The 58,507-nt window shown below is 44.9% G+C and overlaps 1 protein-coding gene across 1 annotated transcript; it reads left to right on the top strand.

Annotated features, from left to right (window-relative positions):
• The first annotated feature begins 8,692 nt into the window (after positions 1–8,692).
• Positions 8,693–44,140, top strand: LYPLA2 (lysophospholipase 2). Its single transcript, XM_073572929.1, has 9 exons — positions 8,693–8,916; positions 9,039–9,070; positions 12,121–12,186; positions 12,269–12,316; positions 12,399–12,469; positions 15,061–15,134; positions 18,618–18,719; positions 39,689–39,862; positions 43,482–44,140. The coding sequence occupies exons 1-9, from the start codon at positions 8,839–8,841 to the stop codon at positions 43,530–43,532; spliced, it is 696 nt and encodes a 231-aa protein (XP_073429030.1). The 5' UTR covers positions 8,693–8,838; the 3' UTR covers positions 43,533–44,140.
• Positions 44,141–58,507: the final 14,367 nt, after the last annotated feature.

The raw sequence follows: 58,507 nt of genomic DNA, 5'->3' as shown, positions 1-58,507 counted from the left end.
AACTCCGCCCCCCATGACTATGTGGTTTCTCTAGCCTAAGGCTGCTGTTAAAGTCCTTCTCTCACTACTGTCTTCATCTTGTGGCCATAACCCGATACTACGTCATCCTGCCTTAATTCCCAGCTGTTAACCATACACATATAATAAAGCATAGTGCACATCATACTTTATGACAAATAAAACAAAGATAACAAAGGCGCAAAGCGCTAATCACCGGAACTTGCAGCAGCAAATATGGACAAAACCACCTAATTTGTCCTAAAACCAAAATTCAATTAACATAGAAAAACAATTTGCGCTAGCATAATACCCGGAAAAGAAATCTGAGAACCAATATATGTGTGTAAAAATATTGTTTACATAAATGCACACACACCTATGCCTGCAAGGAAATGTTTCCAACCTCCAAATATACAGAAGAAGCAACGATAGTTAATCACTGTGCATACACATCGATGCCTTCATTCCAGCAGAGCAATATGAGAAATATATATATGTTGCCGTTTATATGAATGCACGCACAACCATCCCTGCAGGGAGATGTTACCACCCTCCAAATAGTCAGAAAAAAGTAACGATACAGTTAATCACTGTGCAAACACAGCGGTACCTTCGTTCCAGTACAGCGTGGAGCAGTGAAGGATTGCTATCCCCAAAGGTCCTAGTGGAGGAGCATCGGTGCGGGCCGTAGACCAGATAAGGATATAAATTTGCAGATACTCAGAATGCAGAGTGATACCTTGGGTATTGGACGCTGTCCCGGCCGGTGACACATCCCACTTACCACGTGCCAGCCGTTAATGGGGGGTGGTGAGGGCGACACGTGTAAGCTGAAGCCAGCAAGGTGCAGCGGAACCCCGCAGGACCATGCGTGACGTAACGGTCACGTGTGTAAACACGTGACTGGCTAAGGAGCGCTGAATAGACCACAGTGCTGTCTTACGCGTTTTGGAATCGTCGGATTCCTTCCTCAGAGATGGTCCATAGAGATTAAAGGAGCACTTATATACCCACGGTCTTTTATATCTATATTTAGACATTAAAGGCAAAAAGTTCAATCTCACTATTTAAGCCGTTGGGAATCAGTGTGTTCATTTGAAATATCAGTCTACTTTCTTCCCTTGACATCTGTTGGATAAAGTTTCCTTTCCTCCAGCTTTTTTTAACCACTTTAATGCCGGTTACTTTAATATCCTTAATAGAGCCTCCATGATATGTGAGAAAATGGTGAGAGAGGGGGTGACCAGTAAATTTATTCCCAATGTTACGCAGATTACGCCTATTCGTACATTAATTGGACATATAGTACGCCCAATATATAATTTTCCACATGGACAAGTAATACTGTATATGACCCCTGTGGTGTCGCATGTCATAAAATCTCTAATTTGTACCTCCACAGACTTGTTGATAATAACCGATTGTTTTTAAGATCCAATTTTTTACAGGATCCACATCTTCTGCATGGAAAAAACCTACGGGTAATTTTTGTAAATGGGGTGTATCATTCCTAAAAGGCTTAGAAATAGGAGCGGCTATGATATTACCCAAATTTTTCGCCTTCCTAAAATAAACCTAGGGTGTGGTGGTAAGGATTCACCTATAACTTTATCATTCTTCAAAATATTCCAATGTCTATTGACAATTTTTTTGAGAATTATACTGTTGGCGTTGTATTGTGTAATTACGGGGATTTCTTCCATAATGGAATGATCACTTCTTTTCTTCCGTTGTTCCAATAATTGGTCCTTTGGTATACTCTCCACTATTTCCTTTGTTTTCTGCAAAGAATCTGAATCATAGCCTTTATTGGAGAACATATTCATCATGGTCTCAGCCTCTCTGTTAAAATCCTCCTTTTTAGAACAATTTCGGTGAGCTCTAATAAGCTGGCTTTTTGGGACATTGAGCAGCCAGCTAGGTAGATGACAGCTGTCCAGTGAAATGAAATAGTTCGAATCGGTAGGCTTATGATATAGTTGCGTTTCAATAACATTATTTTCTATAAAAAAAATTTTTAGATCTAAAAAGTTGATTTCCTTGGAACTGGTGGTCATGGAAAAATTTAAAAAATAAGAATTTTTATTTAATGTATTAAAAAACTGTTCTAATAAAAGAGGACCACCAGACCAAATAAAAATGTCGTCTATAAAACTATGCCATAGCACCAGGTTCGCACGTAGTGTACCCTCAGGATAAATGGTTTCCTGTTCCCATCTCCCAACGTACAGGTTAGCATAACTAGGAGCGAACCTGGTGCCCATGGCTGTGCCCCATTGCTGGGAGTAGTAGTTCACTCCGTATCGGAAAAAGTTATGGGTTAAAATAAAATTTATACACTCCAGAATGTACTCGATTTGATCACTGGGTAGTGTATCGTCCATCACCAAAAAGTGTTTCACTGCTTCACAGCCTTTTTTATGCTGGATGACGGTATACAATGAGGTGATGTCTAGTGTACCCATAATATAATGGTCACGCCATTCTATATCCCTTAGAATTCTTAAAATATGGGTGCTGTCCTTAAGATAAGCCGGGAGCTTGGGGACCAATCTCTGTAGGTGACAGTCCACAAATTTAGATAGATTCGATGTTAGGCCTCCTATCGCAGATATGATCGGTCTCCCGGGTGGATTATTTAGATCTTCATGCACCTTTGGTAAATAATAAAAATAGGGCACTCTAGGATATAGTGTATTAATAAAATCCATTTCTTGTTTATTCAGAAAGCCCTTTTCAAAACCTCTCTTTGTCAAGTCCTCTGGAATTCTTTACCCCAACACATCAGACTATCAACCACACTCAGATTCTTCAGACAGAACCTGAAAACCCATTTCTTCAGGAAAGCTTACAGCCTGCAATGATCCCCGCTGCCTCCTCACCACTACCGGAGCAACCCCCCCCAACCTACTGTCTCCTTCCCCACGATCCTGTAGAATGTAAGCCCGCAAGGGCAGGGTCCTCTCTCCCCTCTATATCAGTCTGTGATTGTTAGTTTGTTTACTGTAAGTGATATCTGTAATTTGTATGTAACCCCTTCTCATGTACAGGACCATGGAATCAATGGTGCTATATAAATAATAATCATAATATAGTTGAAGTACAGGAAAGAGGGACACGTTGCATGGCATGCAGCTATGCCACACTCCTAACCTCTCCCAGTCCCTTTTTGTGTGACCACACAGACATTGTGCCTCTGGTGCAAACCCTTAAGGTGCCCATGGCACATTAGACTGATGCCAGCTGATACTGGCGGGAATGGACGACACTCTTAAGTGTATAGAGGTCTCCTGACTCTCCCCTAATGTTCGATTTCGGACTGCCAATCCCTTTGTTCTCCCTGAAATAAACTGCCTGCAAAAGAGTCTTTAGAAACCAAAAAAAGAAAAAAAACCTTTTATTAACCCCTTTCTGTCATGTGACGTACTATCCCATCCATGTGCCCTGGGACTTAATTCCCAGGGACGGGATAGTACGTCACAGCGATCAGCGGCGCCCACGTGGTGAGCGCCGCTGATCGCGGCCGGGTGTCAGCTGATTATCACAGCTGACACCCAGCACAATGTGTCAGGGGCGGTAATGGACCGCCCCCGACACGTTAACCCCTTGCACACCGCGATCAAACACGATCGCGGTGTACCGGGGGTTAAAGGGAAGCATTGGCAGGGAGGGGGCTCCCTCCGTGCTTCCCTGAGCCCCCCACAGCAGCGCAATGTGCAGCGCTGCTGCAGGGGGCTCCATCCCTGCAGGTCCCCGAATCCAAGATGGCGGCGGGGACCTTCGGAGGCCTGCAGGGAGCTGTCTTCCTCATGCCTGCAAAGCGCAGGCAAGGAGGAAGCCTTGTGCAGTGCCTGTGACAGATCGCTGATCTGTCACTGTAATCTGTGATGTGACAGATCAGCGATGTCACATGACAGGTATGGTCCCCCCTGGGACAATGTAATAAAGTTAAAAAAAATAAAAAGTGTAAAAATAATTTTAAAAAAATCGCTAAATAAATTTTAAAAAAAAATATTCCCTAATAAATTCATTTTTTGGAAATAAAAAAAAAACAATAAAAGTACACATATTTGGTATTGTCGCGTCCGTAACGACCCGCCCTATAAAACGGTCCCATTAGTTAACCCCTTTAGCGAACCCCTTAAAAAAAAAAATTAAAAAACAAAGCAAAAAATGATGATTTATTATCATACCGCCGAACAAAAAGTGCAATAACGCGCGATCAAAAAGACGCATATAAATATCCATGGTACCGCTGAAAACGTCATCTTGTCCCGCAAAAAAACGAGCTGCCATACAGCATCATCAGAAAAAAATAAAGTTATAGCTCGCAGAATAAAATGATGCAAAAATAATTATTTTTTATATAAAATTGTTTTCATTGCATAAAAGCGCCAAAACATAAAAAAAGACCTAAATGAGGTAACCATACTGACCTGAAGAATAAAAGCGCTTATCAATTTTACCGCAGGCGGAACGGTGTAAACGCAGCCCCCAAAAGAAATTCATGAAATGCTGGTTTTTGTTCATTCTGCGTCCAAAAAATCAGAATAAAAAGCGATCAAAAGATGTCACGTGCCCGAAAATGATATTAATAAAAACGCCAACTCGTCCCGCAAAAAATAAGACCTCACATGACTCTGTGCGTCAAAATATGGAAAAATTATAGCTCTCAATATGTGGTGATGCAAAAACTATTTTTACAATAAAAAGTGTCTTTTAGCGTGTGACAGCTGCCAAAAATAAAAACCCGCTATAAATAGTAAATCAAACCCCCCGTTATCATCCCCTTAGTTAGGGAAAAATAATAAAATTAAAAGAAAATGTATTTATTTCCATTTTCCCATTAGGGCTAGGGCTGAAATTAGGGTTAGGGGTGTGTTGGGGTTAGGGTTGGAGTTATAATTGGGGGGTTTCCACTGTTTGGGCACATCAGGTGCTCTCCAAATGCAAGATGGCGTCTGATCTCAATTCCAGCCAATTCTGCATTGAAAAAGTCAAATGGTGCTCCTTCCCTTCTAAGCTCTGCCATGCGCCCAAACAGTGTTTTACCCCCACATATAGGGTATCAGCCTACTCAGGACAAATTGCAAAACAACTTTTGCGGTCCAATTTCTCCTGTTACCCGTAGGAAAATAAAAAATTGGGGGCAAAAATATCATTTTTGTGGAAAAAAATTATTTTATTTTCATGCCCGGGCGTTATAAACTTCTGTGAAGCACTTGGGGGTTGAAAGTGCTCACCACACATCTACATAAGTTCCTTAGGGGGTCTAGTTTTCAAAATGGGGTCACTTGTGGGGGTTTCCTCTGTTTAGGTACATCAAGGGCTCTCCAAAAGCAACATGACACCCGCAGACCATTCCATCAAAGTCTGCATTCCAAAACGTCACTACTTCCCTTCCGAGGCCTGACGTGTGCCCATATAGTAGTTTTCTCCCACATATGGGGTATGAGCGTACTCAGGACAAATTAGACAACTTTTGGGGTACAATTTCTCCTGGTACCCTTGGGAAAATAAAAAAATTGTTGACTAAAAGATCATGTTTGTTGAAAAAATACGATTTTTTTATTTTCACGCCTGGGCGTTATAAACTTCTGTGAAGCACTGGGGGGTTCAAAGTCCTCACCACACATCTAGATAAGTTCCTTGGGGGGTCTAGTTTCCAAAATGGTGTCATTTGTGGGGGGTTTTCACTGTTTTGGTACATCAGGGGCTTTCCAAACGCGACATGGTGTCCGATCTCAATTCCAGCCAAAAACGTCAAATGGCGCTGCTTCCCTTCCGAGCTCTGCCATGCGCCCAAATAGTGGTTTACCCCCACATGTGGGGTATCAGCGTACTCAGGACAAATTGCACAATAACTTTTAGGGTCCTGTTACCCTTGGAAAAATAAGAATTGAGGGTGAAAAGATCATTTTTGTGGAAAAAATATGATTTTTTAATTGTACCGCTTTACGTTATAAACTTCTGTGAAGCCCTTGTGGGTTCAAGGTTCTCACCACATATCTAGATAAGTTCCTTGGGGGGTCTAGTTTCCAAAATGGTGTCACTTGTGGGAGGTTTCCACTGTTTAGGTACATCAGGGGCTCACCAAACGTGACATGGCGTCCGATCTGATTTCCAGCCAATTTTGCATTGAAAAAGTCAAACGGCGCTCCTTCCCTTCTGAGCTCTACCATGCGCCGAAACAGTGGTTCCCCCCTACATATCAGGTATCAGCGTACCCAGGACAAACTGCACAATAGCTTTTAGAGTCCAATTTCTCCTGTTACCCTTGGTAAAATAAAAAAAATTGAACCTGAAGTATTTTTTTTGTGAAAAAAAGTTAAATGTTCATTTTTTTTTTTTTTAAATATTCAAAAAATTCCTGTGAAGCACCTGAAGGGTTAATAAACTTCTTGAATGTGGTTTTGAGCACCTTAAGGGGTGCAGTTTTTAGAATGGTGTCACTTTTGGGTATTTTCTATCATATAGGCCCCCTCAAAGTGGCTTCAAATGTGATGTGGTCCGTAAAAATAAAATGGTGTTGTAAAAATGAGAAATCGCTGGTCAATTTTTCACCTTTATAACTTCCTAACAAAAAAAAATTTTGGTTCCAAAATTGTGCTGATGTAAACATGTGGGAAATGTTACTTATTAAGTTTTTTGTGTGCCGTATCTCTGTGATTTAAGGGCATAAAAATTCAAAGTTGGAAAATTGCGAAATTTTCAAAATTTTCGCCAAATTTCAGTTTTTTTCACAAATAAACGCAAGCTATTTGAATGAAATTTTACCACTAACATGAAGTACAATATGTCACGAGACAACAGTGTCAGAATCACCGGGATCCATGGAAGCGTTTCAGAGTTATTACCTCATAAAGGGACAGTGGTCAGAATTGTAAAAATTGGCCCGGTCATGAACGTGCAAACCACCCTTGGGAGTTAAGGGGTTAATATATATATATATATATATATATATTTATATATATATAAAACACATATTAATAGAACCACTCTAAAGAAATTATTAAAAATAGAGAGATGTGTCTCATAGCAAGGATGACCAGGGCCAAAAAAGGACTATCAATCCCTCATGAGCCCTATCTAGGCAAGGAGGTTGGCACCCTAAAATTGTGACATGGGGCCCTCGCTCACCGATGGATATCAGGACACCCTAGTACATGCTTACCCTAGAGATAATTAAAATATAGTACAGGTAGTAGACACAATTCCAGAAATAACATATCTAATAACCACTATGTGGTCAGATCATAAAGAAGATTATAAACTATTTAAACAACAAATCACAGGAATAGTATTGACCACTATATCATGGGGAAAAAATATCCATCAATACACAAACCACCTATATGTTATATCTCAGCAACATTAGTTATTAAGCGCCATAATTAGCTAGATATAGAGCCTTGAAACTTGGCATGCGTCATTCTCCCTCATTGTGGCCATAAGGGGTCAGATGCAATATTGCTGACACACTCCCGCCTCATTGTGGTCTCCTATTCAGACTCGTCCCGATGTATCCCAAAAAACGGAGTTAAACGCATCGGGACATTGGATTGTGTACAAGTTTGAATACTCTATATCGATCAAAGTATGGCGCTTAATACCTAACGTTCTGGGATTTAGCATATACAGTAGGTGGTTCATGTATTGATGGATATTTTTTTTGCCATGTCGCAGTTTTAGGGTGGCAGCCTTTATGGCTAGGTAGGTACAGTATAGGGATCATTACGGATTGATCGTGCTTTTTGTTCCCCTACTATAAGATACACCTCTGTATTTTTACAAATTTCTTTGAGAGTGGTTCTATTGAAATGGGTTTTATATAAAGTTATATTTTAGATTTTTTTCTTTTTTAGCTTCTATAGATTTGTACCCCGCACGATAAATATACATTGTTTCTGGTAACACCGGAGCACTCAGCCGAGCGGAGAGAGATAGCAGGAAGCCAAAATATTGGCCGGGCCATGGTGTGGATGACCGCTATCATTGTGCGTGGTCTGGGATCATTTTGGGATGTGCACATTCTCTGTGATCTAGATGCCTTTGGTTGGGAGGCATAGCCTATATGACGTAGCGCAGGGCCTAAGAGCTGATACTTGGCCCTCTGTAGAGTCTTCCTGCTACTTTACAAACCTGTGATAAATGTCCCATATTACCAATATGATTTGAGCAGAAGGCCATGTGCACACAATGAGTAAATGGAGGCAGAAATTTCTGCACCTCTTTTGGAGGAAAAATGCCCAATTTCGCCTGATTTCAGTGGTGAAAAACACTGGTAAAAATGCAGAGAGCTGACATGCAGCCAGTTATTCTCTGCGCCAAATCTCCAAGTAAATAAGCCGCGTGTGAATGACGCTTCAGGTTTCTCATTCACTAAAATCTGCAAGAAAAAAGACGCACCAAATCTACAACGTGTGCACAAGCCCCAAAAATCCTCTTATGGCACTGTATGGTGGATTTGGAGAGACCACCCAAAACACGCCTCTTCAGATTTATGATTGACCTTCTCAGGTTGAGTCTACACTCTTAGCTAGCACAGCTACTCTACAGTAGCAGAATGGAGTTCACAGTCCGAACAAAAATGATAAAAAAAACTAAAACCTAATGTTTGAGAGGAGGAAGAAACCCTCAGCCTTTGGGGCTTTTCCGCCACACGTAAGATGGCCGCCTCATGGCATGTGATGGATTGCTGCGTGAGGCCGTGACGTTCGGGGAGAGGCGCGATCACGTGACATGCGCCGGGGTTAGATCCGCTCAGCGGCAGCGGCTCATTGTTTCTTCTCGGGAGGTCAGAGGTCACCGGGGCGGTGTGTGACATCACTCCGGTGCATGTGCGGAAACAACATGTCAGTGCCGCTACTCACCGACGCTGTGACCGTACCCGGAGGGGAGCGCGAGACCGCAGCGGTGAGCACGTTACTGTGCGGGCATTATGGGATAGGAGCATGGGCTGGAGCGGTGATTAGTGCTGTGTAGCGGCGTCATGTCTCCGGGGCGGTGACTGATCGGTGTGTCTCTGCTGTCCACAGGTGATCTTCCTCCATGGCCTAGGGGATTCTGGGTAAGTGATCCTCCGGCTGAGCTGGCCATGGTGCAGGCGGAGGGTGTCATGTGAGGTCGCGGAGGTCTTCTGAGGGACTGATAAGTGGGGGCAGCCCACCACCCACAGGACTAGGGATCCCCACAGCTTCAGCAGAGGTCACGCGTTACTCCTTCTCCATGCGACTGACTGACATTGCCAAGTGCAGTAGAGGAGAAACCTGATGGAACACTGTCCCCTCATGAAGCGTCATGGACCCAGGGGTCTGGCCCAGCATTGCCCCCATGGACGCCACTTTTGTGACCCATCGCTATTTGCTGTGACATTGCTCTGGTCAGCCCTTATAGATATGATGGTGAAAGAGGGCTCCTGCTAAGGCTGTAGTCACACGTCTCTTGTGTGGGTCATGACTTCTGAACCAGCCGGGGGCCTCCTCACCTGAAATGATAAATGGATATGAGGATAATTTTGGCTAATGGGACAGTCGGTCTGGAAATCACAGTCCGTGCAGCCTTGGGCTTCTTCTTGTCAATCATTGACTCCTAAAAATCCCGAGTTAGAGTCCATTGCGTGGTGCCTCGTTCCCCTGGAGCATCACCAGTGTTTGGTATGAGCAGGGTTGTATCTATAGTGGGTGCAGGGGTGGCAGCATAGGGGGACTGGGGCCCAAAAGTTCTCCTTTGGCTCATGAGAAGACCGATACTATGAACGGTCCATGATACTTGGAGATGTTGCATTTGAAGCCTTGATCTTCACGTTATTCCACTTAGCGAGTACAAGCAGTTTTATTTTTTGAGGGCCCGTATACTACTTTACTCAGCGAAGCAGCACTTGCATAATCACACCATGGATGGTGCCCTCCATGGCTGTGAGAGGTTTCCTTACTGCAAGCAGTGAAGACCCTTGACCACCTGAATGACTTCAGACAAGCCCTGCTGCCTCCTGATCCTAGATTTGGGAGGACCTTCTCTTTCCATTGTTATGCAGATGAGTTGTTATTATTATACATTTATATAGCGCCATTTATTCCATGGTGCTTTACATGTGAAAAGGGGAAATATAGACAAGTACAATAAACGTGTAAGACAAGGGACATACAAGTACATAAGGAGACGGGACCCTGCCCGCGAGAGCTCACAGTCTACAGGGATGGGTGAGGATACAGTAGGAGAGGGTAGAGCAGGTCATGCGGTTGTTCAGTAGACTGAGGATCATTGCAGGCTGTAGGCTTGTCAGAACAGGTGGGCCTTCAGGTTCTTCTTGAAGGTTTCCGTTGATGGTGAGAGTCTGATGTGTTGCGGCAGAGAGTTCCTGAGTATGGGGGAGGCACGGGGGGAGTATAGAAGGAGATCTTGAGAGGATCGAAGGTTGTGTGCGGGTAGGTACCAGGAGACCATGTCACAGATGTATGGAGGAGATAGGTTGTGGATGGCTTTGTATGTCATGGTTAGAGTTTTGAACTGGAGCCTCTGGGCAATAGGAAGCCAGTGAAGGGCCTGGCATAGGGGGAGACAGGTGAATTAGTCGGGCAGCAGAGTGTAGGATGGACTGGAGTGGTTCCAGAGTGCTGGAGGGGAGGCCAGAGAGTAGGAGGTTGCAGGAGATAAGGGCATGCACTAGTGTTTTTGTGGTTTCATGGTTGAATGCGCGGATCCGGGAAATATTTTTGAGGTGGCAGGAGGCGGCAACGGCTTGGATATGTGGTTTGAAAGAGAGCGAAGAGTCGAGGATCACCCCAAGGCACCGAGTGTGCGGGACTGGGGAAAGTGAGCAGCCATTGATGGATAGGTCTGGTGGAGGGGTAGAGTGAGATGGGGGAAAGATGATGAATTCTGTTTTTTTTCCATGTTCAGTTTCAGAAAGCAAGCAGAAAAGAAGGCTGAGATAGCCGACAGACATTGGCGTAGAAGTGGTACTGCAAGCCGTGGGATTCTATGAGCTGTCCCAGGCCGAAGGTGTAGATAGAGAAGAGTAGTGGTCCTAGGACTGAGCCTTGAGGAACACCGACAGACAGGGGGCGAGGTGAGGAGGTGGTGTGTGAGAGGGAGACACTAAATGTTCGGTCTGTTAGGTATGATGAGATCCAGGATAGGGCCAAGTCTGTGATGCCAAGAGATGAGGGAATGGTCCACGGTGTCGAAGGCAGAAGACAGGTCCAGGAGAAGGAGGACAGAGTAGTGTCGCTTGCTCTTGGCCGTTAGTAGGTCGTTAGTGACTTTAAGGCCCCGTTACATTTAGCGATGCACCAGCGATCCTGACCACGATACGACCCGGTCAGGATCACTGGTGCATTGCAAAATGGTCGCTAGTGAGCTGCCAAACAGGCAGATCTCACTAGTGATGCAGCAGCGGTTGATACTTACCGTCAGACTCAGCGATGATGTCTTCTTCCGCCCGCGTCCATGGCTCGCTCGTCGGTGCCAGCAGGAAGCCGACGAAGAGAAATGGACCAGGCCGATCTCGCGCGATCAGCGATAACCAGCGGGGGAGCCGGTCGGAGGTGAGTATCACATGTAGCGATATCGCTGCTGCGTCACAAAATCGGTGACGCTTTAGCGATATTGCTAGCGATATCGCTATGTGTAATGGGCCCTTTAGTTAGGGCAGTTTCAGTTGAGTAATGCTGTTGGAAGCCAGATTGTAACTGGTCAAAGAGGGAACAATAGGAGAGGTGAAAGGACAGATCAAGATATACATGCTGTTCCAGTAGTTTTGAGGAGTAAGGGAGAAGAGATATCGGGCGATAGTTACACAGAGGATGGGTCGAGGGAGGGCTTTCAATTAGATACCCTTTGAAGTCCAAGGGAAACATTTGCGCACATTTTTAAACTGCCCCAATGCAGTTGAATAAACCTAGTTCTTAAGGACTCACTTTGCAGGAATGAATGAGTACCTACATAGGACGTACCTGTTCCTGCCTCTTCATAGTATTAGTGCAGCAGAAAGGTGTCCCAGCGGGCTCTATCGTCTAGCTCCATTCTGTATTTCGGAGGAAAGTGTCGCTTTGCTGTCCATGAGAGGTTTATATTATATGTAGGTTACAGTCATAGGTTTGTTCTCTTCTTCTACAGACATGGCTGGGCCGAGGCCCTGTCTGCAATTAAGCTGCCTCATGTGAAATACATATGTCCTCACGCGTAAGTATTAATTTACTTGGAATTAATGGTGGTGTGTAGGTTTCATGTACGACCTGATGACAATAACCTTTACTACATGCAGGCCGCGCATTCCTGTAACGCTGAACATGAAGATGGTGATGCCGGCATGGTGAGTCCGGGTCCAGCTTGGGTTTGTTTCTAGTTGGCTGATCACTGAAGCTTCTTCTTACAGAACCTTCTTTTCTTCCCAGGTTTGACCTAATGGGTCTGAGTCCAGATGCCCCGGAGGACGAGGCAGGCATTAAGAAGGCTTCAGACAGCAGTAAGATGGCCTCTAGTTGCTCGTTGACCAACTGCTTACCCTCCCGACCTATCACACAGGTGTATGCTTGGCTTGGACGAGCATTCGCTTCTCAATGGGGAGAGGCCAATAAGGCGAAATATAAGAAGCTATATAAACTGGTCAGACACGATTAGCATGGATCTGGCAAAGCTGTTAAAGAAGAATTTAAGTCTATAAATGCAAAAATAATTTTTTCACTTCATAAAAAATATTTTAGTTGTTTATACGTATTATTTTTAAAGTATAAAACACTAAATATAATATAACTTTATTATTTATATAACCCTAACGCCTTGGTAAAAGTGAAGAGCGCCTGTAGTGTTGGTGTTAGCTTTGTAAAGGTTAGTTCAGCAGTGAAATAATCCCTGACTTAAAAAACTGCATTTATTTCCGAATAATATACTGTGGCACCGAGGATCCAGGGGAGGGGGCTCCAGGGGTCTATGCTGACTCCAGGAGCAGTGTCTGTGATTCCGAACAAGCAGACCCTGCTTCAGTGGTCAGAGCAGCCTGCGTTTGATTTGCAGGGGTACCGAAAAGTGATTATGCCACCATTTATATTTTTATGATAATCCTTTCCTAGAAAAAATTAATTTTATGATCAGACTACCCCTTTAGGGTATGAGTATGGGCGCACGTTGCGGATTCGTGTGTGGAATCTGCTTATTTTGGCAGAATCTGCAGGTAAAAATCCGCGCGTTTTACCTGCAGATTTTGTGCGGGTCTCGCCTGCATTTTTACACCTGCGGATTCCTATAATGGAATGGGTGTAAAAACTGCGGAATCCGCACAAAGAATTGACATGCTGTGGAAAATGAACTGCTGCGTTTCCACGCGGATTTTTCCGCATCATGTGCACAGCGGTTTTTTATTCCATAGATGTACATTGTACTGTATCACTAGGAAATCTGCAGCAGCAAATCTGCAACGTGTGCACATACCCTAAAGAGCTCTGTTAAAGCAAATACAAACTTTGACCCCCCCCAAGTAGGATAAAAAGTGGTACACCGAACTGTCTGCCAATATTCTGTAGGGCATTTTGGCTGTTAGGTGCATTCAATTTGGGATTTGCAACAACCATTAGGCCAGAGCTACAGTGTATCTTACTATTTAGTCATCATGCAAAGTAGTCAGTAAAATCACAGCAAAATGTGACCCGAGACAAAAAAAATAGTTATGGATCTGTTGAGAATATCACTGTATTTTGAAGACTCAAAATACCTGTATTTTTGGGCCTTAGAGTGGAACCCCCATTTCTTCCTGTATGTCCAGTCCAGATGTTACTCGTACTATTCATGCAATCACAATTTTGGAGCTGCTTTTCTTAAAGATAATGTTGGATTTATCAACCCCCTCCCACTCTTCATGTATGGGTATGCAGGCCTTTGAAATGTAAATCCATTGAGATCTTTATTTAAATTGACCTACACATAATTAGGAATGCACAGGCCAAGTTACAAGAGCAAAATCTTTTAGCAAATTACACACACCAAAAATCTTTGTAATTTATCTGTTGTTGCTTTTAAGAGAAATTGGCAGCTCAAATTATGCGCAAATGAGCTGTAAGTGCTCTGGGTGTGACAGAGCACTTCCGGAGCCATTGCATCTTCGAGTTGTTTCCCAGGACCAGCCTCTTTAGTATAGTTGATGGCTCGCTTTCCGATTAACTTGCTTGGTGTCTGACATCACAGAGGGAGCAATCGGTCAAGTCAAAGAGGCTGGTGCGGGGCAAGGATAAACGATTCGGAGATAGTGGCTCACTTTAAAGAGGAGCTTTCACCAAATGTTTAATGTTGAATTGGTCACACAATGTAATAGTGGCTGCAGAGCGGAATAAAATGGGGTTTTGCTTGGGTAACCCATTGGAATACTCTTGTAGTGCCGTTTAGTGTGGCTGATTGTGTTACACTGACACGCATCCTCATAGTCTTGCACTAGCTAAGGCCTAATAGGGCTTACCTACATGGCAGACCTGGGGGTCTGTGTTAGCCCTGCTTGCCATGGACACTCCATGATTGTATGGTGGGTTGAGTGGCAATAGGTTTATAGATGGAGCTCACTCTTTCTGTAAAAACCACTTACTTTTTATGGGCAACTCACTTGTTAGCACTGTTGCTTTGCAGCGGGTACAAATCTCACCAAGGACAACGTATGTTCTCCCCGTGTTTTTGCGGTTTTTCTCCAGGTACTCAAGTTTGCTCCCACTCTCAGACATACTGATAGGGGATTTAGATTGTGAGCCCCAATGAGGACAGTGCTGATAATGTCTGTAAAGCGCCGTGGAAATAATGGCACTATATGAGTGAGTAAAATAAATAAATTAGGTGCCGCTTTACCTATTGACAGTGGCATAACGCCATCCTTGGCTGTTGCAGCCCAGATATGCTGTAAACCATGTGGGCACAGTTCTTGAGCCCTCGGCATACAAGTGGGACATGGTGCTGGAATAGTCTGCGTTCCTCCATCAGAGTACAGGGAAAGAAGTTAAGTTAGTCAGCATCTGTGAAGTGTGCATATGTAGGATCTGCCCAATTCTTGGTTTTCTACTTTACTTTTCTTGTCCTTTTCAGTTAAAAGCATCATTGAACATGAGATGAAGAATGGCATTCCGGCTAATAGGATTGTTCTTGGTGGATTTTCACAGGTACCTACCTAGCATGCAAAAATTAAATATTTATGCACCCTATATTACACTTCAGTTTCACCTATTGGATGCATATTCGTGCTCCGTCTGGCCCCTTAGTGGTGTTTGGCTGTGGCACATCACCATTTTATAAAGCGGAAAATATATTTGCTTGGAGATGGTTGGTTTTCACCCCTATAGTGGTTGTCCGGTCTTAAGCTACAAGTCTGCAGTCACTCTATGTGACTGTAGACTTATGAATCCTCTACATCATGTGCACTGTGAGGATTTTCTGGCATGGTGAATAGTGGTCAGCTGAAGCCAAATATGCGCTATGTTACTCCCGGCCACATTCCAACTAGACTGTTTCCAGCCTCGTACAATACACTGCTTTGAGCGAGGTTGGGGCCTTGTAGTCTGAATGTGGCTGGGAGTCGCGCACATCACATGTTTGTGGTCACATAACCGTTGTTCTCGGCGCCGGAGGATCCTCACAGTGTGCGCAAACTTAGGATTCATAAGTCTGCAGTCACATAGTGACACAAAGAGGGACTGCAGACTTATAGCTTAAGAATGGACAACCCCTTTAAAGTACTGAGCAGATGAACAATTGCTTGGCTAATAACCCTGCTGTGCCTAATTTGGCTAATATTTGGGTCATGGAGGCATCAAACTGCCTGTGTCCATATGTCAATTTTAACCCCTTAACGACCAATACGCCTAATAACGGCTGCAGTTAAGGGTACTTAAACCACAGCGCCGTTAACGGCGCTGAGGAATAAGAGTATAGCTCCCCCCAGAGTCAGAATTTCTCCGGGGTCGCGATTGCCGTTATTAACGGTGTAACGGCAACCGCAAAAAAAGTTTGATTTTTTTCCATTTAATTTTTCTCTCCTCTGTGATCGCACATCAGAGAAGAGAGAAATGGGGTCCCCCGATCCACCCCCGGTACCTCCGTTGTCCCTACAGTCCCACGTGTAGCCCCCCGGGACGCTGGCGTCTTCTTCCGGGAGAAAATGGTGGGTGCATGCGCAGTGCACCTGCCCGAGATCTGCCAGCTGGCACCCGGCAACAATAGGAAATTTTTCCTATTGGTCCATTTTGAGCACTGTGATAGGGTCTATCACAGTGCTCAAAATAAAAAAAAAAATAGTAAATCAAATCCCTCATTTTATCACACCGTTAGTTAGGTAAAAATAATACTTTTTTTTTTATTTTCCCGTTGGGGTTGGGCCTAAAGTGGGTTGGATAATTGAAAAAATTGAAGTCCGGCTCAACAGGACTGGATTTTCCTTTTCTTTTTAATTTTCAAAAGAAAGTATAGTGCATGGAAAACAATTGTCATGGTCGACATGACCCAGTCGATGCGTTTCGACTGCACTAAGCCGGCTTACTCATGACCTGTGTTGCCGCCATTTTAACTACATGGGTCCTTCATCCTGATAGTGCATTTGTTTGGAGGCCTGGGCAGGTAAGCATCTCTGCCTTTTGCTAGTATTTTTTCCTAAAGTGGGTTGGGAAGTTAGGGTTTGGGGTGTGTTGGGGTTGGATTTAGAATTTGGGGGTTTCCACTGTTTAGGTGCATAGAGGGCGTCTCCAAACTCGACATGGCTCCCGCCATTGATTCCAGCCAATTTTGTGTTCAAAAAGTCAAATGTTGCTCCCTTCCTTCTGAGCCCTGCCATGCACCCGAACAGTGTTTTTTCCCCACATATGGGGTGTCTGCGTACTCAGGAGAAATTGCACAACAAATTGTGTGGTCCATTTTATACGGATACCCAAATCAGTATAAAATTGGTTCCAAAGTAATTTTTTTGTGAAAAAAGTAAAATGTTCATCTTCTCCTTCCACATTGCTTTAGTTCTCATGAAGCAACTGAAGGCTTAATAAACTTGAATGTGGTTTTGCGCACCTTTAGGGGTGCAGTTTTTAGAATGGTGTCACTTTTGGGTATTTTCTGTTGTATTGACCCCCCCCAACTCACTTCAAATGTGATATATATATATAAAAAAAAAAAAAAAAGTTTTGTAGATTTTGTTGGAAAAATAAGAAATCACTGGTCAACTTTTAACCCTTACAACATCCTAACAAAAAAAATTGTTTCCAAAATTGTGCTGATGTAAAGTAGACATGTGGGAAATGTTATTTATTAACTATTTTGTGTGACACCACTCTCTGATTTAAGTGTGGAAAAATTAAAAGTAGCAAAATTTTCCAAATTTTTGCCAAATTTCTGTTTTCTTCATAAATAAATGCAAGTTATATCGAAGAAATGTTACCACTAACATGAAGTACAATATGTCACGAAAAAACATTCTCAGAATCAGCAGGATCCGTTGAAGTGTTCCAGAAATATAACCTCTTTCAGGGACAATGGTCAGAATTGTAAAAATTGGCTTGATCATAAAGGGGTTAAATAAGTTGCAAAACACAAATACTAAAGTTACACTTTCTTTCATCTTGAACATAACAGATATAGCGGAAAACACACTAAGTGCTACTCGAGCAATACTGGTACTCGGAGTGATGATGATTATCACTGCAGAATGTCTGCCATTCTTCACCGACTGAAGTAGATTGTTTCCAGCTAGATTCCCAATAAATTTACATTGTTTGTAGTCTATACATTGGAGTAGGGGTCTGTCAGTATAGGTTTGGGTAAGAATTCTTCTAGCAGGATGTGAAATTCTAAATATAACAACAAAATCCGCTATTAACACATGGGGTTAATCTGCTGGTTACTAACATTCTGAAGCCATGTGGCCGCCACACTGAGAGCCCAGTTACTGGAAGGGAGTTTTCATTCCTCCCCGCAGCCTCAAGCTTTCACTCAGAGGCGCGTACGGCGTGGTTTCAGTCACTGCTATGTACAGGGTGAGCGGTGGTTGTGACTGACAGTCGGCTTAGCGCTGATGCACTGTAGAGCCGGCTGCCAGTGTTCGGCTACATCCACTGCTCGCTATGTACTGAGCAGCGAGTGAAGCCACACCTTCCCGGCAGCCACAGGGCTTTCAGTCATAAAGTACTGCTGCCGCATGGCTTCAGATGCTATCAACCTTCTAATTAACCCCACATGTGCAGGCTAATAGCGTTTTTTCACCTGACAGGTTCCCTTTAATTTGGTCAGCTCATACCCGTCGTTTCATTTTCTAGGCCAGGTCTATAATTATGGAATCCCAATGGTGGGTGACTCTCATTCCCAGTTCCAGCAGACGTCACATGACTGCTCCATCTGTGGTCTGCATACGCGTAGCCGTGTGACCACTACTTTCTCTTCTGCTTCTCTCATTCATGATAAATTCTTATTCCTCTTTTTGGTTTTATTTGTGAATATCAACTTTAAAACTTGTCTGTACTTCCGTGGTATCTAGAAGTGTCTGGCAGCCAAGCTAGTTAAGGGAGGTTTGCATAACGTGCTGACACTAATCTCTTGTCTGGTTTATATTTTGATCGTTGGCACATATAGTAATGAAGATTTCCACATCTGTGCTTTTTCCTTTCCAGGGAGGTGCCCTGTCCTTGTATACTGCCCTGACCTGTCAACACAAACTAGCTGGAATTGTGGGACTTAGCTGCTGGCTGCCGCTGCACAAGACTTTCCCTCAGGTAAAATTTGTGTAAACCTAAAGTGAAATCTAATATTCCTTGAAAGAGGTCATGTTTCCCCATCTTTGGTGCATTATACAATACCAGGAGCAACCTCCAGCATAACCATAGACTGCACACTAATACACACACCACATTTTTTTGGTTGCATAATCTGGGGAGATCTTTCAGAATATTACAATAATCACTTTTTTTTTAACCCTCAGAGTGGTAACCAGTACTGTGGTGGTACATGGTAAACTGTTTTCACTATATATGAAATATATTTACGTCATATGCCGTGTCTTTTTCTTTGATGTGGACTTGCTTATGGAGCTCACATCTTTCCCCACACATGACGACTGATTTAATAAGCCATCATATGCCTCTAACAGCTGCGGGTGGATCAGAGCTCCGTTATCCTGTTAAAACCAGGGGAAGAGTCTTGAGGAGATCATTTGCATATTCCCAGTGCCTTCTGGGATAAGTGAAGAGTCTCCGCGAGCTCTACGATCACTGGGTTTTGGCCGTTGCAGCTGAAAAGAGGAAATCGGAAAAATTTTGGCTCATCTTTTTAAGAAATCTCAAGATGGAAGAGGCCAGGAGCCATTTGGTGAGCTGCATTTCTTGCTACATGTTCACAGACTTACCAGTGGAAAAGCCAAATTTCACATGCCACAAATGCAAGCTTGTGTCCCTGTTGGAGGAAAAGTTGCAAAATCTCGAAGAGAGGTTGGCTACGTTGAAGATCATTAAGGAAGGTGAAGAGTTCTTGGACAGAGCAGAATTATCTCTTCATGTTACAGAAAGAGAAGAAATTCGAAGTGCACCTGAAGAAACAGAGGTATGGAGACATGTGACCCAGAGAAGCAGGAGGATCAGGAGGCAGTCAGCACCCATACTGCTCAGAAACCAGTACCAGGCTCTCACGCAGGAAAACGATGAAGAAATACATCAGGATAAGACTTTGCCAACAAACCGCAACCTTGTACGCCTTCAGAGTCCTCCTGGATGGAGAAAGAAAAATGTTGTGAAGAAGAAACGGAGAGTGGTGGTCATGGGGGATTCCCTGTTGAGAGGAACAGAGACCGCTATCTGCAGACCGGATATAACTTCAAGAGAAATGTGCTGTCTTCCAGGTGCAAAAATTAAAGATGTGTCTGACAGGATATCAGGACTCTTCAGACCTACAGATGACTACCCATTCCTGCTACTACATGTGGGGACAAATGACACCGCAAGAAACGACCTGGAAACCATCTGCAGAGACTTTGAAGACTTAGGCAAAAAAGTGAAAGAACTGGGAGCGCAGGTGGTCTTCTCTTCCATCCTCCCAGTGGATGGCCATGGAACAAGGAGGTGGAATAAGATTCTGCAGGTGAACAACTGGCTACGTCGATGGTGCCGTCAGCAACGATTTGGATTTCTGGATCACGGAGTGAACTACTTATACGATGGACTACTTGCTAGAGATGGGGTGCACCTTACGAAGACTGGAAAGCATGTATTTGGAAGTCGCCTTGCTACACTTGTAAGGAGAGCTTTAAACTAGAACAACATGGGAAGGGAAGCAAAAGACCAGAAAAAGCCATACACCTGACAAATGCTATTGAGAACTCTGCTAATAGAAGTGGAAAGGAAGAACAAAGACGAAAGAATCTAATTAATAAAAATATTGGAGAAAGAGAAACCAATCACAAACTAAAATGTTTCTATACTAATGCACAAAGCATGGGCAACAAACAAGGAGAATTGGAACTACTAACACAGGAAAAGAAATATGATGTCATTGGAATCACTGAAACTTGGTGGGACGATACACATGATTGGAATACAAGACTAGAAGGATACAACTTATTTGCAAGAAACAGACTTGATAAACGAGGAGGAGGTGTTGCATTGTATGTTAGAAACGCGTATATCTGCACAGAGATTGAAGCTTCAGAGACTGGGAGTTCTGTGGAAACTGTTTGGGTAAGAATACAAGGACAGAACAATGGAAAGGACACCATTGTAGGCATTTACTACAGGCCGCCTGTGCAAGCTGAAGATATGGATGAACTCTTTATGCATCAAATGGCCAAGTTCTCCAAAAAATATGACTTAGTTGTCATGGGAGATTTCAACTATCCAGACATTTGTTGGGAATCTCTCTCAGGCAAAACTAACAGGTCAAGGAAATTCTTATCCTCTCTTGCTGACAACTTTATCTTCCAAAAGGTAGGGGAGAAAACAAGGGGAACTGCTACCTTGGATCTAATCCTTATAAACAGGGAGGAAATGGTTGAGGAGGTAAAAGTGGCTGGAACCCTAGGAGGTAGCGACCATGCTATTTTAGAATTTTGGATAACTAGAGGCGGAAGACCTGTGAAGACTCAGACGTCAAGGTTAGATTTCAGAAAGGCAGATTTTAAGGGATTCAGAAAGATAATTGGAGGGATCCAATGGCTGGATATCCTTAAAGACAAAAATGTCCAGGAAGGATGGGAAATCTTGAAAAATGAAATTCTCAAAGCACAGTTGTTAACAATTCCGAAAAGAGGGAAGAATAGGAAGCATTTAAGGAAACCAGGATGGGTGAACACAGAACTTAAGCACATGCTAAAAAGGAAGAAAAAAATGTTTATAAAATGGAAAGAGGGAGGCATATCTAAAGAAGAATATAATGCTGTCTGCAGAATCTGCAGGGCACAAATCAGATTAGGTAAAGCTGAAAATGAATTGAGGCTTGCAAGAGATGTCAAAAGCAATAATAAAGGATTTTGGGGATATGTCAAAAGTAAAAGAAAAGTCAAAGATGCTATAGGATTTTTACAGGATGAAAATGATGAAATGGTAAGACAGGATGTTGAGAAGGCTGAACTTTTAAATTCCTATTTTGCATCTGTTTTCTCTCAGAAAGGAAATGTAACACCAACTGTTATTCACTGTCCTATTAAGGGAATAGAAGAATCCAGGATATCTATAAACAGAAAGATAGTGAGGAAACACTTAGCTAACCTAAATGAATTCAAGTCTCCAGGTCCAGATGAATTACACCCCAGAGTACTGAAGGAGATAGCAGAAGAAATTTCTGAACCACTCTCCATAATCTTTGAAAATTCTTGGAGAACAGGAGAAGTGTCAGAAGACTGGAGAAGAGCAAATGTTGTTCCTATCTTCAAAAAGGGGAAGAAGGTGGACCCAGGCAACTATAGGCCGGTGAGTCTGACTTCTATACCAGGAAAGATCTTTGAACAAATTATTAAACAACATGTAAGTCAATACCTGGATAAGAATGAAGTGATCAAACAGAGTCAGCATGGGTTTGTAACTAATAAGTCATGTCAGACTAACTTAATTTCCTTCTATGACGGTATCACTGATTGGGTGGATCAAGGAAATGCTGTAGATATAGTATATCTTGACTTCAGCAAAGCATTTGACAAAGTCTCTCATACAATCCTTATTGAAAAAATGACTATGTATGGAATGGACAAGGCAACTGTTAGGTGGATTCATAACTGGCTTAGTGACCGGACCCAAAGAGTGGTCGTAAATGGCTGCACATCCAGTTGGAAGAATGTCTCAAATGGGGTACCACAGGGCTCTGTCCTGGGCCCTGTATTGTTCAACATCTTTATCAACGATTTAGATGAAGGAATTGAGGGTAAACTGATTAAATTTGCTGATGACACAAAGCTAGGAGGGATAGCTAATACTAGAGAAGAGAGAGAGAGGATTCAAAAAGATTTAAATAAACTGGAGAAGTGGGCAGTAACTAACAGAATGGTTTTTAACAGGGAGAAATGCAAAGTACTACATCTGGGCAATAAAAATGAAAAAAGCATATATAGAATGGGAGGAATAGGGCTAAGCGACAGCACATGTGAAAAAGACTTGGGTATACTAATAGATCACAGACTGAATATGAGTCAACAGTGTGATGCAGCAGCAAAAAAGGCAAATGCAGTTCTAGGATGTATTAACAGAAGCATACAGTCTAGATCACGTGAAGTCATTATTTCCCTCTACTCCTCTTTGGTCAGACCTCATCTGGAATATTGTGTCCAGTTTTGGGCACCACATTTGAAAAAAGACATCAACAAACTGGAGCAAGTTCAGAAAAGAGCGACCAGAATGGTGACCGGTCTGCAAACCCTGTCTTATGAGGAAAGGTTGCAGGATTTGGGAATGTTTAGTTTGCAAAAGAGAAGACTGAGAGGAGACTTAATTGCTGTCTACAAATATCTAAAGGGCTGTCACATTGTAGAAGGATCAACTTTATTCTCATTTGCACAAGGAAAGACTAGAAGCAATGGGATGAAACTGAATGGGAGGAGACACAGATTAGATATTAGAAAAAACTTTTTGACAGAGTGATCAATGAGTGGAACAGGCTGCCACGAGAAGTGGTGAGTTCTCCTTCAATGGAAGTCTTCAAACAGAGGCTGGACAGACATCTGACTGGGATGATTTAGCAAATCCTGCTTTGAGCAGGGGGTTGGACCAGATGGCCCAGGAGGTCCCTTCCAACTCTACGATTCTATGATTCTAAATCACACTGTCAGACCGTGATGTGACTGCTGATGATCCACGTGCATTGCGATTCTACTGTGAACACTGGTCTGTGGCCGGCGTTCCTAGATTGTGATTTCTGCTATACATGGCAGTGCTGATGCATTGCTATGTATAGCACTAGTGATCACAGACGATCGCAGCATCAAGTCCCCTAAGGGGACTATTTAATACAGTAAAAAAGTTTTTAAAAATATGAAAAAAGAAAACAAAAGTTAAAATCGCCCCCCTTTTGCACCATTGAAAATAAAATCATTAAAAAATACAAATTTGATATAGCTGCTTTCAGAAATGTGCAATCTATCAAAATATAAAATGAATTAATCCAAATGGTAAACTGTGTAACAAAAAAAAATTAAAAACTCCAGAATACTTTTTTTTTGGCTGCTGAAACATTGCAGTAAGAGGCGATCAAATCATTGTATATATCCCAAAATAGTGTCAGTACACATCACACGTCCCATATTAAGAACAGCATGGGGCTGCACATTGCTGTAACATCCCAGACGATGGGGTTGGGGGAGCAGTGCAGTGAAAAGCGGCTACTGTCACAACAACCCCAGGATAATGTCTCCTTGTATGCAGTCTGACGTGTGGGGGCATGGCCTACTTTCTGCTAGTAACCCTGCAGTGAATGACCTTATCAGGTGGCTGGCTTTTACTAGAAGCCAGAGGGCTGTCTACACCCCTCCCTGTCCCTCACCTTGGACTGCAGACAGTGAGACATCAGGGGGCTGGTGTTACAGCAGCTGCTCCTCACTACTCACCCCTCGGTCTGGGACATTACAGCAGTGTGCAGCTCCATGCTGTTAGGATACCGTTACACCTAGCGATGCACCAGCGATATGACGCAGTCAGGATCGCTGGTGCATCGCTAGGTGGTCGCTAGTGAGCTGCCACACAGGCAGATCTCACCAGCGACATCGCTCGGGACAGGGGTCGCTACTTACCTGTCAGACGCGGCGATCCTGCGTCCTCCCGCCCGGCTCCACGCGTCGGCGCCGCAGGAAGTGACCAACGAGGAATGGTCCAGGAGCTTCTCGCGCGATCAGCGATAACCAGCAGGGGAGCCGGTCGGAGGTAAGTATCACATGCAGCGATATCGCTAGCAATATCACTGCAACGTCACAAAATCGGTGACTTTACAGCGATATTGCTAGCGATATCGCAGTGTGTAACGGGGGCTTTACTGTCAACCAGTCACCTGATGATAGCAGTTTCTTTGTAGAGAACAGGGGGTGTGGCCTGTTAACTCACAAGGGGAGCCAAACACTGGTGTGTAAGGTAATGTCCCAGACATTGGGGGGGAAGCAGTGAGGAGCAGCTGAAGTCACATGGAATTACAAGTGTTCTAAAGATAATAGAAGTGCACTAGGCATGTCATCTTTATAGTTTGAGGGCAGGGACAGTACAAACACTTTGTATCTCTCCGAAGTACCTTTTTCAATTTAGTCCCATAGAGGGACTAGTTAAAAATGTAAAAAAAAAACTATAAATTGTAAAAAATATACCAATAAATGTGTATATTAATGTAAAAACAGAAAAAGTGCATATTTGGTATTGTTGCATCTAGAGCGATCTGATCTGTAAAGCTGTCACACTAGTTAAGATCGCAGTAAGGCTCGGCGCATATTTATTCTCCGCTCTTCGCTGAACGCTTACATTGGGGTTTCCTTGTAAATTTCTGAAATGCGTGAATCAGACAGAACCCCGATGGAAGATTCTCTATAATATTGCAGATACTGCGGACCTTGTCTGGCCTATGATCCAGCGGTGTCTGTCTTTGTAAGCATTCATAAAGGCGTTATCTGCCAGAGTTTTGTTCACCTCTATAACGGACAACACTGAACAGAGGCCAAACGGAGTCCAGAGTATCTTTTGAAGTCTCATTATAGTGAATGGATCCCTCAGGTGTTTTGTCTTGATCAGCCTTCGGAGAATTAGATAGAAACCCCGATATAAGTCTTCAGCGTGGGGGGGCGTGGCTATGTAGCGGCGGTGAGAGGACGCGTTCAGGGAGAGCTCCTTGCATCCTGACAAATCCTGTCAGCGGACCCGTGGTGCTGCAGCATACCTGCCCGGTACTGGACCCCCTGGGCCGTGGAGCACCTCTGGAACCTCGTGGGAGGCCGAATCTCGGCATGCAGACGGCGGTAAAGACTGGGGCGGCGGCCATCTTTAGAAGTGCGCGCTCTGGCTGTGAGAGATGCGGTGCTGGCCCCCTCCTCACAGCGCTGACAGGACGGTGAGTACCTATTCTGTGGATCTGACAGGGAGAAGCGGTGAGTGCTGTGGAAGATTGGGCCCCGCACTCCCCTCTGTTAAGTCACCCAGCTGGTCAGTGCTATTACTTTAGGATCCTCTGGACTCCTCCCTGGCTGCTGCCTCTGTGGGCACTGCGGTCCCTCCCCAGCCATAAGGCCTCTCGGTTACTACTCAGAGCCGAGTCTTGTCCTCCCGGGTGACCCTTCTGCTCTGTGCTGCCCCTGGGACACTTGTCATTATCATATTATAGCGCTGCTGTGCTTATAAATTGGACCTGGGAATCTCCTGGACATACCATTTCAGTTGCGCCCGGCTGTGTCATATTGCTATTAAAAATGAACCGCTCCAGGGGGCAGGAGCAGCCGAAAAATTGAAAGTTTGCTAGACCTGACCATTCTGACACCGCACGGTCCCTCAGAAATAACCCCTCACAGGTTCAGCGTAAAAACTGCCCCTCTGAGGGTGGAGAGGAGAGTGAGCAGGAGAAATTAATAATAATCTTTAATAATCTTTATTTTTATATAGCGCTAACATATTCCGCAGCGCTTTACAGTTTGCACACATTACCATCACTGTCCCCGATGGGGCTCACAATCTAAATTCCCTATTAGTATGTCTTTAGAATGTGGGAGGAAAACCACGCAAACACGGGGAGAACATAAAAACTCCTGTCACGCTCGCGCCTTGGCTGAATGGCGCGAGCCGGGGGTTTGTGGCCCAGCCCCACTGAGCCACAAACCAGACTACCCTGGGGGCGTGACTACGACAGCTACCTCGGTCTTCACTGGAGCCTCTGATGGTGAGGTCAGGCTTGTGCGGCAGGTAGCTGTCGGGTGCCACTCCAGGGTGGTGTCTGGCTGTGGCTGCTGATCCCACTCGGGGACAAGTCACTTGGACAGGTGCTATAGACTGGCAGGCAGGCAGACACGACAGGCACGGCTGAGACACTGGGCAAGCGGGCGTGGCTTGGAGACACTGGGCAAGCAGGAGTGGAATATGAGAGACAGGTTTGGATCTGTTCACACAGGAGGTACAGGTATGGATATAGGCAGGAAGGAGTGGAATATGAAGGAACATGTCTGGACCTGTTCACACAGGAGGTGCAGGTATGGATATAGGCAGGAAGGAGTGGAATATGAAGGAACAGGTTTGGACCTGTTCACACAGGAGGTGCGGAGTAGGCTGGACTGCAAGGGAGCTGGGCAGGCAGAGCGGCTAGGGAGCCGGGCAGGCAGAGCGGCTAGGGAGCCGAGCCTCTGATAGGGAGGACACAAGGAAAGACACAGCAGAGAAGGAACCACAGACAAGGAGACAGACAGAGGTAAGGCTGAGTTCAGACAGAGACACAGGGACAAAGACACAAGGACCAGGATATTCTGCCTCCTGGCAGGCAGAGAGAGAAGTAGAGAAGTACTAGGCAAGGTACCAAGACACAGGAATACGCAATAAGAGCCTTCAGAGAAGGCAAGACATAGGACAGGGCCTGGCTAGCTCAGCAGCAAGGAGCTAACTGAGTTTAGACATTGCTCAGGCAAAGGTCAGTGGGTGTGGCGAAACTAAATAGTCAAGGGCTCTAGGTGATTGGTAAGGGACATATTACACAGGTGCATCCTGACTGCATAAGAAGCAGAGAGTTCAGGCGCCGCCCCCCTATACACACAGTCAGGAAACATGGAGAGCAAGCAGGAAAACAAGAGGCATAGCACATGGAGCTCAGGGCTGGCAACAGACAGAATTCACAGCATGGCTTGAAGCAGAAAGTAAGTTGGTGTGCGGGGAATGGGAGGCCATGCAGTGATGCCAGCAGGGTTGTTACAACTCCTTGCAGATATTGTCCTTAGTTGGATACGAACCCAGGACCCCAGCGCTGCAAGGCTAACCCGCAAGCATCTGAACAACTGATGCAGGCCATCTCTTTAACCAGAACATCGCTGACGGGGAAAATAGAGGACGTGTATACCGAGGTGGGGCGTTTTCGACAAGATATGCAGGCCATGAGAGGGCGCATTACGGAGGTGGAGACAAGGGTGTCCAAGGTAGAGGACGCCATCACACCCATGGAAGCCAAGCTTACGAAAGCGGCGGGCTTGGTAAACGCTTGGAGGCAAAAAGCAGATGACTTGGAGAATAGAATGCGCCGGAATAACGTCCGAGTTATTGGTCTGCCGGAACGCTCGGAAGGACAACATCCACAACAGTTTCTACAAGATTGGCTCAAAACCTCTCTGGGAAACGAATTCTCCCCAACATTTGCTGTGGAAAGGGCCCATAGGGTCCCTACAAGACCTCTTCCTCCTGGAGCCCCACCTAGACCTTTTTTGGCACGTCTCCTCAATTGCAGGGACAGGGATGCGATTCTACGTCTAGCTCGACAAGAGTCCCATTAAGTTCAACAATGCCACGATCTCAATTTTTCCAGACTTTTCCATGGAACTTCAGAAACAACGAGCACAATTCATGGAGGTCGTGAAGCGGCTCCGGGAGAGGAATATCGTGTACTCAATGATCTATCCGGCCAAGCTCCGGGTGGTCCATGAGGGTTCTTCTCTATTTTTTACGGATCCGGCGGAGGCGGCTGAGTGGCTGCGGTCCCGCAAAGGTTCTGCTGCGAAGGAATCCTAATGTTTCTACTGTTAATCAGAATTCTTTCCATTGATGGTTTGATTGGAGCCTTTTCCACGGAGCCTGGATTACCAACAATACCAGACACTGAGCTCAGTGATGGTATCCCCGTGTCTATTTCGTGATGGGAGAGCAGGACTTTGCTCCCGTATTGTTTGTTTCTCCACTTTGATGTTTTTTTTATAGTGGTTTTGGTTTTATTTATTTTTTAGGTATAATTCGCAGCCAGCAGCAGTTTCAGCTTGTGTGGTGTCTCTAAATTTTCCTTGGGTACTGATGTAGGCCATATCAAGCGGAGTAAATATGGGGTCTGAGATGATATGTATGACATGGAATGTGAGAGGTATAAAAAACCCCTGGAAAAAGATCAAAGTTTTCTTGCAGATTAGACATTACCACCCTCACATTGTGGCCTTGGTGGAGATGCACCTGACCAGGGATACAGCTCGGTGCGTGCAGAAGCCTTGGATATAATGGTCTGTTCACGCATTCCATACTAGTTACTCGAGGGGGGGTCTCCCTGTTGGTGCATAGAGATGTTAGATGGGAAGCCAGGGACACCCGGAGGGATCCTGAGGGTCGTTTTGTCTTTGTCTATGCATCAATAAATACCAGGAAATATGTGATTTTATGTGTGTATAATCCACCTCCGGCTAATATGTCCATTCTCCAGAAGGCGTTGAGTTTCGCCCTAAATTATCCGCATGCGGATGTTATCTTATGGGGAACTTCAATATGGTTATGAATAATCATCTTGATAAATTGAGACTGGATGATGGAGTAGCTGGGGGGGTTCCTTCGTCGACAGCAACCCAACTGTCGCTATTTATGGGGGGTAGCGGGTGGCTAGATTTGTGGAGAATGCGGCACCCTGAGTTGAGAGAGTATACCTGCCACTCATCCACTAGGCGCTCCCTATCGCGCATAGATTACATATTTGGAACCAGTGGTCTGGCAATGTGGGTGGATAGTGTGGAACATGGCAATAGAGGGATCTCAGACCATAGCCCGGTCATCCTCAAACTTAAGTACGGGCAATTAAATAATAGGATGGTTTGGAAGTTGAACCCTTTCTGGCTGAAACTGATAGTAACCCCCGATAAAACAATCGATCAATTGCATTGTTTCATTTTGTCCCATCAGGAACCTCAGGATATTAATATATTTTGGGATGCCCTTAAGGCATATCTGAGGGGCTGCTTGTCCTCCACAATTTCTTATATTAAGCGGGTAACCTCAAGAGAGGATGATGTGATGGAACGGCGATTAAAGGATTCGGAGGCTGCATACATATCTAACCCAACCAATGGCAATAGGTTTGAGTGGTTGACTGCCCAACGATTATACACCCAGCACATAGACACTAAGTCTAAGCGCAAATTATTCTTTGCTCGCCAGTCTTATTTTGAACTGGGAAACCAAGCAAGTAAGCTTTTGGCCTATCTGGTACGCCAACATAATACTTCTAATACAATATTACAGATCCGTAAGTCGGATGATTCGTTGGTGTCAACTGAGGAGATTCTTGGCTGCTTCTATGATTATTATAAGTCATTATATGAATCTAAAAGTGGCTCTGTTAATTTGGAGTGTTTAGATTACTTGTCGGATGTAACATTCCCTATCTTAGATTCTGATCATCGAGCCTTTATGGACGCTGAATTCACTGTGGAGGAGATAGAGAATGCTATAGCGGACATGGCCTCTGGGAAGGCCCCTGGGCCGGACGGATTCCCTATTGAATTGTATAGGAAATACCGAGATATATTAATGCCACTTCTGCTAAAGGTGTTTCCGGGAATATGGGAGTCGGAATCTATGCCTGAATCCTTTTACGAGGCTAATATCATAGTGCTTAGGAAGGAGGGGAAGGACCCTTTGGAATGTGGCTCCTATCGTCCCATATCGTTAATAAATTGGACTATAAAATCTTTACTAAAATTCTTGCCACCAGATTAAATTCGATTATACTGAACCTTGTACATCCTGACCAGACAGGCTTTATGCCTGGTAAGAGTACTTCAATTAATATCAGACGAGTCCAGTCAATAGTCCAATATAGTTCTCTAATGCCAGACAACAAATGGGCACTGGCGTCGTTGGATGCCGCCAAGGCTTTTGACTGTCTTGTGTGGCCTTTCCTCTCATGCCTACAGAGGTATGGCTTTGGTGATAAGTTTATAAAATGGGTTAAACTACTGTATATGAAACCTAAAGCCCGTATTATTGTGAATAATTCCATATCTGAGTTCTTTTCATTACATAGGGGGACCCGTCAGGGGTGCCCCCTTTCACCTGCACTCTTCGCCCTTGCGATTGAGGCACTGGCAATACGCATAAGGTCTTCCCCTGGCATTAAAGGTATAGATATAGCGGGTCGGGTAAATACCATAGGTTTATACGCAGATGATATGGTGATATTTATGGATGAGGTGGAGGAAACTTTGCCTTAAGTAATTGCCGCCATAGATACAGTAAATATTCAGGCTTATATATAAATTAGGAAAAGTCTGCCTTGTTACCCCTATCCCATGCCCTGATGTCCCGACTAGAGGCTCTCTCCTCGTTGTCTATTGTATCTAGCTTTAAATACCTGGGGGTTCATGTATCCTATAAGAGCATGCTTGACTTACAACTTAATATCTGCCCACTGTTGGAACTGGTCATAGTTAAATTTTCAACCTGGAGCAAATTACCGCTGTCTGGCCGGACGCATCAACCTGATTAAAATGATATTACTTCCCAAACTTAGCTATTCCCTTCAACACAGTGCCGTAATGGTACCCAAGTCCTTTTTTGTGTATCTTAATTCCCAGGTCAAGTCTTTTATATGGGGGCAGACCAGACCTAAACTTAAGTTGTCCACTCTGCAGAGGCCCAAAAAGGGAGGTGTGGCGGCGCTACCAGATTTCTTCTTATATTATTTGGCTGGACAAGCTAAAGCCTTAAGTAAATGGATGCCGGGTAATTATCTCCCTAATTCTGAAAGTCACTTCACGCTGCAAGAACTGATTGCCCACTGGGTTTCCTGGAGTTGGAGGGGCCTGGTGTCCCTCGTTTACTGCCCCTGCTCCGTCTGGCACGATTAGAGTATGGAGGCAAATTAAGAAAGTGATTGGATATAGGGACATTATAGCTGAAATGCCCCTATGGGAAAATGCCTATTTTTCGGTATTACGAAGTCACCCGTCCACTGTTTTTTGGACTCAACATAATGTCTCCTTGATAGGAGACTTGTATGATCATGGGACCTTAATGTCTTTTGAGCAGATACAGGCTAAACATGATGTCCCGAGATATCAATTTTTCCCCTATTTACAACCAAGATCTGCTCTTCAGTCGCACATAAGGAGTATAGGTGTGGGCCGTGCCATTTCGTCCCTACCTCTGATAGGAATCCTTAACTCACAGGGTCCCCAGGGCCTTATTTCCTCTTTTTATATACGTACATGCTGTCGGTGGGAGCGGAATCTGCCATAAGTTCTGTTAAAGGGAAGTGGGAAAGACTCATCCCTAATATGCAGGGAGAGGAGTAGTGGGAAGAGATCCTGGAGTCTCCGATTGGAGTATCACCATCTATTAATAGAATGATACAGTTGTATATTATAAACCAATCATATTTGATGCCGATATGACTTTTTAGGATGGGTGGATTCCAATCATCAGAATGCTTGCGATGTCACTCACCAGATGCAGACTTTATTCACATGATATGGCAATGTCCCACTAGCCTACAGTACTGGAAAGAGATGAAGCTATTCTTGTCATCACTGGTGCAAGCTCCTGTCCCTCTTGAACCACTGGTCTGCTTGTTTGGGGTATGGGAGGAGGAGATTTGGGGTCACCATGTTGGGCTCTTTCTACGTGAGACACTGTTTCTGGCACGGAAAGTATTGGCATTACGGTGGATGGGTAATTCATGTCCTTCTCTTAGAACTTGGATTGACTTGGTAAACACGATTGTCCCATACGAGCACACATTATATCAGAACAGGGGATGCCTGGGTAAATTTGAAAAAATCTGGGAGAAGTGGAATTCTTCTCATCTCACTTTGTAGAATGGAGACATTGCATGTGAGACAATATAGTGCAAGGCAGTAGGCTGCGAATTAGTAGATAGTTGACGTAGTTTTAGTTTAGGAACTTATAATTAATCAATCTGTTATGTGAATGATATAATAAAGGCCTGTGAGATGATTGATGTACATGCTTATAATGTATAGCCTATTGTTCCCTGTATATGCTTGGGGGATTATGCATAGATTACTTGTATATTAATAAGTGTTTAATTTTTGTTTAGGATTTAACAAAAAGACGGTAGTGTGTATGCTCTGTACAATGTTCACAACCACAAGCAAATATGTATGTTGTACATTACATCCTTTTCTTGTTTTGACGTTTAATAAACAAATAAAAAAAAAAAAAAAAGTCTTCAGCGTAGAGCGCAGGATAAATGGGATCCAAAATGTTGTGTAAAATGTTCCCATAGAAGCTTCAATTCAAATCCCCACTCAGGTTCCCCCCCCCCCCCTCCTCAAAAATTAAATCCAGTGAATTCTGTGCTCACAAGTCCAAATGGAGTAAAAATAACCACTAAACCTGTAGATAAATTTCCAGAGGGGTGAGTTTCCAAAGTTACTTGTGGGGAGTTTCTGCATATGGAGTCTGTAAACTATTGTGTGAAAATCAGTTCTCCAAGAATCAAATAGCACTCTATACCTACAGAGTCTCGCCGTGTGGCTACCAGTACAGTCATGGCCAAAAGTTTAGAGAATGACACAAATATTAATTTTTACAAAGTCTACTGCTTCATTTTTTCTAATGGCAATTTGCATATACTCCAGAATGTTATAAAGAGTAATCAGCTTAACAGCAATTACTTGCAAAGTCAGTATTTGCCTAGAAAATGAACTTTATCCCCCAAAACACATTTCAACATCATTGCAGCCCTGCCTTAAAAGGACCAGCTAACATCATTTCAGTGACTGCTCCATTAACACAGGTGTGGGTGTTGATGAGGACAGAGCTTGGAGATCAATCTGTCATGATTAAGTAAGAATGACACCACTGGACACTTTAAAAGGAGGCTGGTGCTTGGCATCATTGTTTCTCTTCTGTTAACCATGGTTATCTCTAAAGAAACACGTGCAGTCATCATTGCACTGCACAAAAATGGCCTAACAGGGAAGAGTATCGCAGCTAGAAAGATTGCACCTCAGTCAACAATCTATCGCATCATCAAGAACTTCAAGGAGAGAGGTTCCCTTGTTGCCAAAAAGGCTCCAGGGCGCCCAAGAAAGACCAGCAAGCGCCAGGACCGTCTCTTAAGTGTTTCAGCTGCGGGATCAGGCTACCAGCAGTGCAGAGCTTGCTCAGGAATGGCAGCAGGCAGGTATGAGTGCATCTGCACGCACTGTGAGGCGGAGACTCTTGGAGCAAGGCCTGGTCTCAAGGAGGGCAGCAAAGAAGATGCCCTGATGAAGTGAGCTGGGACTGGCTCAGGAAATGCGTTGGCAATAAAGATACCTTGAATTCTACCACAGCAGAGCAGTCTCTTATTGCACTACCAGCCTTCTCTTTGTACCAAGTCCTTGGACCTTGTGCAGACTGCTGCAGCTGTTTTATGCGATTATAGGTGTTGTGACTCTCACAACCCTATCAGGTGAGCCTAACACTTGCTGTGCACTCATCTACTTTCCATACAGACCTTTGCATTGGAAGCGCCCTGTCTCCCCCTTTTCTTTTCACAAAAAAAAAATATAGTATCACTGGGAAACTGAAGTGTTCCACAGTTTTTGTGTAATTTCCAGTATGGTGGTATATAAATGTGTATGACCTCCATTTGTGTACTCATGCATGTATATACACTGACAAGCACAGGTCCCATACAGTGTAGTCTAAGGCTAGTTTCACACTAGCGTTTATTCCATGCAGCGCATGGCACCGCTAAGCCCCGTCCCCTGCCGCCTCCCTGCCCGCCCCATCCGGTCATCGCCGCCTACTATCGCACATGGACACATGCGATCTGCGCACCCTATCTTTAGCATAGGGTGCGCAGATCGTGCGCTAGTAGGATTTTAGCGTGTGCTGCGCACTTTTGAGGGTGCGCCCGTGTGCGCCGAACGCAGCATGTTGCATTTTGGCGCGTTTGGCACACCTTCAAAAGTGCGCAGCGCACGCTAAAATCCTACTAGCGCACGGCCAGCGCTTGATCTGCGCACCCTATGCTAAAGGTGCGCAGATCGCATGCGTCCATGTGCGATAGTAGGCGGCAATGACCGGATGGGGCGGGCAGGGAGACGGCAGGGGGCGGGGCTTAGCGGCGGCGTACGCTGCATGGAATAAATGCTAGTGTGAAACTAGCCTAAGACAAGTATATTCTCTGAGGTCACAGAGCTGACACCATTATGACAAGCATAGGCAAGCAAAGGTTATTTTTAACTCCGAGAGAGACGGTAAAGCGCAAAACTGAAATGCATTTGCTGTGCATGCCACTGCTCCTAGAAATTTAATGCACCTACCGTATATCTTTGCGTTTTCTTTTTGTACCTCATGGAACTCTATTTTTTCTTTAAGCCAAATATAACAGTAGAAACAGATTGACTCATTAAGCATTGTGACTATAGCTAAAGTCTACTGCATGTTGTCCATCCCTTTTTAGAGGGAATATTTTGACCAGCATTACTTTCTAAAGCCCCCATAAACATTAGACTAGAATAAAGCTGGCAGGATTGGTTGAGGCCGGTGAGTCTGACTTCTATACCAGGAAAGATCTTTGAACAAATTATTAAACAACATGTATGTCAATACCTGGATAAGAATGAAGTGATTAAACAGAGTCAGCATGGGTTTGTAACTAATAAGTCATGTCAGACTAACTTAATTTCCTTCTATGACGGTATCACTGATTGGTTGGATCAAGGAAATGCTGTAGATATAGTATATCTTGACTTCAGCAAAGCATTTGACAAAGTCTCTCATACAATCCTTATTGAAAAAATGATTAAGTATGGAATGGACAAGGCAACTGTTAGGTGGATTCATAACTGGCTTAGTGATCGGACCCAAAGAGTGGTCGTAAATGGCTGCACATCCAGTTGGAAGAATGTCTCAAGTGGGGTACCACAGGGCTCTGTCCTGGGCCCTGTATTGTTCAACATCTTTATCAACGATTTAGATGAAGGAATTGAGGGTAAACTGATTAAATTTGCTGATGACACAAAGCTAGGAGGGATAGCTAATACTAGAGAAGAGAGAGAGAGGATTCAAAAAGATTTAAATAAACTGGAGAAGTGGGCAGCAACTAACAGAATGGTTTTTAACAGGGAGAAATGCAAAGTACTACATCTGGGCAATAAAAATGGAAAAAGCATATACAGTGCCTACAAGTAGTATTCAACCCCCTGCAGATTTAGCAGGTTTGATAAGATGCAAATAAGTTAGAGCCTTTAAACTTCACACAAGAGCAGGATTTATTAACAGATGCATAAATCTTACAAACCAAAAAGTTATGTTGCTCAGTTAAATTTTAAGAAATTTTAAACATACAAGTGTGGGTCAATTATTATTCAAACCCTAGGTTTAATATTTTGTGGAATAACCCTTGTTTGCAATTACAGCTAATAATCGTCTTTTATAAGACCTGATCAGGCCGGCACAGGTCTCTGGAGTTATCTTGGCCCACTCCTCCATGCAGATCTTCTCCAAGTTTTCTAGGTTCTTTGGGTGTCTCATGTGGACTTTAATCTTGCGCTCCTTCCACAAGTTTTCAATTGGGTTAAGGTCAGGAGACTGACTAGGCCACTCCAACACCTTGATTTTTTGCCTCTTGAACCAGGCCTTGGTTTTCTTGGCTGTGTGCTTTGGGTCGTTGTCTTGTTGGAAGATGAAATGACGACCCATCTTAAGATCCTTGATGGAGGAGCGGAGGTTCTTGGCCAAAATCTCCAGGTAGGCCGTGCTATCCATCTTCCCATGGATGCGGACCAGATGGCCAGGCCCCTTGGCTGAGAAACAGCCCCACAGCATGATGCTGCCACCACCATGCTTGACTGTAGGGATGGTATTCTTGGGGTCGTATGCAGTGCCATCCAGTCTCCAAACGTCACGTGTGTGGTTGGCACCAAAGATCTCGATCTTGGTCTCATCAGACCAGAGAACCTTGAACCAGTCTGTCTCAGAGTCCTCCAAGTGATCATGAGCAAACTGTAGACGAGCCTTGACATGACGCTTTGAAAGTAAAGGTACCTTACGGGCTCGTCTGGAACGGAGACCATTGCGGTGGAGTACGTTACTTATGGTATTGACTGAAACCAATGTCCCCACTGCCATGAGATCTTCCCGGAGCTCCTTCCTTGTTGTCCTTGGGTTAGCCTTGACTCTTCGGACAAGCCTGGCCTCGGCACGGGAGGAAACTTTCAAAGGCTGTCCAGGCCGTGGAAGGCTAACAGTAGTTCCATAAGCCTTCCACTTCCGGATGATGCTCCCAACAGTGGAGACAGGTAGGCCCAACTCCTTGGAAAGGGTTTTGTACCCCTTGCCAGCCTTGTGACCCTCCACGATCTTGTCTCTGATGGCCTTGGAATGCTCCTTTGTCTTTCCCATGTTGACCATGTATGAGTGCTGTTCACAAGTTTGGGGAGGGTCTTAAATAGTCAGAAAAGGCTGGAAAAAGAGATAATTAATCCAAACATGTGAAGCTCATTGTTCTTTGTGCCTGAAATACTTCTTAATACTTTAGGGGAACCAAACAGAATTCTGGTGGTTTGAGGGGTTGAATAATAAATGACCCTCTGAATAAACTTTTCACAATTTAAAAAAAAATTAAACAAAGAAATAACATTCTTTTTTGCTGCAGTGCATTTCACACTTCCAGGCTGATCTACAGTCCAAATGTCACAATGCCAAGTTAATTCCGAATGTGTAAACCTGCTAAATCTGCAGGGGGTTGAATACTACTTGTAGGCACTGTATAGAATGGGAGGAATAGGGCTAAGTGACAGCACATGTGAAAAAGACTTGGGTATACTAATAGATCACAGACTGAATATGAGTCAACAGTGTGATGCAGCAGCAAAAAAGGCAAATGCAATTCTAGGATGTATTAACAGAAGCATACAGTCTAGATCACGTGAAGTCATTATTTCCCTCTACTCCTCTTTGGTCAGACCTCATCTGGAATATTGTGTCCAGTTTTGGGCACCACATTTTAAAAAAGACATCAACAAACTGGAGCAAGTTCAGAAAAGAGCGACCAGAATGGTGACCGGTCTGCAAACCCTGTCTTATGAGGAAAGGTTGCAGGATTTGGGAATGTTTAGTTTGCAAAAGAGAAGACTGAGAGGAGACTTAATAGCTGTCTACAAATATCTAAAGGGCTGTCACATTGTAGAAGGATCAACTTTATTCTCATTTGCACAAGGAAAGACTAGAAGCAATGGGATGAAACTGAATGGGAGGAGACACAGATTAGATATTAGAAAAAACTTTTTGACACTTAGATTGATCAATGAGTGGAACAGGCTGCCACGAGAAGTGGTGAGTTCTCCTTCAATGGAAGTCTTCAAACAGAGGCTGGACAGACATCTGACTGGGATGATTTAGCGAATCCTGCTTTGAGCAGGGGGTTGGACCAGATGGCCCAGGAGGTCCCTTCCAACTCTACGATTCTATGATTCTATGATTCTATGACAGTAAGATGTGTATGGGGTCCCCCTGACTCTCGACATTCCCCAACAGATTGTTAGGGAAAGGATATGGCATGCGGAATTTCAGCAGATTATCTTTTATTCTCCATGGAGATTGTTACCAGAAGAGTCTGGCAGCATCTCTTTCATAGAAAAGGCTTAATCACTTGGCACAGTGTTCTTGTCTATTGGGAGAGAAGATTCCAGCAAATTTTGCATGCAAAAAGTCAAATGGTGCTCCTTCCTTTCCAAGCCTTGCTGTGCGCCCACACAGTAGTTTTTCCCCCCCATACTGGGTATCTGCTTACTCAGGAGACATTGCACAACAAATTGTATGATGCAATTTTGTCCTGTTACCCTTGTGAAAATGCAGAATTTAGGGCTAAAAACCATTTTTGTGGGGAAAATGTGATTTTTATTTATTTTATTTTTTTTTACAACTTTAATATTATAAACTTCTTCTGTGAAGCACCTTGGGGTTCAAGGTACTCGCCACACATCTAGATAAGTTCCCTGGGGGGTCTAGTTTCCAAAATGGTGCCACTAGAAACTGGACGGTTTCTACTATTTAAGCACATCAGGGACTCTCCAAACGCAACATGGCATCAGCTAACTATTCCAGCAAATTTTTCATTCAAAAAGTCAAATGGCGCTCCTTGCCTTCCGAGCCCTGCCTTGTGCATCAACTGAATGACCACTCAGCCAACAGTGGTCCAATATGTATATGGGCCTTTTAGTATTTATCCTCTAAACATTCAATAAAAAAAGTTTGTCAGTTTAAACCTATGATCATACGTTGCATTTTTGCTGCTGTTTTTCATTTTTATGGTCTCTCTTGCATGCTGATAAACTTTATTGCTCACCCAAAAAAAAAAGGAAAAAGGTTGAACTTCCTTTAGGTTTTTGCTCCAAAAATGCAGCAAAACCTGATTCCTGCACTTTTTGCTACATTTTTGTACTTACTCATTGCTTTCTATGGGTGAAAAAAAACGCTGAAAGTGACTTGCTGCAGTTTGCAAAACCGCAGCAGTCTTCTAATTCAGTCAGGAAAAAACTGTGTGCATGAGGTTTCTGAAATCTCATAGCTTTTGCTGGTACTGTAAAACGCAGCTTAAAATTTGCATAGCAAAAACACAACATGTGAACATAGCCTAAGAAAGGAATGCAAATCTTCATGGCTACTGGTAGTGGTTGGCTACTAGTGCAAAGAGTGTAGTGTTTCAGGAGGGGGGTCGGGTTAGTCAAAACCCCTAGCACTTTCTCCTTGAAATTTGTTTAGCTAGTCCTTGGACCACTGATCTTTGGTCATCAATACATTTCTGTCTGTTTCCCACTCCTGAGGAGGTCGGATGTAAACCATGTATGGAGCTGGAACAGCACAGCTATGTACAAATAAACTAAGTGATAGATCATTGGAATCGGGGTCTCATTCTCTACATTACGCTGATTTCAGATGAAGTAGCAAAAACCTGGTGAGAGATTCCCTTTAAGTGCAGCAGAACTTTGGAGTGGCCGCAGCTGTGCTGTTCCAGCTCTGTACATTGTTTACAACCATTTGTCGTTGGAGCACATCACAGCTCATTAGTGTCAGAGCTGCGCATCACACTCCACCAATCTGTTAGTTGTTGAAATCCCTTTAAGGCAAAATCAAAAGTAAGGCTATTGTATTAAGATCATAAAGACTGGAGTAAGGATCTGATTTAAAGAATTTAGGCTTCTATTGTTTAATATGTAAAAAATATCACTCCATAATAAAAAATGGGCGAAAGAAGGAAACTGAATGTTACAAGAAAGCTGGAATGTCTCTGTTATGGTTTTCTTGTACTGTAGAAATTCTTAGTATTTTTTTCTTATTGGCAGGCTTCATGCGGTGTAAATAAGGACATCTCCATCCTGCAGTGTCACGGGGAAGCGGATCCTATGATTCCAGTTCGCTTTGGAACTCTCACCTCCGAAAAGCTGAAAACTGTGGTGACCCCAACAAAGGTTCAGTTCAAATCATATCCTGGAGTCATGCACAACACTAGTCAGGAGGTAAGACTTGTGTGTCCTGTAGTAAGGTTATTTTACTCTTTAAAGGGGTTGGCTGGTCTAAAATGACAAGTCTGCAGTCTCTGGGATTGCAGACTTGTGAATCCTTCTTGCATGCAATGCAGGTTGCGAATATTTGCCGTTGTCTGTGGTCACGTGACCGCAAGTGTGTGATGGGCATACTCCCGGCTAGAACATGACTAGACTGTGTTCGGCATTGCGCAATACACTTGTATTGAGCGCGCAGGAAGCAGGCTAGTCGAGTTCTCCATGTAACTGCATAGAGCGACTGCAGACTTGTAATTTTAGACCAGACAACTTCTTTAATGACTTTCTTTCATATTCTGCTTTATTGATTCATGTGCCCATACATTTATTTTGTGTGTTAGTTTATAATTAAAGGGAATCTGTCAGCAGGTTTTTGTTATGGAATCTGAGGACAGCATGAGGTAGGGGTTAAAACACTAAATTCAATGTGTTACTTATCAACCTGTATGCTTTCTACTTACACTGAAGGTTTTATCGCCTAGGACATTATCCTTGCAGGTCTGATGTGCACACCAGTCTTAGTCCAACTCCGCCTCCTCCTGTGATAAGCAGTTTATTGTCAATGGACAATGTACATACCGAGTCTGGTGTGGGAGGGGCTAGCTTTTTCAGCTCTTCTTCATATTGCGTCTAAGAACGGCTGCACCCAGTAAACTAAGTTACACATTATATCCCCAACCTATATGATCTTTTAAAAAAAATATTTGCAATAAATTTGAGGATTTTATCTATTTTTGGGACTCGCCAAAATTTCTTTCATAAGTTACACATTGTTTGCTTCAGGCTCTCTTCCTTCATCATGCTGCTCTCAGATTAGGTAGCAAAAACCTGCTGACAGATTCCCTTTATTAGTTAACAGTTGTGGCCAAAAGTATTGAAACCCCTGCAATTCTGTCAGATAATACTCAATTTCTTCCTGAAAATGATTGCAAACACAAATTCTTTGTTATTATTATCTTCATTTAATTTGTCTTAAATGAAAAAACACAAAAACAATTGTCCTAAAAGCCAAATTGGATATAATTCCACACCAAACATAAAAAAGAGGGTGGACAAAAGTATTGGCACTGTTCGAAAAATCATGTGATGCTTCTCTAATTTGTGTAATTAACAGCACCTGTAACTTACCTGTGGCACCTAACAGGTGTTGGCAATAACTAAATCACACTTGCAGCCAGTTGACATGGATTAAAGTTGACTCAACCTCTGTCCTGTGTCCTTGTGTGTACCACATTGAGCATGGAGAAAAGAAAGAAGACCAAAGAACTGTCTGAGGACTTGAGAAACCAAATTGTGAGGAAGCATGAGCAATCTCAAGGCTACAAGTCCATCTCCAAAGACCAGAATGCTCCTGTGTCTACCGTGCGCAGTGTCATCAAGAAGTTTAAAGCCCATGGCACTGTGGCTAACCTCCCTAGATGTGGATGGAAAAGAAAAATTGACAAGAGATTTCAACGCAAGATTGTGCGGATGTTGGATAAAGAACCTCCACTAACATCCAAACAAGTTCAAGCTGCCCTGCAGTCCGAGGGGACAACAGTGTCAACCTGTACTATCCGTTGGCGTCTGAATGAAAAGGGACTGTATGGTAGGAGACCCAGGAAGACCCCACTTCTTACCCCTAGACACAAAAAAGCCAGGCTGGAGTTTGCCAAAACTTACCTGAAAAAGCCTAAAACGTTTTAGAAGAATGTTCTCTGGTCAGATGAGACAAAAGTAGAGCTTTTTGGGCAAAGGCATCAACATAGTTTCCAGGAGAAAAAAAGAGCCATTCAAAGAAAAGAACACGGTCCCTACAGTCAAACATGGTGGAGGTTCCCTGATGTTTTGGGGTTGCTTTGCTGCCTCTGGCACTGGACTGCTTGACCGTGTGCATGGCATTATGAAGTCAGAAGACTACCAACAAATTTTGCAGGATAATGTAGGGCCCAGTGTGAGAAAACTGGGTCTCCCTCAGAGGTCATGGGTCTTCCAGCAGGACAATGACCCAAAACACACTTCAAAAAGCACTAGAAAATGGTTTGAGAGAAAGCACTGAAGACTTCTAAGGTGGCCAGCAATGAGTCCAGACCTGAATCCCATAGAACACCTGTGGAGAGATCTAAAAATGGCAGTTTGGAGAAGGCACCCTTCTAATATCAGGGACCTGGAGCAGTTTGCCAAAGATGAATGGGCTAAAATTCCAGCAGAGCATTGTAAGAAACTCATTAATGGTTACCGGAAGCGGTTGGTCGCAGTTATTTTGGCTAAAGGTTGTGCAACCAAGTATTAGGCTCAGGGTGCCAATCATTTTCAGGAAGAAACTGAGTATTATCTGACAAAATTGCAGGGGTGTCAATACTTTTGGCCACAACTGTATTTCAAAATTTTAGATAGGTCCACCAGCAGTGAGCTTCTCACTTTATTTACCAGCATTCAGTTGTGGGAGCCAGGCAGCAGGCTTGCATCACTGCAAAGGACATTTGAAAATGATTGTCCATTTCTATGACATTGACACTTCAATTGGATAGTTATCAATATTAGATTGTTGGAGGTCTGACACCCAACACCCCACCAATCAGATGTTTTCAGCTCTGGCAACAGCTGGATGTAAACTCTATACTGAACAGAAAGGCATCACTACAATTGCTCTGTGACTGTTGCTGAAAATCGCCACACAGCTCCTATTCATTTGGGTGTGCTGTATTGTTACACGCCATCTTTACATCCATCGCCATAGGTGAAAACAGCTGATCGAGGGGTGACGGGTGCTGGGCCCCCATGAATCTGATATTGATGATCTATCCTGAGGTTAGGTCATCCATATTGGAGTAGTGGAAGATAACTTCAAATATTGAGTGGTTCACACAATGTCATCATAATAGGAAGGAGAAATTATAATCTTTCATTATATTTCTCACCTCCGTCTTTGGTGAAAATCTCCTCCGTTCTCTGTCCGTGTAATGCACAGACACTAATGACTTCACACACTACAGTCTTCCACATATAATACACGCATGCAATGGATCCTGTATAGCTGCAGACCTGGACTGTACCTCTGCTGCTCACTGATTTTTCCATGGAACCACTTGGAATCCATAAAAGATCTCCAGGAGACAGGTTTGGAGGGTGATCGTGGCAAGCTCTGATTCATAATGCTTCAGAAAGGTGTTTTAATCTGGAAGCCTGACTTCTATGGGAGAACACTGTTGCACATTATGACCAATATATACCTCAATTCACTGTACACCATATTTGCCAATTGTCTGTAGGTTTTAAAGGGGTTCTCCACTACCTAGTCAACACCAATTTAAATCAAATAGTCTCCCTAGTAAAATAAAAATAACAGGTGCTTACCCCCTGTGCTGGTTTAGTTCCAGCGATGTGAGCGCTGTGTGTACCTGGGTTTGCATGACATTATGCCACGTGAGCCCTGCAGCCAGTCAGTGCCTGTGATTGTGCTGCCGTGCCTTTCGGTCAAAGTATTTTATTTTACAAGGGGGGCTACTTTATTTAAATATGGATTGTGCAGGTGGTGGACAACCCCTTTAGTTATGTGAATGGAACCATAATGTTTTTTTTTTTTTTTTTTCAGGAAATGATGGCAGTGAAAGATTTCTTGGAGAAAGTAATCCCAAAAGTGTAACTCGCAAATGGTTCCACTGCAGGAAAAATGGCTGTTGGGCCGACCTTCAGTGTTTCTTCCCTGAGCCCGTGTCCTCTTCCCCACCCGCCCCCACTCTGTGCTGGTTTATGATAAAAGTATTATCTGTCCTGCCAGATGTGATTGGAGCTGTTTAAGGTACAGGGTGGGGGTTGCTGCTCCTACATTCATTCCACAATCCCCGCAGAATAAGAAAGGCCGGTTCTGCCATCACTGCTGCTGCTTTTTCCGATCCTTGTAGTGTTACATTTCATTTCTGCTGTTACAGGTCTAGTAGCGGCGGAGGCCACCATATACCTCAGAGGAGCAGCTGAGTATTGAGATGTGAATGTACCTTAAACACTCCGTCCTTTCAGGAGCAGAGCTCAGGCCCACAACAGCTGGTACTGTGCCCCGATCTCGGTATTTCCAGTAGTCTGTCCCAGCTCCAGACAGATGTTATGCTTCTTCTGGCCTTGCATCCATGTTCTCTGAGCTCAGATTGTGTACGTGTAAGGCTCGGCATGCGCTGGGAAGAGAGCACTGTACCTACTTCAGCAGCATTTCTGTCATATTTGTTTTTTTATTCACAATAAAAGCCTTCTACCCTTTCTTGGCCTTTTCCTTTTACACTTTGCATTCCTAGATTACATACACGCTGATCGCTTGGCCTTGGCAAAGCTCGGCGATGGCATTTGAAAACCATGAGACCGTAGCATTGACATGTAGGTTGTAGACCTTGGACCGGACAGACTGCAGTTGTGGGATTCTTGAGGGTTTTTTTTTTTTTTTTTTCCCCCCAATTTTGCCTTTGAGGGTTGGGACTGTGATATAAAACCTTGTTATAATATATCTGGTACACAATTTTCCATGCAAAGTCCACCTCAACACCAAATTAAAAAAAAAAAATATATATATTATACACTCACTATATTTTCTGGGTGCCGTAGTTCAAATTAATTTTTTAATTAGATTCAACATCTACTTAAGAATAAACCAAAAAGTGGATACAAAGTATCCCGAACACACCACTCAGAAAGAGAGATGTATCATAAATAAAAAATACATTTTAAGTAAATTCATATCATAGATAAATAGACAAACAAAATACAAGTAAGAGGAAGGAATATGTACCCAAGTGAAATACACACAAATAAAGGAATGGATACAGGTAATGGTAAAGTGCAAAAATAGATCAGCATGTAAGCATATATCCACCTAGACCCATAGTGGTCTGTAAAGTGCAATATAGAGGAAAAAATCCCCATGCTGGTAATCACATATAACATGAGCACATACCCATTTAATCGCCTGTTCACAGAATTCCTGGAGTCCAACGTACGTTTCGCCTTTTTAGCTTTTTCAAGGAAATTGTGTTTTTGTGGATCTACTTAAGAATATATGGGGGTCATTTCATCCAAACTTTTACGCCTTAATCCTGGTGTAAAAAATCTTTGAAACATTGCATAATTTTGGCACAAACGGCGGCTATGCTAAAAATTAGGCGACTTGGCATTTTCGCCCAGCTCTCACAAAGGGAGTAGGGTGGCAACTGCTTCTTGTTAAATTCATGACTATCGGTGACGTTCACTATGCCACAAATCTTCCTGCAGGAACTGGAGTAGCGTTTGTGGTGAGGCACACAGAGGTGTACCCCACTCATCCGATGCTCTTCATGAATCGGGAGCATCTGACGCCACATCAGGAATGGTGTGAACATTGCTGGTCTAGATGTATCTGGCTCTAAGGGTACTGCCACACTTAGCGATGTACCAGCGATATGACGCGGTCAGGATCGCTGGTGCATCGCTAAGTGGTCGCTAGTGAGCTGCCACACAGGCAGATCTCACCAGCGACATCGCGGGGGTCGTTACCTGTCAGACGTCCTCCCGACCGCGTCCACGCGTCGCTCGTCTCTCCACAGGAAGCTGACGACGAGAGACGGTCCAGGATGTTCTCGCGCGATCAGCGATAACCAGCGGGGGAGCGGTCGAAGGTAAGTATCACATGCAGCCATATCGCTATAACGTCATAAAAACCAGTGACATTATAGTGATATTGCTATCGATATCGCTTAGTGTGACAGGCCCTTAACACTGTAGTGTATTGCAAAATCACAGCTGCTGGCACTGCAAAATGACACTGCTCGTGCCTGTGTGAAGCCTTGCTGGCTGTTATTACATGCGGCAGATCCGTTGCACAATAATTTTCTGTGACCTGTCGCTATGGGATATCGAGAAATCCATCCTTCTAAGTGGAACTGATTTGCAGGTTCAGAAATTTCTGTAACAAATCTGGGATATATGAATGTACATCTCAAGCCAGAAACGTGAATATAGGTTTGTTTTTTTTTTTTAATTTTATTTTTTAACAAAACTAGTGGATCCAGCTGAGAAGTCCTTTTAAATTCACTCCTGACTTAAGCTTTAAAAATCTAAATGTTAAAAAAACTGCATTTGGATCCTTCAGCCTCAAAGGGAATCTGTCACCAGGTTTTTTCCATGTAATCTGAGAGCAGCATAAGGTAGGTATGTGCAGAGACCCTGATTCTGGTAATGTCACTTCTGGGCTCTTTGCTGCAGTTTTGATACAATCACTGTATCCTCAGCATGAGATTATCACTGAAGGACTAGTACACCTGCTGTCATGTAGGCCTCCATATTGATGAGCTCTGTCTAACCCTGCCCCCACCGCTGACTGGCAGCTTTATGTACACTGTGTGTAGGCAAAAAGCTGCCATCAATGATGTGGGTGGGGTAATACAGAGCTCAACATTCAGAGAACTGGTAGATCTCAATTCAAGCTGCTTCCCTCTGTGATCATGTAGTGAGAATAAATGGAACCATTGCCTATGCTGTCAAGACGTACATTCACAAATGTATATTTGGCCCATGTGCACAACAGATTACAGGCTAATGGCCTACTAATCACCCCCCAAAAATTGCACCATTTTTTGATACCTGTAGTGTCTCCATTTTTCGTGATCTCTGGTTGGGTGAGGGCTAATTTTTTGTGTGCTGAGCTGACGTTTTTAATGATACCATTTTGGTTCAGAAATAATCTTTTCATCCATTTTAATGCAATGTTGCGGCGACTAAAAAAACAGGATTTTTGGGTTGCTTACCGTAAAATCTGTTTCTCGGAGCCTTCATTGGGGGACACAGAGACCATGGGGTGTATGCTGCTGCCCCTAGGAGGCTGACACTATGCACAGAAAAAGGTTAGCTCCTCCTCCGCAGTATACACCCCACCGACCGGCACTAATTTCTTCAGTTAGTGAGAAAGCAGTAGAAGTAACAAAAAAGATTGCAACAGAACAGACAACTCAACTGTAAGTAACAAACATAAGAACAGGAGTTGCAGAACATGGGAGGGTGCTGTGTCCCCCAATGAAGGCTCCGAGAAACAGATTTTACAGTAAGCAACCCAAAAATCCTGTTTTCTCGTTCGCCTTATTGGGGGACACAGAGACCATGGGACGTCCCAAAGCAGTCCCTGGGGAGGGAAAGCAAACTTCCATCAGGCCAGCGGACTCACCACCGCTGTCTGCAGGATCCTTCCTAGGCTGGCATCCGCCGAAGCGTAGGTGTGGACCCTGTAGAATTTCACAAACGTGTGAACAGATGACCAGGTTGCAGCTTTGCAAAGCTGCAGCGGGGAAGCTCTGTGGTGCACTGCCCAGGAGGCACCCACTGCCCGGGTAGAGTGAGCTCTAATTCCAGGAGGGGCCACTCGATGCTTGACCCAGTAGGGTTCTAAAATTGCTGATCTGATCCAGCGAACAATAGTAGCCTTGGAGGCCGGCTGACCTTTCCGCGCACCATCTGGAATGATGAAGAGAGAGTCTGTCTTCTGCAAGGAAGTCATCCTAGCCAGGTAGACCTTCACCGCCCTGACCAGGTCTAACTTGTTCAAGGAGCGCTCAAGAGGGTGAGTTGGACCCGGACAAAAGGACGGGAGAACAATATCCTCATTCAAGTGGAAAGTGGACACCACCTTAGGAAGGAAAGAGGGCGGAGGCCGCAGGACCACCTTATCCTAGTGGAGCACCAAGAAAGGGGAGCGACAAGAAAAGGCCGCCAATTCCGACACGCGCCGGATGGAGGTGATGGCCACCAGGAAGGCTACATTCCAGGAGAGAAGGGATAGGGAAACTTCCCTGAGAGGTTCGAAGGGTGGACGTTGTAGAACATCGAGAACCAGATTAAGATGCCATGGATCCACCGGCGCGCGGTACGGAGGTGCTGCATGAGCCACTCCCTGAAGAAAGGTCTTGACCTGCGGATGGGAGGCCAATGTCTTCTGGAACAAAATGGAAAGCGCCAAGACTTGCCCCTTTAAAGAGCTGAGGGCAAGGCTGCATCAAGGCCAGTCTGGAGGAACGCCAGGACAGAAGGGAGTGAAAAGGACATGGGCGGAATGTTATTGGCCTCGCACTATGCGAAATAGGCCTTCCACGCACGACAATAAATTTTGGAAGACTAAGGCTTTCTAGCCCGGATCATGGTGCGAATAACCCGATCCGAAAAACCTGACCGTTGCAGAATCGCGGTCTCAACAGCCACGCCGTTAAATTGAGTGGCCAAGAATTGTGGTGGCAAATCGGACCCTGAGACAGCAGATCTGCTCTGTCTGGAAGCTTCCAGGGGGCGTCCGAACAGGTTGACGACGTCCGCGAACCAAGATCTTCTGGGCCAATCCGTAGGGATGTGGATCACCCGAACCCCTTCCCCTTGATTTTCTTCAACAGCTTGGGAAGAAGAGGAAGGGGAGGGAACAGGTAGGGGAGCTTGAACTGAGACCAGGGAATGGTCAGAGCATCGGTGCCCACTGCGAGAGGATCTCGGGCTCTGGACACTTACTGTGGGACCTTCCTGTTCATGCGAGACGCCAGCAGATCTACGTCCGGAGTCCCCCAACGACGGCAAAGCTGATGGAAGACGTCCGGATGTAAGGACCACTCTCCCACCGCGAGACCCTCGCGGCTGAGAAAATCGGCAGCCCAGTTGTCCACTCCGGGAATGTGCACCACGGATATCGCTGGGACTGAGACCTCTGCCCAGTGAAGAATCTTGGACACTTCCGCTAGAGCTGAGGAACTCCGAGTCCCCCCTTGGTGGTTGACATATGCCACCGCTGTGGCATTGTCTGTCTGAATCCAGATTGGCAGACCCCTGGGAAGCCTTTCCCAGTGAATGAGCGACAGCTAAATCGCCCGTATCTCGAGGACAGTGATAGGCAGAGTTGTCTCGAGTCGACCACCGACCCTGAACAGTCTGATTGCGAAACACTGCACCCCAGCCGAGAAGGCTGGCGTCCGTTGTCACAATCTGCCAGTGAATCGGAAGGAATGCCCGGCCTAGAGAAATAAAAGGAGACGTCAGCCACCAATTGAGGGACTGTTTGACCCGGGGCGAAAGGACAGACTTGTTCCACCGAGACAGGATGGCCTGTTGAAGTGGTCTTGAGTGAAACTGGGCAAAGGGAACCGCTTCGGCCGTCGCCACCATCTTTCCCAAGACTTTCATGGCTGACCGGAGAGATGAAAGCCGTGTGGTCTGCTGTGATCGTACATCTCGCCGCAGAGAGATCAACTTCTCTTCTGGGAGAAAGACCCTCGATTGATGGGTGTCGAACAATAGGACTAGAAACACAAGACATTGTGTCGGAACAAGGCAGGACTTTTGTGTTGACGAACCACCCGAAATTGGACAGGCTATCGAGAACGATTGAAAGACATTGGCGAGTCTGATGAAAAGACTGAGCTTTGATTAGAATGTCGTCGAGGTACGGAAAAAGGACGAGACCTCTGATCCTCAACAAGGCCATCAACGCCGCCATGGTCTTTGTAAATACTCTGGGTGCGGTGGCGAGACCGAACGGCAGGGTGACAAACTGGTAGTGGTTCTGGTGAATCGCGAAACGCAGGAATTTCTGATGTTCGTTAAAGATAGGAACATGCAGATAGGCATCTTGAATGTCTATTGAGCACCAGAATTCCTGCGCCTCCATGGAAGCGATTACTGAACGAAGAGACTCCATCCTGAAATGCCGTAGGCGGACTCTCCTGTTCAGTAACTTGAGGTCCAGGATGGGCCGGACCGTGCCGCCTTTTTTCGGTACTACAAACTGGTTTGAATAAAACCCTGTGAAACATTCTGACTCGGGAACGGGCACGATCACCCCGGAACTGAGGAGGGAGGCGATGGATGCAAAGAAACCCGGAACTAAGGCAGGGTTTTTGAAGGTCGGGACTCGAAGAAACGATCCCGGGGCCGAGAAGCGAACTCTATCTTGTATCCTAAGGATACAACCTCCCTGACCCATGCATCCTCCACTGAGGCAAGCCAGACGTCTCTGAAGAAAAGGAGTCGACCGCCCAGTTGGGAAGGCGCCTCGGGGTTTCGTTCATAGTCATGCTGATGTGGACCGTCCAGATTTGATTGATCTGCCCTGGGAGGAGTGGGACTGCCAGGAGGGAGTGGGCTTAAAGGAGACCTTCTCCCTATCCTGGCATGCTTGCAGCCTTTGTTGGTTGGAAAAGGTTTCTGCCATCACAAAGCGGTGGAAGACCGAACGGGCCGAAACTGACGCTTTGGAGGAGGTCTACGAGACTTGGACTGGGGGAGAAGAGAGCTTGTACCTCCAGTGGCGTCTTTAATAATCTCGTCCAGCTGGGATCCGAAAAGACGCGCTCCCTGAAAAGGCAGATTGGTAAGGGACTTTCTTGAAGACAAATCCGCCTGCCAAGCCTTGAGCCAAATTGTACGCCGGATTGCAAGTTGCTAGACGCGGCATCCAAGGAGGCCGAGACCAGATAATCCCCTGCATGGGAGATCTCGTTGGCTAGCTCGGCCAATCGGTCTGGTTGGGCCCTATCCAGATTGCCCTGGCGGAGATCCTCCGCCCAAGTAGCTATGGCCTTTGCTACCCAAGTGGAAGCGAAGGCAGGGCTTAGCACTGTCGCAGCCGCCTCGAATGCTGACTTTGCTAAAGATTCTATGATCCTGCCGTTAGAATCCTTCAGAGACGCCACACCTGAAATCGGGAGGACCGTGTGGTTAGATAGTCTGGACACGGGAGCGTCAACACAGGGGGAAGCCGACGTGGTCGGCGAGCTCTTGAGAAAATGGATACAGTACGCTGAGGCGCTTCCCTCTTTGAAAGCGCCTGGTCGGATTTTCTCTTTCCCTGGTAAGAAGCTTGCCAAACTCAGAGTGCGAAGCGAAGACTCTGGAAGGTGTTTCTGCCCGTCTGAACGAAACCTCCTGAGGATTTCGCAGGGAAGTCTGTGATTTCGAAGGTGTGGTTAATCGCTGCAATGAGGTTCTGAACTGTAGCCTTCATGTCCGCGTCATGGTCCGAATCCAGCTATAAAATGTCTTTGGATGGCGCGTCCGAGAACGCTTCGCCTGACTCGGGTGAGGAGGCACAGGAAGGAGACTACAGGGAAGGACTATGTGTTGAGATGGGACGAGGGGGGGATTCCGGCAGAGATCCTGCCTGGGTCTTTTGTGGCTCATGCTGGCTGGCTCAGATGGAATGTCTTGCAACCTGCTGGATACTGAAGTGTCCAGGGGCAACGTATCAAGAACGGCCACTAGAGACTGAGACACCCTGGTGAGGTCTGCCACTGACTGTGATAGCAGGGGATCAAGCATGATCAGGCTTAGAGGTAGACATAATGAGGGACAGTCACTGAAGGAGTGTCGGAAGGTTGGGGGACAGGGAGGAGGTGTCAGTCTGCAGAAGCAGAGCTACTCACGGTCTGTTGTCCTGTGGATAACCCCAGTACGCGATGCTGCACAGCTCGTCTGGATTTGCAGGGCCGCAGCAGAGTGCAGTGTCCGGCTGACAGAGTCCGGACAGGAGAGAAAATGGCGGCCGCCTGAGGAGCTGAAAGAAGCGCGCTTTTCCTGAGGATGGGCGGAGCTAACCGCCGACGCTGAACATGACACTGCCCGCTGACAATGGTGGGCTGATCGCCACCTCAGGGCGCCTGGGAGCAGGAGGGGAGGCGGTGGGTGGGCTTAGAATGGGCGGGAGGAAAAGCCGCCTGAGAATGAAGGCGGGGGCGTGGCCGCGACGCTTGACTAGGCCCAAACTGAAGCCGGGGCCTAAATTAAGTGCGGCGGCCGCCTGTCAGCGCGGGGCGGCGCGGAGGTATCGCAGCCCAAACGCTGCTGTCTGAAGCCTGGCCGAGGTGAAGATAACGGGCTGTGGGGCACATGCGGCGGCAGCCTGGGAGCGCGGGGAGGCCTTGCAGCACCGCCGCAGCGACCGCTCCTGAAAGATGTATGCTGATGGAGGATGCGACTGGGGACCCTATACTTACCCTGTCCTCGGATCGTTCCGTGGAAAACAGGTACCTTGAACGTCCTGTAGAAGTATGTCCGCGCCTCATCCAAACTGACAAGCTCTGGTAGGCGAGTGGGTGGGAGATGGGGACCATCTGGATCGCTGACACGTACCCGTGCTGGCGGCCGCCTGAGAAGGCTGTTGGTCCTGCATCGGAGAGCTGTGAGGATACGGGGTGGCAGTACACGCCGTACTCACAGTGTCATAGTGGGATAACAGATGTGACTGTTCACTCTGTATCCCTCTGAAAGATCTGAAAAGAAAACGACGCACACAGGTAGATATGGGTCTATGAAAGACCCGTGTCCACCTCCTACTGACACTAAGCTAAACTGAAGAAATTAGTGCCGGTCGGTGGGGTGTATACTGCGGAGGAGCTAACCTTTTTCTGTGCATAGTGTCAGCATCCTAGTGGCAGCAGCATACACCCCATGGTCTCTGTGTCCCCCAATAAGGCGAACGAGAAATAACGTAATTATGGCGTTATGACTCTTCTCGTTACACGGTTTAGTGATCGGGATAATTCTTTTTTTATATTGATCGGGCGATTCCTAATGCGGTGATACCGAATGTGTATTTGATTTTTTTTTTTTTTTTGTTTGCATGCAGCTTGCTTTGAGGTCTATTGCAAGTGAGATGCGTGAAAGCAGCAAAATTCAACAAACTTGGAAATATTTGCGATCGTGTCACAGTTCAAAATGCAACACCAGACAAAAGCAATCTCCATGTCGTATAACACTTGTTGCTGTACAGCCTTAGGCCGGAGTCACGCTACAGCGAGATACGGCCGAGTCTCGCAGGTTAAAACCAAGCTCTGGCACCAGCACTCCGGAGCGGAGCGTGCAGCTCCATGTATTGCTGTGCGGCTGCACACTCCGCTCCGGAGTGCCGGCGCCAGAGCTTGGTTTTAACCTGCGAGACTCGGCCATATTACGCTGGGTGTGATCCCAGCCTTACTCTAAAACTAGCATGTAGTCTATAATTGCATCTTACTCCAGTGCTCCCTTAACGGCCGTCGATACGCCTTTTAACGGCAGTAGTTAAGGGTACTTAAACCACAGCGCCCTTAATTCATGGTGTTGTGGAAAAAGTGTATAGCTCCCCCCAGAGTCGGATATTCTCTGGGGTCTCTACAGCCGGGGGTAGCCGAGACCCCAGAGAACATGATTCGGGTCGGTTTTTACCACGGCCCCGCTTTTGCCATCGCCACTATTAACCATATAACGGCGACTGCAAAAACTCCACTGTGTCATTCAATTTCTCCTCTGATGTGATCGCACATCAGAGGAGAGAAAAATAGGGTCCCCGATCTACCCACCCCCCCCCCTCCCGGTGGTCCTCGGTCTGCGTGCTTCCCCTCCATGGGCGCTGCCATCTTTTTCCGGGAGGAAAATGGCAGGAGCATGCGCAGTGCGCCTGCCGAGATCTGCCGGCCGGCACCCGGCAAGATTTCATTTAATTCATTCTAGGTACATTTTGATCACTGATAATCCCTATCACAGTAATTAACATAAAAAAAGTAAATACCCCCCCCCCCCAGTTAAGGAAAAATGAAAGGGAATATATTTTTCCATTAGGGTTAGAGTTAGGCTAAAGTTAGGAATTAGGGTTGGAATTAGGCTGTCACACACAATGTATAAAAATACAGTTCGTTTTTCACGGTCCAGAATCGCACAAATGTTTCATGAACAGTGATCCGTATGTCATGCAAGGATGCAATTTTCTCGCATCTAAGCATCCGTATGACGAGATTTTCTCGCCGACTTGCAAAATAGACATATAATGGAGCCCAATGACAGGTTAAAAACAAACGAAGGGATATATATATATACTGCTCAAAAAAATAAAGGGAACACTTTAACAGTATAACTCCAAGTAAATCAAACTTCTGTGAAATCAAACTGTCCACTTCGGAAGCAACACTGATTGACAATCAATTTCACATGCTGTTGTGCAAATGGAATAGACAACAGATGGAAATTATTGGCAATTATCAAGACGCCCTCAAACTACCTTGCCACCGCTCGCATTGATGTGCCATCCTGGATGAGCTGCACTTACCTGAGCCACTTGTGTGGGTTGTAGAGTCCATCTCATGCTACCACAAGTGTGAAAGCACAACCAACATTCAAAAGTGACCAAAACATCAGCCAGAAAGCACTGGTACTTAGATGTGGTCCCCACCTGCAGAACCACTCCTTTTATTGTGTGTCTTGATCATTTCCATCTGTTGTCTATTCCATTTGCACAACAGCATGTGAAATTGATTCAGTGTTGCTTCCTAAGTGGACAGTTTGACTTCACAGAAGTTTGATTTACTTGGAGTTACATTCTGCTGTTTAAGTGTTCCCTTTATTTTTTTTGAGCATTATGTATATGTGTATATATGAGTTATACATAGCATAATAGCCGCAAAGTCAATTGCCAGCTTCTGTAAAATCAATACAAAACCCGACATGAAATGACACATGGTTTACATACAGTAAACCATTTAATTTAGTTCTTTATATGTTTTTGACTAATAATTAGGGTATGTGTGTAAAATATTGGACATGTAGGTGTTAATTTAACGGGTAAATTAGTTGAAAAAAATTGCATGGGCTCCCGTGGTAATTTCTCCGCCAGTGAGTTCAGAAACTTTCCCACGCTTATTAGTTCATCCCCAGTCAGCTGGGGCACCTACGCCGAGATGAATTCATTCATTCTGCAGTGGTTTACAGCGGGGCAGGTAGCATTATCATCTATCCCTGTTGTAAACTAGTTAACCCCCTTGTGATGGATTGCAGCTGGGGACCTGACTGAATGGCGGAGGTATGGATATTTTTTTTTTTTTCAGGACAACAAGGGATTCTGTTGGATTAGCAGAATTATGAATTTTGGTCAAAAACTGAGATTTCATTAAAAGAATTTTTAAATGTGTGTCTTTTTGAACCCTTTAATACTATAGGATTAATAATGGATGTGTTTTATTGACACCTCTCCATTATTAACCCGGCTTAATGTCACCTTTCAATAACAAGGTGACATTAACCCATTATTATTAATGAGAGGCTAAGTGCTAAAAAAGAAGCATCTTTATAGATGTGCCTTTTCTGGGGTGACATTTATTTTTTTTAGCCATGGGTGGGAGCAAAAACAATGGTCCCTCTCTAGGCTATTAAAATCTGCCCTCACTCACTGGCTTTCCCTCTCTGGCGTAGAAATTATCACGGGAGCCCACTCAATGTTTTTCAACGAATTTACCCATTAATTTAACACCTACATGTCCAAAGTGTTAAGCTGGAGTCACACATAGCAATCTCGCCAGCGAGATTGCTGCCGAGTCACAACTTTTGTGACGTAACAGCGATCTCACCAGTGGCCCCCCTGCCGGTATCGCTGATCGCTGTAAGAAACCTCTGGACATTTTATTGGTCGCTGGGCTCCCGCTGGCCAGCACGCATCGCTCCGTGTGACAGGCAGGAGACCAGCGATCAGTTGTAAAAAATAGAATAAAAAAAAAAAATATTGTTATTCTCGCCTTCCGACGTTCCGCGCAGCCTTCCTCTCTCCACGCTCTGGTCCCAGTAATCCTTTGCACGAATGACAGCGAGACTTTGCGCTCCCGCGAGACCGTGACTCTCGCGGTCATTCTCGCAAAGGATTACTGGGACCGGAGCGTGGAGAGAGGAAGGCTGCGCGGGACGTCGGAAGGCGAAAATAACAATATTTTTTATTTTAATTCTATTTTTTAACAGGGATGGCAAGCGATGCCGGGCGCTCGGCATCGCTGTGCTGATCGCTGGTGAAGCTGTCTGACAGCTCACCAGCGATCACATAGCGACATACCAGCGATACCGACACCGATATCAAGGTGTCAGGATCGCTGGTAAGTCGCTATGTGTGACACCAGCTTTACACACATACCCTAATCCAATTATTAGTCAAAATACTAAATGAAATGGTTTACTGTATGTAAACCATGTGTCATTTCATGTCGGGTTTTGTAATGATTTTACAAAGCCGGCAATTGATTTAGTGGCGATTAGGCTATGTAGGACTCTATGAACTATAAATGTATATAATTTTCTCAGTGATATGTATGTGTATATATTCTATGTGTCTATCCTTTATTAAACATGTCAGTGTGATTTTACTGTATCACAAAATGAATTGCCGGCTTTTGTTAAGGGACACTGGTGCATATTTCTCACAAGTCACACTTGTGGTCTGTGTGTAATCCAGGGCTGTGGAGTCGGTAAGCCAAACCTGCGACTCCGACTCCTCAATTTCCCTTACACCGACTCCGACTCCACGACTCCCACACATATTGCTTATATTTAAGTGAAAAATTTATTGTAGTACAATGTGAACCTCAGACATTTAATCATTTTTATGATCCAATAATCAAGATATTTAGATAGAACAGAATATATATTGGTGTACTACCCAGCTTTCATTATTTTTGGTACAGATATGATATGGACACAGATATGGATAAATGGATATATAGATAGAGCAGATTTCTAATCTGCTTTTGCTATTGAAAACATTATCTATGAGCTCAAAAACCTTTCAGGTGATGCAGTTTTTTAAAAAGATGATCAGCTTTTGCAGCTGAAAAACGTATCCTCAAAAAACGCAGGAAAAACGCTGTGTGAATGTAGCCTTAGATCAGGAATATAACAGCCATTTATAGGACATTTCATAACTTTCCCAAACTCCTATGAAAAAATATTCAGCACATCCTGCATTGAATTACTGTACCCAATTTATTATATATTTTAGGAGTCGGAGTCGGTCCATTTTATACCGACTCCAACTCCGACTCCACCAAAATGAGCACCGACTCCGACTCCACGACTCCGACTCCACAGCCCTGGTGTAATCCATTTTTTTTCTCGTACCCACAGACCTGCATTGGCGCGTCTCGGCCGAGAATCGTTGACAATCGCAGCATGCTATGATATTCTCAGCCCGTATAAAACGGGCGAGAAAAAAAAAAAATCAGAAGATGGGAGCTGCCCCATAGATTAACATTGGGACAAGTGCAATGCAATAATTTTTCGCAAAGTACTCGTCAGTATTTCTCACTAGTGTGACGCTGGATTAAGGATAGGGGTGTACTGGGGTTAGGGTTGTGTTGGGGTTAGAATTGAGGGGTTTCCACTATTTAGGCACATCAGGGGGTCTCCAAAAGCAACATGGCGCCACCATTGAGTCCAGCCAATTTTGAATTCAAAATGTCAACAGTGCTTCCTCCCTTCCCATCACTGGCGTGTGCCCAAACAGTGGTTTACCCCAACATATGGGGCATCAGCGTACTCGGTACAAATTGCACCCCAATTTTGGGGGTCTAAGTTCTCCTGTTACCTTTGGGAAAATAAAAAAATTGGGGGCTAAAAAAATCATTTTTGTGGAAATTTTTTTTTATTTTCACAGCACTGTTATAAACTTCTGTGAAGCACTTGGTGGTTCAAAGTGCTCACCACACATCTAGATAAGCTCCTTGGAGGACTAGTTTCCAAAATGGGGTCACTTGTGGGGGGGGGGGGGGGTTCTATTGTTTAGGCACATCATGGGCTCTGCAAACGCAACATTCCATCAAAGTCTGCATTCCAAAACGGCGCTCCTTCCCTTCCTAGCTCTGCCCACCCAGTGAGGTCAGCGAAGGAAAGCTATAAATGCTAGATGCTGACTCAGCGGAGTGTCATTTGCCTGGGGTGCCAGCTAGGAAGCTGTGGTGATAGACCATTTTCCCTTGGGGAAGACACCCCTCCTCCACACAGCATGCCATGCACTCATAAGAGGTTTTGTGTGTATTACCCACCCTGGGTCTGGGGACATGCATACCGCCCTCACTGCTGAGTGCCCAATAGCCACTACAAGGCAAGGCAGCCTTTCTGGTGACTACTTATTCTAAGTGTAGTTCCCTGACTGACCTGAGGGTAAGGGGGCACCAGAGAGCTGCAAGTTCCAGAACTGAAGGTGGAAACAAAAGTTGTGAGTGGTTATAGGACCCATGACCACCAATAAATAGTCGATTTGCGACAATTGGTGGGGTATAATAAATCTCCGACAACTGGGGGCAACCACACACCCCTAGTTCATGACACCCAGTGACTCCTCCCTTTCTTGAAGAATCCCCTGCTGATTCCAGTGTGGAGGACCCACTGAAGGCCATTAGCATCCTCCTTTCACCTATTCCCTATTTTTGTGCCTTGAGGGCCAGAAAATGCAACGAGAAGTGACGTGAATAGAAGGGGACCTGCGTCGGGCTCCACTTCAGGCACTCTCACTGCAAGCTAGCATAGAAGGGAATGAGGAGAGAGGCTGAGGAACTTAAGGAACCCCAGCCCACCTCCAATCAGCATTGCCCGGAGGTGCAGAAGAACGGAGGGGTCCCGATCTTCGGGGACACAGGAGCAGATGGAAAGCAGGATGACTTCAACCTCACTGCTCGGCGAAATCCAGGTATGCTTTCCGCCACAGCGTCTGCTGTCCGCAGCCCACCAGGATGACCTCTTCATTCCCCTAGGGACAGGAAAAACATTGAGGATAGAAGGTAAGGAGGGGAGCTTTTGTTTCTTTCCCTATTAGGGCAGGGAGGCAACCTCTTGTGCTGTCTGGGGGGTTGATGG

This window comes from Dendrobates tinctorius, unplaced genomic scaffold (assembly GCF_039654945.1).
Source record: "Dendrobates tinctorius isolate UK_male_01 unplaced genomic scaffold, ASM3965494v1 ptg000007l, whole genome shotgun sequence".
NCBI classification, from domain to species: Eukaryota; Metazoa; Chordata; class Amphibia; order Anura; family Dendrobatidae; genus Dendrobates; species Dendrobates tinctorius.
The sequence above is the reverse complement of the archived record's forward strand: the minus strand, read 5'-3'. Positions and strand labels throughout refer to the sequence as shown.

Coding starts and splice junctions, on each gene's coding strand:
- LYPLA2 (XM_073572929.1), top strand. CDS start 8,839: ATGTGCGGAAACAACATGTCAGTGCCGCTACTCACCGACGCTGTGACC. Junction 8,917..9,038: donor GGGAGCGCGAGACCGCAGCG/GTGAGCACGTTA, acceptor TGCTGTCCACAG/GTGATCTTCCTCCATGGCCT. Junction 12,187..12,268: donor AAATACATATGTCCTCACGC/GTAAGTATTAAT, acceptor TACTACATGCAG/GCCGCGCATTCCTGTAACGC.